The 70,741-nt window shown below is 34.9% G+C and overlaps 7 protein-coding genes and 2 pseudogenes across 11 annotated transcripts; 4 read left to right on the top strand and 5 right to left on the bottom strand.

Moving 5' to 3' along the window:
• The first annotated feature begins 19,902 nt into the window (after positions 1-19,902).
• Positions 19,903-21,693, top strand: LOC104700920 (uncharacterized). Its single transcript, XM_019227616.2, has 2 exons — positions 19,903-20,173; positions 21,192-21,693. Exons 1-2 carry the CDS (start codon positions 20,043-20,045, stop codon positions 21,310-21,312), a joined length of 252 nt encoding a protein of 83 aa, XP_019083161.1. The 5' UTR covers positions 19,903-20,042; the 3' UTR covers positions 21,313-21,693.
• Positions 21,694-25,117: 3,424 nt separating this feature from the next.
• LOC104704523 (uncharacterized) lies at positions 25,118-27,218 on the bottom strand. The gene is made up of 4 exons (XM_087460225.1): positions 27,084-27,218; positions 26,359-26,399; positions 25,983-26,276; positions 25,118-25,856 (listed from the first exon to the last, which is right to left on the bottom strand). Exons 2-4 carry the CDS (start codon positions 26,368-26,370, stop codon positions 25,293-25,295), a joined length of 870 nt encoding a protein of 289 aa, XP_087316351.1. The 5' UTR covers positions 26,371-26,399; positions 27,084-27,218; the 3' UTR covers positions 25,118-25,292.
• Positions 27,219-32,383: 5,165 nt separating this feature from the next.
• LOC104700917 (putative WEB family protein At1g65010, chloroplastic) lies at positions 32,384-37,811 on the top strand. Of its 2 annotated transcripts, XM_087458137.1 has the most exons (4): positions 32,384-32,767; positions 32,886-32,976; positions 33,305-33,500; positions 33,701-37,811. In XM_087458137.1, the coding sequence occupies exons 2-4, from the start codon at positions 32,960-32,962 to the stop codon at positions 37,526-37,528; spliced, it is 4,041 nt and encodes a 1,346-aa protein (XP_087314263.1). In that variant the 5' UTR covers positions 32,384-32,767; positions 32,886-32,959; the 3' UTR covers positions 37,529-37,811. The 2 variants fall into 2 exon arrangements, with proteins under 2 accessions (XP_087314263.1, XP_010414822.2); XM_010416520.3 differs by lacking the exon at positions 32,384-32,767 and having other exon boundaries at positions 32,813-32,976.
• Positions 37,812-37,857: 46 nt separating this feature from the next.
• LOC104700918 (uncharacterized) lies at positions 37,858-40,094 on the bottom strand. Of its 2 annotated transcripts, none has more exons than XM_010416524.2 (6): positions 39,674-40,094; positions 39,349-39,568; positions 38,916-39,031; positions 38,565-38,744; positions 38,286-38,428; positions 37,858-38,216 (listed from the first exon to the last, which is right to left on the bottom strand). In XM_010416524.2, the coding sequence occupies exons 1-6, from the start codon at positions 40,072-40,074 to the stop codon at positions 38,035-38,037; spliced, it is 1,242 nt and encodes a 413-aa protein (XP_010414826.2). In that variant the 5' UTR covers positions 40,075-40,094; the 3' UTR covers positions 37,858-38,034. The 2 variants fall into 2 exon arrangements, with proteins under 2 accessions (XP_010414826.2, XP_010414827.1); XM_010416525.2 differs by having other exon boundaries at positions 37,858-38,199; positions 39,674-39,936.
• An 8,420-nt stretch (positions 40,095-48,514) lies between these two features.
• On the bottom strand, positions 48,515-49,466 carry LOC147941157 (uncharacterized; annotated as a pseudogene).
• A 2,595-nt stretch (positions 49,467-52,061) lies between these two features.
• Positions 52,062-54,142, top strand: LOC104700916 (uncharacterized). Its single transcript, XM_010416519.3, has 3 exons — positions 52,062-52,930; positions 53,493-53,790; positions 53,907-54,142. Exons 1-3 carry the CDS (start codon positions 52,262-52,264, stop codon positions 53,969-53,971), a joined length of 1,032 nt encoding a protein of 343 aa, XP_010414821.1. The 5' UTR covers positions 52,062-52,261; the 3' UTR covers positions 53,972-54,142.
• A 212-nt stretch (positions 54,143-54,354) lies between these two features.
• Positions 54,355-55,232, bottom strand: LOC104700914 (uncharacterized). The gene is made up of 2 exons (XM_010416517.3): positions 55,097-55,232; positions 54,355-54,891 (listed from the first exon to the last, which is right to left on the bottom strand). The coding sequence occupies exon 2, from the start codon at positions 54,862-54,864 to the stop codon at positions 54,589-54,591; it is 276 nt and encodes a 91-aa protein (XP_010414819.1). The 5' UTR covers positions 54,865-54,891; positions 55,097-55,232; the 3' UTR covers positions 54,355-54,588.
• A 78-nt stretch (positions 55,233-55,310) lies between these two features.
• LOC104787491 (ERAD-associated E3 ubiquitin-protein ligase HRD1B) lies at positions 55,311-58,850 on the bottom strand. Of its 2 annotated transcripts, none has more exons than XM_087459171.1 (8): positions 58,692-58,850; positions 58,015-58,557; positions 57,356-57,532; positions 56,800-56,949; positions 56,468-56,676; positions 56,116-56,275; positions 55,771-55,843; positions 55,311-55,690 (listed from the first exon to the last, which is right to left on the bottom strand). In XM_087459171.1, exons 2-8 carry the CDS (start codon positions 58,545-58,547, stop codon positions 55,604-55,606), a joined length of 1,389 nt encoding a protein of 462 aa, XP_087315297.1. In that variant the 5' UTR covers positions 58,548-58,557; positions 58,692-58,850; the 3' UTR covers positions 55,311-55,603. The 2 variants fall into 2 exon arrangements, with proteins under 2 accessions (XP_087315297.1, XP_087315298.1); XM_087459172.1 differs by having other exon boundaries at positions 58,015-58,560; positions 58,692-58,846.
• An 8,433-nt stretch (positions 58,851-67,283) lies between these two features.
• LOC104700912 (myrosinase 4-like) lies at positions 67,284-69,592 on the top strand (annotated as a pseudogene). Its single transcript, XR_015560930.1, has 9 exons — positions 67,284-67,452; positions 67,569-67,826; positions 67,929-67,989; positions 68,109-68,167; positions 68,244-68,317; positions 68,419-68,511; positions 68,599-68,685; positions 68,851-69,094; positions 69,196-69,592. The product of XR_015560930.1 is annotated as a myrosinase 4-like (transcript).
• The last annotated feature ends 1,149 nt before the right edge of the window (positions 69,593-70,741 follow it).

Here is a 70,741-nt window from a genome sequence, read left to right as displayed (position 1 = left end):
AATTGTTGACTAAACACTCCAAATTCCTCCCGAACTCTTACAATTAGTTAACTGCACTGGATTGTCACACATTTTGACACGAAAAACACAAACAAAGCTGTTTACTGCTTCGAATTAATGTTTTCTCGGTGTTAGCCTGTTTTCTCGTTTTATGCCTGTTTTGGAACAAAATAGGTATAAGTGTTGTCTAAACACTCGAAATTCAACCCGAACTCTTATAATTAGTTAAATGCATTGGATTGTTACATATTTTGACCCTAGAGAGAGTAACATAGCTGTTTACTGCTTTAAATCAATGTTTTCTCGGTTTTAGCCTGTTTCGGGACAAAATGGGTATAATTGTTGTCTAAACACTCCAAATTCATCCCGAACTCTTACAATTAGTCAAATGCATTCGATTGTCACACATTTTGACACTAGAAACACAAACAAAGCTGTTTACTGCTTCGAATTAATGTTTTCGCGGTTTTAGCCTGTTTTCTCGTTTTAAACCTATTTTGGAACAAAATAGGTATAAGTGTTGTCTAAACACTCCAATTTAAACCCGGACTCTTATAATTAGTCAAACGCATTAGATTGTTGCATATTTTCACTCTAGAAACAGTAACACAGCTGTTTACTGCTTTAAATCAATGTTTTGTCAGTTTTATCCTGTTTTGGGACAAAATCGGTATAATTGTTGACTAAACACTCCAAATTCCTCCCGAACTCTTACAATTAGTTAACTGCACTGGATTGTCACACATTTTGACACGAAAAACACAAACAAAGCTGTTTACTGCTTCGAATTAATGTTTTCTCGGTGTTAGCCTGTTTTCTCGTTTTATGCCTGTTTTGGAACAAAATGGGTATAATTGTTGTCTAAACACTCCAAATTCATCCCGAACTCTTACAATTAGTCAAATGCATTCGATTGTCACACATTTTGACACTAGAAACACAAACAAAGCTGTTTACTGCTTCGAATTAATGTTTTCGCGGTTTTAGCCTGTTTTCTCGTTTTAAACCTATTTTGGAACAAAATAGGTATAAGTGTTGTCTAAACACTCCAATTTAAACCCGGACTCTTATAATTAGTCAAACGCATTAGATTGTTGCATATTTTCACTCTAGAAACAGTAACACAGCTGTTTACTGCTTTAAATCAATGTTTTGTCAGTTTTATCCTGTTTTGGGACAAAATGGGTATAATTGTTGACTAAACACTCCAAATTCCTCCCGAACTCTTACAATTAGTTAACTGCACTGGATTGTCACACATTTTGACACGAAAAACACAAACAAAGCTGTTTACTGCTTTGAATTAATGTTTTCTCGGTGTTAGCCTGTTTTCTCGTTTTATGCCTGTTTTGGAACAAAATGGGTATAATTGTTGTCTAAACACTCCAAATTCATCCCGAACTCTTACAATTAGTCAAATGCTTTCGATTGTCACACATTTTGACACTAGAAACACAAACAAAGCTGTTTACTGCTTCGAATTAATGTTTTCGCGGTTTTAGCCTGTTTTCTCGTTTTAAACCTATTTTGGAACAAAATAGGTATAAGTGTTGTCTAAACACTCCAATTTAAACCCGAACTCTTATAATTAGTCAAACGCATTAGATTGTTGCATATTTTCACTCTAGAAACAGTAACACAGCTGTTTACTGCTTTAAATCAATATTTTGTCAGTTTTATCCTGTTTTGGGACAAAATGGGTATAATTGTTGACTAAACACTCCAAATTCCTCCCGAACTCTTACAATTAGTTAACTGCACTGGATTGTCACACATTTTGACACGAAAAACACAAACAAAGCTGTTTACTGCTTCGAATTAATGTTTTCTCGGTGTTAGCCTGTTTTCTCGTTTTATGCCTGTTTTGGAACAAAATAGGTATAAGTGTTGTCTAAACACTCGAAATTCAACCCGAACTCTTATAATTAGTTAAATGCATTGGATTGTTACATATTTTGACCCTAGAGAGAGTAACATAGCTGTTTACTGCTTTAAATCAATGTTTTCTCGGTTTTAGCCTGTTTCGGGACAAAATGGGTATAATTGTTGTCTAAACACTCCAAATTCATCCCGAACTCTTACAATTAGTCAAATGCATTCGATTGTCACACATTTTGACACTAGAAACACAAACAAAGCTGTTTACTGCTTCGAATTAATGTTTTCGCGGTTTTAGCCTGTTTTCTCGTTTTAAACCTATTTTGGAACAAAATAGGTATAAGTGTTGTCTAAACACTCCAATTTAAACCCGGACTCTTATAATTAGTCAAACGCATTAGATTGTTGCATATTTTCACTCTAGAAACAGTAACACAGCTGTTTACTGCTTTAAATCAATGTTTTGTCAGTTTTATCCTGTTTTGGGACAAAATCGGTATAATTGTTGACTAAACACTCCAAATTCCTCCCGAACTCTTACAATTAGTTAACTGCACTGGATTGTCACACATTTTGACACGAAAAACACAAACAAAGCTGTTTACTGCTTCGAATTAATGTTTTCTCGGTGTTAGCCTGTTTTCTCGTTTTATGCCTGTTTTGGAACAAAATGGGTATAATTGTTGTCTAAACACTCCAAATTCATCCCGAACTCTTACAATTAGTCAAATGCTTTCGATTGTCACACATTTTGACACTAGAAACACAAACAAAGCTGTTTACTGCTTCGAATTAATGTTTTCGCGGTTTTAGCCTGTTTTCTCGTTTTAAACCTATTTTGGAACAAAATAGGTATAAGTGTTGTCTAAACACTCCAATTTAAACCCGGACTCTTATAATTAGTCAAACGCATTAGATTGTTGCATATTTTCACTCTAGAAACAGTAACACAGCTGTTTACTGCTTTAAATCAATATTTTGTCAGTTTTATCCTGTTTTGGGACAAAATGGGTATAATTGTTGACTAAACACTCCAAATTCCTCCCGAACTCTTACAATTAGTTGACTGCACTGGATTGTCACACATTTTGACACGAAAAACACAAACAAAGCTGTTTACTGCTTCGAATTAATGTTTTCTCGGGGTTAGCCTGTTTTCTCGTTTTATGCCTGTTTTGGAACAAAATAGGTATAAGTGTTGTCTAAACACTCGAAATTCAACCCGAACTCTTATAATTAGTTAAATGCATTGGATTGTTACATATTTTGACCCTAGAGAGAGTAACATAGCTGTTTACTGCTTTAAATCAATGTTTTCTCGGTTTTAGCCTGTTTCGGGACAAAATGGGTATAATTGTTGTCTAAACACTCCAAATTCATCCCGAACTCTTACAATTAGTCAAATGCATTCGATTGTCACACATTTTGACACTAGAAACACAAACAAAGCTGTTTACTGCTTCGAATTAATGTTTTCGCGGTTTTAGCCTGTTTTCTCGTTTTAAACCTATTTTGGAACAAAATAGGTATAAGTGTTGTCTAAACACTCCAATTTAAACCCGGACTCTTATAATTAGTCAAACGCATTAGATTGTTGCATATTTTCACTCTAGAAACAGTAACACAGCTGTTTACTGCTTTAAATCAATGTTTTGTCAGTTTTATCCTGTTTTGGGACAAAATCGGTATAATTGTTGACTAAACACTCCAAATTCCTCCCGAACTCTTACAATTAGTTAACTGCACTGGATTGTCACACATTTTGACACGAAAAACACAAACAAAGCTGTTTACTGCTTCGAATTAATGTTTTCTCGGTGTTAGCCTGTTTTCTCATTTTATGCCTGTTTTGGAACAAAATGGGTATAATTGTTGTCTAAACACTCCAAATTCATCCCGAACTCTTACAATTAGTCAAATGCATTCGATTGTCACACATTTTGACACTAGAAACACAAACAAAGCTGTTTAGTGCTTCGAATTAATGTTTTCGCGGTTTTAGCCTGTTTTCTCGTTTTAAACCTATTTTGGAACAAAATAGGTATAAGTGTTGTCTAAACACTCCAATTTAAACCCGGACTCTTATAATTAGTCAAACGCATTAGATTGTTGCATATTTTCACTCTAGAAACAGTAACACAGCTGTTTACTGCTTTAAATCAATGTTTTGTCAGTTTTATCCTGTTTTGGGACAAAATGGGTATAATTGTTGACTAAACACTCCAAATTCCTCCCGAACTCTTACAATTAGTTAACTGCACTGGATTGTCACACATTTTGACACGAAAAACACAAACAAAGCTGTTTACTGCTTCGAATTAATGTTTTCTCGGTGTTAGCCTGTTTTCTCGTTTTATGCCTGTTTTGGAACAAAATGGGTATAATTGTTGTCTAAACACTCCAAATTCATCCCGAACTCTTACAATTAGTCAAATGCATTCGATTGTCACACATTTTGACACTAGAAACACAAACAAAGCTGTTTAGTGCTTCGAATTAATGTTTTCGCGGTTTTAGCCTGTTTTCTCGTTTTAAACCTATTTTGGAACAAAATAGGTATAAGTGTTGTCTAAACACTCCAATTTAAACCCGGACTCTTATAATTAGTCAAACGCATTAGATTGTTGCATATTTTCACTCTAGAAACAGTAACACAGCTGTTTACTGCTTTAAATCAATGTTTTGTCAGTTTTATCCTGTTTTGGGACAAAATGGGTATAATTGTTGACTAAACACTCCAAATTCCTCCCGAACTCTTACAATTAGTTAACTGCACTGGATTGTCACACATTTTGACACGAAAAACACAAACAAAGCTGTTTACTGCTTCGAATTAATGTTTTCTCGGTGTTAGCCTGTTTTCTCGTTTTATGCCTGTTTTGGAACAAAATGGGTATAATTGTTGTCTAAACACTCCAAATTCATCCCGAACTCTTACAATTAGTCAAATGCATTCGATTGTCACACATTTTGACACTAGAAACACAAACAAAGCTGTTTAGTGCTTCGAATTAATGTTTTCGCGGTTTTAGCCTGTTTTCTTGTTTTAAACCTATTTTGGAACAAAATAGGTATAAGTGTTGTCTAAACACTCCAATTTAAACCCGGACTCTTATAATTAGTCAAACGCATTAGATTGTTGCATATTTTCACTCTAGAAACAGTAACACAGCTGTTTACTGCTTTAAATCAATGTTTTGTCAGTTTTATCCTGTTTTGGGACAAAATGGGTATAATTGTTGACTAAACACTCCAAATTCCTCCCGAACTCTTACAATTAGTTAACTGCACTGGATTGTCACACATTTTGACACGAAAAACACAAACAAAGCTGTTTACTGCTTCGAATTAATATTTTCTCGGTGTTAGCCTGTTTTCTCGTTTTATGCCTGTTTTGGAACAAAATGGGTATAATTGTTGTCTAAACACTCCAAATTCATCCCGAACTCTTACAATTAGTCAAATGCATTCGATTGTCACACATTTTGACACTAGAAACACAAACAAAGCTGTTTAGTGCTTCGAATTAATGTTTTCGCGGTTTTAGCCTGTTTTCTCGTTTTAAACCTATTTTGGAACAAAATAGGTATAAGTGTTGTCTAAACACTCCAATTTAAACCCGGAATCTTATAATTAGTCAAACGCATTATATTGTTGCATATTTTCACTCTAGAAACAGTAACACAGCTGTTTACTGCTTTAAATCAATGTTTTGTCAGTTTTATCCTGTTTTGGGACAAAATGGGTATAATTGTTGACTAAACACTTCAAATTCCTCCCGAACTCTTACAATTAGTTAACTGCACTGGATTGTCACACATTTTGACACGAAAAACACAAACAAAGCTGTTTACTGCTTCGAATTAATGTTTTCTCAGTGTTAGCCTGTTTTCTCGTTTTATGCCTGTTTTGGAACAAAATAGGTATAAGTGTTGTCTAAACACTCCAAATTCAACCCGAACTCTTATAATTAGTTAAATGCATTGGATTGTTACATATTTTGACCCTAGAGAGAGTAACATAGCTGTTTACTGCTTTAAATCAATGTTTTCTCGGTTTTAGCCTGTTTCGGGACAAAATGGGTATAATTGTTGTCTAAACACTCCAAATTCATCCCGAACTCTTACAATTAGTCAAATGCATTCGATTGTCACACATTTTGACACTAGAAACACAAACAAAGCTGTTTACTGCTTCGAATTAATGTTTTCGCGGTTTTAGCCTGTTTTCTCGTTTTAAACCTATTTTGGAACAAAATAGGTATAAGTGTTGTCTAAACACTCCAATTTAAACCCGGACTCTTATAATTAGTCAAACGCATTAGATTGTTGCATATTTTCACTCTAGAAACAGTAACATAGCTGTTTACTGCTTTAAATCAATGTTTTCTCAGTTTTATCCTGTTTTGGGACAAAATGGGTATAATTGTTGACTAAACACTCCAAATTCCTCCCGAACTCTTACAATTAGTTAACTGCACTGGATTGTCACACATTTTGACACTAAAAACCCAAACCAAGCTGTTTACTACTTCGAATTAATGTTTTCTCGGTGTTAGCCTGTTTTCTCGTTTTATGCCTGTTTTGGAACAAAATGGGTATAATTGTTGTCTAAACACTCCAAATTCATCCCGAACTCTTACAATTAGTCAAATGCATTCGATTGTCACACATTTTGACACTAGAAACACAAACAAAGCTGTTTACTGCTTCGAATTAATGTTTTCGCGGTTTTAGCCTGTTTTCTCGTTTTAAACCTATTTTGGAACAAAATAGGTATAAGTGTTGTCTAAACACTCCAATTTAAACCCGGACTCTTATAATTAGTCAAACACATTAGATTGTTGCATATTTTCACTCTAGAAACAGTAACATAGCTGTTTACTGCTTTAAATCAATGTTTTCTCAGTTTTATCCTGTTTTGGGACAAAATGGGTATAATTGTTGACTAAACACTCCAAATTCCTCCCGAACTCTTACAATTAGTTAACTGCACTGGATTGTCACACATTTTGACACTAAAAACCCAAACCAAGCTGTTTACTACTTCGAATTAATGTTTTCTCGGTGTTAGCCTGTTTTCTCGTTTTATGCCTGTTTTGGAACAAAATGGGTATAATTGTTGTCTAAACACTCCAAATTCATCCCGAACTCTTACAATTAGTCAAATGCATTCGATTGTCACACATTTTGACACTAGAAACACAAACAAAGCTGTTTATTGCTTCGAATTAATGTTTTCGCGGTTTTAGCCTGTTTTCTCGTTTTAAACCTATTTTGGAACAAAATAGGTATAAGTGTTGTCTAAACACTCCAATTTAAACCCGGACTCTTATAATTAGTCAAACGCATTAGATTGTTGCATATTTTCACTCTAGAAACAGTAACACAGCTGTTTACTGCTTTAAATCAATGTTTTGTCAGTTTTATCCTGTTTTGGGACAAAATGGGTATAATTGTTGACTAAACACTTCAAATTCCTCCCGAACTCTTACAATTAGTTAACTGCACTGGATTGTCACACATTTTGACACGAAAAACACAAACAAAGCTGTTTACTGCTTCGAATTAATGTTTTCTCGGTGTTAGCCTGTTTTCTCGTTTTATGCCTGTTTTGGAACAAAATAGGTATAAGTGTTGTCTAAACACTCCAAATTCAACCCGAACTCTTATAATTAGTTAAATGCATTGGATTGTTACATATTTTGACCCTAGAGAGAGTAACATAGCTGTTTACTGCTTTAAATCAATGTTTTCTCGGTTTTAGCCTGTTTCGGGACAAAATGGGTATAATTGTTGTCTAAACACTCCAAATTCATCCCGAACTCTTACAATTAGTCAAATGCATTCGATTGTCACACATTTTGACACTAGAAACACAAACAAAGCTGTTTACTGCTTCGAATTAATGTTTTCGCGGTTTTAGCCTGTTTTCTCGTTTTAAACCTATTTTGGAACAAAATAGGTATAAGTGTTGTCTAAACACTCCAATTTAAACCCGGACTCTTATAATTAGTCAAACGCATTAGATTGTTGCATATTTTCACTCTAGAAACAGTAACATAGCTGTTTACTGCTTTAAATCAATGTTTTCTCAGTTTTATCCTGTTTTGGGACAAAATGGGTATAATTGTTGACTAAACACTCCGAATTCCTCCCGAACTCTTACAATTAGTTAACTGCACTGGATTGTCACACATTTTGACACTAAAAACCCAAACCAAGCTGTTTACTACTTCGAATTAATGTTTTCTCGGTGTTAGCCTGTTTTCTCGTTTTATGCCTGTTTTGGAACAAAATGGGTATAATTGTTGTCTAAACACTCCAAATTCATCCCGAACTCTTACAATTAGTCAAATGCATTCGATTGTCACACATTTTGACACTAGAAACACAAACAAAGCTGTTTACTGCTTCGAATTAATGTTTTCGCGGTTTTAGCCTGTTTTCTCGTTTTAAACCTATTTTGGAACAAAATAGGTATAAGTGTTGTCTAAACACTCCAATTTAAACCCGGACTCTTATAATTGGTCAAACGCATTATATTGTTGCATATTTTCACTCTAGAAACAGTAACATAGCTGTTTACTGCTTTAAATCAATGTTTTCTCAGTTTTATCCTGTTTTGGGACAAAATGGGTATAATTGTTGACTAAACACTCCAAATTCCTCCCGAACTCTTACAATTAGTTAACTGCACTGGATTGTCACACATTTTGACACTAAAAACCCAAACCAAGCTGTTTACTACTTCGAATTAATGTTTTCTCGGTGTTAGCCTGTTTTCTCGTTTTATGCCTGTTTTGGAACAAAATAGGTATAAGTGTTGTCTAAACACTCCAAATTCATCCTGAACTCTTACAATTAGTCAAATGCATTCGATTGTCACACATTTTGACACTATAAACACAAACAAAGATGTTTACTGCTTCGAATTAATGTTTTCGCGGTTTTAGCCTGTTTTCTCGTTTTAAGCCTATTTTGGAACAAAATAGGTATAAGTGTTGTCTAAACACTCCAATTTAAAACCGGACTCTTATAATTAGTCAAATGCATTAGATTGTTGCATATTTTCACTCTAGAAAGAGTAACATAGCTGTTTACTGCTTTAAATCAATGTTTTCTCAGTTTTATCCTGTTTTGGGACAAAATGGGTATAATTGTTGACTAAACACTCTAAATTCCTCCCGAACTCTTACAATTAGTTAACTGCACTGGATTGTCACACATTTTGACACTAAAAACCCAAACCAAGCTGTTTACTGCTTCGAATTAATGTTTTCTCGGTGTTAGCCTGTTTTCTTGTTTTATGCCTGTTTTGGAACAAAATAGGTATAAGTATTGTCTAAACACTCCAAATTCATCCCGAACTCTTACAATTAGTCAAATGCATTCGATTGTCACACATTTTGACACTATAAACACAAACAAAGCTGTTTACTGCTTCGAATTAATGTTTTCGCGGTTTTAGCCTGTTTTCTCGTTTTAAGCCTATTTTGGAACAAAATAGGTATAAGTGTTGTCTAAACACTCCAATTTAAATCCGGACTCTTATAATTAGTCAAACGCATTAGATTGTTGCATATTTTCACCCTAGAAACAGTAACATAGCTGTTTACTGCTTTAAATCAATGTTTTCTCAGTTTTATCCTGTTTTGGGACAAAATGGGTATAATTGTTGACTAAACACTCCAAATTCCTCCCGAACTCTTACAATTAGTTAACTGCACTGGATTGTCACACATTTTGACACTAAAAACCCAAACCAAGCTGTTTACTGCTTCGAATTAATGTTTTCTTGGTGTTAGCCTGTTTTCTCGTTTTATGCCTGTTTTGGAACAAAATAGGTATAAGTGTTGTCTAAACACTCCAAATTCAACCCGAACTCTTGCAATTAGTTAACTGCACTGGATTGTCACACATTTTGACACTAAAAACACAAACAAAGCTGTTTATGCTTCGAATTAATGTTTCTCGGTGTTAGCCTGTTTTCTCGTTTTATGTCTGTTTTGGAACAAAATAGGTATAAGTGTTGTCTAAACACTCCAAATTCAACCCGAACTCTTATAATTATTTAAATGCATTGGATTGTTACATATTTCACCCTAGAAAAAGTAACATAGCTGCTTACTGCTTTAAATCAATGTTTTCTCGGTTTTAGCCTGTTTTGGGACAAAATGGGTACAATTGTTGTCTAAACATTCCAAATTCCTCCCGAACTCTTACAATTAGTTAAATGCATTGGATTGTCACCCATTTTGACACTAGAAACACAAACAAAGCTGTTTACTACTTCGAATTAATGTTTTCTCGGTTTTAGCCTGTTTTCTCATTTTAAGCCTATTTTAGAACAAAATAGGTATAAGTGTTGTCTAAACACTCCAAATTAAACCCGAACTCTTAAAATTAGTCAAACGCATTAGATTGTTGCATATTTTCACCCTAGAGAGAGTAACATAGCTGTTTACTGCTTTAAATCAACGTTTTCTCGGTTTTAGCCTGTTTTCTCGTTTTATGCCTATTTTGGAAAAAAATAGGTATAAGTGTTGTCTAAACACTCCAAATTAAACCCGGACTCTTATAATTAGTCAAACGCATTAGATTTTTACATATTTCACCCTAGAAAAAGTAACATAGCTGTTTACTGCTTTAATCAAAGTTTTCTCGGTTTTAGCCTGTTTTGGGACAAAATGGGTACAATTGTTGTCTAAACATTCCAAATTCCTCCCGAACTCTTACAATTAGTTAACTGCACTGGATTGTCACACATTTTGACACTAGAAACACAAACAAAGCTGTTTACTGCTCGAATTAATGTTTTCTCGGTTTTAGCCTGTTTTCTCATTTTAAGCCTATTTTGGAACAAAATAGGTATAAGTGTTGTCTAAACACTCCAAATTAAACCCGAACTCTTAAAATTAGTCAAACGCATTAGATTGTTGCATATTTTCACCCTAGAAAGAGTAACATAGCTGTTTACTGCTTTAAATCAATGTTTTCTCGGGTTTAGCCTGTTTCGGGACAAAATGGGTATAATTGTTGTCTAAACACTCCAAATTCATCCCGAACTCTTACAATTAGTCAAATGCATTCGATTGTCACACATTTTGACACTAGAAACACAAACAAAGCTGTTTACTGCTTCGAATTAATGTTTTCGCGGTTTTAGCCTGTTTTCTTGTTTTAAGCCTATTTTGGAACAAAATAGGTATAAGTGTTGTCTAAACACTCCAATTTAAACCCGGACTCTTATAATTAGTCAAACGCATTAGATTGTTGCATATTTTCACTCTAGAAACAGTAACATAGCTGTTTACTGCTTTAAATCAATGTTTTCTCAGTTTTATCCTGTTTTGGGACAAAATGGGTATAATTGTTGACTAAACACTCCAAATTCCTCCCGAACTCTTACAATTAGTTAACTGCACTGGATTGTCACACATTTTGACACTAAAAACCCAAACCAAGCTGTTTACTACTTCGAATTAATGTTTTCTCGGTGTTAGCCTGTTTTCTCGTTTTATGCCTGTTTTGGGAAAAAATGGGTATAATTGTTGTCTAAACACTCCAAATTCATCCCGAACTCTTACAATTAGTCAAATGCATTCGATTGTCACACATTTTGACACTAGAAACACAAACAAAGCTGTTTACTGCTTCGAATTAATGTTTTCGCGGTTTTAGCCTGTTTTCTTGTTTTAAGCCTATTTTGGAACAAAATAGGTATAAGTGTTGTCTAAACACTCCAATTTAAACCCGGACTCTTATAATTAGTCAAACGCATTAGATTGTTGCATATTTTCACTCTAGAAACAGTAACATAGCTGTTTACTGCTTTAAATCAATGTTTTCTCAGTTTTATCCTGTTTTGGGACAAAATGGGTATAATTGTTGACTAAACACTCCAAATTCCTCCCGAACTCTTACAATTAGTTAACTGCACTGGATTGTCACACATTTTGACACTAAAAACCCAAACCAAGCTGTTTACTACTTCGAATTAATGTTTTCTCGGTGTTAGCCTGTTTTCTCGTTTTATGCCTGTTTTGGGAAAAAATGGGTATAATTGTTGTCTAAACACTCCAAATTCATCCCGAACTCTTACAATTAGTCAAATGCATTCGATTGTCACACATTTTGACACTAGAAACACAAACAAAGCTGTTTACTGCTTCGAATTAATGTTTTCGCGGTTTAGCCTGTTTTCTCGTTTTAAACCTATTTTGAAACAAAATAGGTATAAGTGTTGTCTAAACACTCCAATTTAAACCCGGACTCTTATAATTAGTCAAACGCATTAGATTGTTGCATATTTTCACTCTAGAAACAGTAACATAGCTGTTTACTGCTTTAAATCAATGTTTTGTCAGTTTTATCCTGTTTTGGGACAAAATGGGTATAATTGTTGACTAAACACTCCAAATTCCTCCCGAACTCTTACAATTAGTTAACTGCACTGGATTGTCACACATTTTGACACTAAAAACCCAAACCAAGCTGTTTACTACTTCGAATTAATGTTTTCTCGGTGTTAGCCTGTTTTCTCGTTTTATGCCTGTTTTGGAACAAAATAGGTATAAGTGTTGTCTAAACACTCCAAATTCATCCTGAACTCTTACAATTAGTCAAATGCATTCGATTGTCACACATTTTGACACTATAAACACAAACAAAGATGTTTACTGCTTCGAATTAATGTTTTCGCGGTTTTAGCCTGTTTTCTCGTTTTAAGCCTATTTTGGAACAAAATAGGTATAAGTGTTGTCTAAACACTCCAATTTAAAACCGGACTCTTATAATTAGTCAAATGCATTAGATTGTTGCATATTTTCACTCTAGAAAGAGTAACATAGCTGTTTACTGCTTTAAATCAATGTTTTCTCAGTTTTATCCTGTTTTGGGACAAAATGGGTATAATTGTTGACTAAACACTCCAAATTCCTCCCGAACTCTTACAATTAGTTAACTGCACTGGATTGTCACACATTTTGACACTAAAAACCCAAACCAAGCTGTTTACTACTTCGAATTAATGTTTTCTCGGTGTTAGCCGCGAGAAATTCCAGCTAGCATAGTAAGATTGGGGTATTGTTATCCTTCCTATTCCGTACCACATGCAGCCGCGACATGCAACCCATGTTCGTGTGTTTTTAGGGTTGGTTACAAAGAGCTTGGAGGTTATTGGGCTCGCTACCCTGGCCGAAGCTATCTACACGATGATGTGGCTCTAAGTGAAGTCCGGTTACATGCCTTTGTGGTTGTAATGCGGTAGTTCAAAGGGGTGTTAAGGAAAGGAAGCATTGGTCCATAAATTAAACTTGTTTAAAACTTCTTGTTTTTATTCAAGTTTGTGTTGTTGCATGTTGTTGCATGCATGTTGTTGATTGCTTATAAATTGTTTCCTTGCTTGCATGTTGTATGTTATTGGGGTTTGGGATTGGGGCTAATCTCTTTGCAGGAACCCTGAGCTCACTAAGTAATACTAGATTACTTATGATAATAATTTGTGTTGCAGGTAACCCTAGAGGGAACTAGAGGGCGTGGTGAACGATAGGAACCTGGAGTAGTTTTGTTTTGTGTGTATTGTAAAATACAAGTATGTTTTATTTTGAATCAAACTTTCGCACTAGGCCTTATCCAAAAACTCTAACATCTTTTGGTATCGGTTTTGTAATAAACTCTTTCCATCTAATAAAGTATTCGGATTTCTGTTAAACGGGCGAGTGGTACTGATATAGACTTTGTCCGAGTCGGCTCAACGCACGGCGTGTCTGTAGGGTTGTAAAGCCTTAAGGATGTGTCGTGTTGTCGGGAACCTCACCGATGGACTGGCCAAAGGGTCCTGATTTGTTCTTGCACCCGGCCGGATTGTTGGTGAACGTTTCCATAGTGGCGTCCCGGTGCCGTCTGCGGTCCGCCCGACCATACGGCGGTTCGGGGGCGTTACAGGTAGGAGTAGTGAACATTTTATAGAAACATTGGAAACAAGCATGTGGTGTAAAATGATAAGAAAACATGTGTCGTAGAAATACAAAAATAAAAAAGACTTGTAAATATATGTGGTCATAGTACAACATTGTACAAAAGTGAATATAAACTCATACAATTTTGTGGTAGAAGTACAATGCTACAATAGTGAATATGTACTCCATTTGCTTCTTGTTGTCTTTTGGTGTCACGAGTATGAGATGAATCCATTGCCTTTTGTTGTCTTTTGGTGTCACGGGTATGAGATGGAATCCATTGCCTCTTGTTGTCTTTTCGTGTCACGGATATGAGATGAGTCCACATATTTGCTTCTTCATGTCTTTTGTTGTCATGGGTTTAGGATTTGCTTCTTGTTCGGCCTGCATGACAATGATAAACCACTAATCGATTATAAACTGAAACCAACTAATACAACATCCCAATTATCAATGATAAACAAGTAACCGATTAATAAACCATCGAAATATGAAACAAAAACACAAACAAACTGAAACAAGAAACCATTCAATTACAGAAACTTAAACAACTTAATTAGCTTGTCCGACTACAAAAAACAACAACAAGCCATTCGAATAAGTTATCACTGAATATTTGAAACACTAAAAACACAAACATAGTTAATAAAACACTACATTCGTTAACATTTAACCTGATGACATCATGTCATCAATTAGCTTGTCCTTAAGAGATTTCTCGGATTCAGTTAGTGAATCCTTTTTAGCAATCAGGTTTTCAAGCATAACATGCTTGATATGCTCCTTCTTCATAGCAAACTCCTTCTCTTTCAATTCGAAGTCCTTCTGCTTCATCTCATAAATCCTCGACACACGCTCCAACTGAAACTCCAAGTAAGCTTTTCCATCTGCCTCCACATCAATCGGTTGGGTGTTAGAGCTTTTTTTGGACTTCCCCTTGGCAGCCTTAACACCAGGAGGACGAGGTAATGGTTCATCCACATCAATCAGATGGTGTGCATCCTGTTCAGACCCATCAATACTCACTCTTCCCCTTTTCACTCCATTAGCTTCAATAGTGGTGGAGGCACACCATTTTTGATCGTATCTTAAGTCTCGCCATGCATGCTCCAAGGTAAACTTCTGTCCATGATCAGTAAAGTATATCTGATGTGCTAACTTCATCACATCATCTTCATTCTGTCCACTAGACTTCTCCCTAGTCGCAGTCTCGTAACAACCAACAAACTTGCACACCAAGTCGTTTATCCTCCCCCACCTCTGCTTACAGTGACTCGCCTCTCCCTTTGGTCGACCAACAGCATTCGGACAGGAGTGAAAGTAATCGGCAATCCTCCCCCAAAAGGCTCCACGTCTTTGCTCGTTGGAAGTAATCGGATCCTTGTTAGTGTTGAGCCAAGCGCTTACCAACATGATATCATCTGTTGGTAACCATGCTTTCCTTGACTTGCGGTTTTCTTGAGGGGATGGAGGTTCAGATGGAATTTCAGAACATGGACTATCAAGAGGAGTGTATTCAAGGTTTTGGTTATCAAGTTGACTGTGTAACAGGTTCATATAACTAGAGGAGGGACAATATGGATTCATGGAGTCATCTGAATCCATATCCGTGAGAAAGAACAAGTGTTTGTGTTAAAAGGACGATTAAAGAGATTGCTAAAGGGTTTTGTATTTTTACTATGAAGAGGAAGTCTTCTAATTTATAAGCTTTAGGTGTAATTTACTTTTTCAACTACTTGAATTTTGAAATTAAGTTTTTACCTAACACAAAGCATCAAGTACGACCACCAAAGCAACAAGTAGTAAGCGTATTAACTAACACAAAGCAACAAGTAGTAAGCGTATTAACTAACACAAAGCAACAAGTAGTAAGCGTATTAATCACAACCACCAAACAAAAGCAACGACATCAATCACTCACTCGACTCATACCTAAACTAACACCAAATAAATTAAGAAAGATAAGGATAATAAATTACCTTCATTGATGGCCGACTCATCTAGTAAACTTCAATCACACACTCGACTCATCTAGCTTTCTTTTTGCTGTTAAAGAATGAATAAAAAATAGAAAATAGTTAGAACCAGGATAACAAATATGACTACTTAACTAAAATAACATAGTTAACAAATAAAGATATAGAACTAACAAACAAATATGACTGACTCGACTAATACCCTAAACTAACAACGTATTTATCACAACCAACTAACAAAAGCTTTAACATAAATGAAGAAAGGAGAGGATGATAATTTACCTTCCTTCATGGCCGAACAGCTAGCACAGTCTACACTCATCAATCCATCAATCCATGTTTGTCCATTTAACCTCAAATCAAAAGATAGACGTAGATCATAATCAAGCCCAGATTCGAAGTACAATTAATCAGTCATGGTCAAATGGATCAATTTGGAACACATGCACACCAAGAACCCTAATTTTTCAACAAACATCAAATAACCCTAATTTGTGATCCAAAATCAAAGAACCCTAATCATGAAACAATTTGCGATTCATACAATTTCAATTCATAAACTTACCTTGTGATTCCAATTGATTCAATCTCTCTTCCGATTTATTCGACTCCAAATTCAAACCGCATCCATCTCCATGGGAAAGCTCGATTCTTCTTTCGCGATTGGCTTCCAAATCGCCTTCGCTACTAATCGCTTCTCTCCATTCCCTTCGAATCCAAACCCTTCCTCTGATTCCAGGTCCTTCGATTCGAAACCTTCAAGCTTCTGATTCCAAATTCTTTTCACGTTTTGGGGATTCAATCGCAACCAAAAGAGAGAGAGAGAGAGAGAGAGAGAGAGAGAGAGAGGAAAAAAAGAAAAAATCGAGCTTTCCCAATTTTTTTATCTCTTTTGTATTTTTCTTTCGCCCAACAAAATTCCGACATGTAGCGCCCCTTAAACCAAGTTTCAGTATCTTATATAAGGGGAGATCTTACATTTTTTCTTCATTTCTGATTAATTTTTTTTCAACAAATCTCTAACATCCCCTCTATGAACCCCCCAATGGAGAAGATCTTCAACAAAATCCTGCCAATCCATTGGATCCCCTATCCTCTAGCATATTCATATGATTGTATCGTAGACCTACATGCATCACAGAGATGAAAAGCCTCTGAAAATAGCTCATAAATTTATCTCGACTAAACATCCAGCACCATTTGTTTAATTCAAGATCAAAATGTGGAATATAAGTTCCCATGTTGTGAAGTTTCTTAGCATATTTCTTATTCCATTTCACCTTTTTTCTCTTTGAAGAACATGCACGTGGCCGTATATACATGCAGTGCTAATAATGTATGCTTTATCATGTAGTCCATTGAATGGTGCGCTAGGAAAACACCCTTATTGGTGGTTAAATATAATAGAAAAAAGAAAAAAATGGCACTTACACATAGTGGCTTCAGATATAGAGTTGAATATTAGTACCTAATGAAGAAAGATATATAGCAGTAGGGCAAATTTACAGCTCCAAATCCTGATAAGACAGCCATTAAGGTCACACCAATGACCCCAATTCTACTGACCAGCTGAGGCATGGTGAAAAAACATTCCAAATAAATAGGATATTAAGTCAACAAGTTCAATAGACAACAAATTTAACTATCTAGACCACAGAAATGGGAATTTTTGGATGCAGAAGCTAGTATCGATCAGAAGTAGACAAAAAAAGAATAATGAGTCGGTCATTTTGAGCATTTTTCTGAAGGTATTTTGAAGTAAGGTAACGCTATAGCCTCTAGCTCTCACTATCGTTTCATGGCAGACAACATACCCTCTAATGTAGACATTTAAAATTCAGGACTATCTATAAAATTTGGGGCGTATAATAGATAAATATGCCACATAGGCACATAATTGCTACTGGCACTAATTACAATAACACAGACAGTCAGCCATCTAAATCGGTTTGATGTCAACTAATGGATGTTATAAATTCTGTCTCAAAGATATCAAAACAGAAGCATAGTAGTATATACCATCTACAAGGATTATCCCATGGCCAACAAGACTGGCCGATAATAATAACATGGTCATTCTATAATGCCATATTCATCTATAACAAATTAGGTGTAACACTGGTACCAAGCTTAGTTCTAAGAGTTTATTATAATAACATTGGTTATAAGTAAGCATTCAGAAGTTCAAACGCAAGGTATAAATGACCTTGGCAACAAAAAAATGAGTAGCAACTAGCCACATAACATGCAGTGCTGGAACAAGAGGAAAGATTACAGTAGTTTCAAATAGATACCTTTATCTGTTGAAGGCATAGGAAAATGAACTCCCATACGCCAGAATGCATAAAGGAATGCAGACAAGAATAAGAAAGCCCCAGCAGAGGCACGCTCTCTTCTTACACCTGAAATATTATTCTAAGTTGATAAATTACAGACAGTCCACAGAAAATGCTGCAACATGTGGCAGCAAACTGGTAGTGTAGGATTTAATCAGGAGTAGAACCATGAATACAACAGTTGTTAAGGCAATAAAGTAATGCTTTCTCAAGTCTAGCTATCTCCATCAAATTGAACTCTTGAGTGTTTGTAAAAGAAGCAGCAACAGCAAAGCCAAAATTAAGTCTCACGATTATCGTATGGAGCGAAAGATTGTTAATACATAGCTGTAAACAAGTTTTGTATAAAGAAATACCAGTTGGGTAGCATTTCCAGGCCCGGCCCGTCCATAAGGCAAGTGAAGCATTCGCTTTAGGCCACATCTTAAAATCAAAATAATAAGCCTACATTTTAAAAGTTTTCAATGGTCTACTGGCAATTATACAGACGTGGAGAACTTCAACATCACACAGGTTCGATTCCCATGAGTGTTTGGGTCATTAATCATTTTGTTTTATTTTTTTTCCTTTATTTTATACAACATTGTCTCTTAGTGACCGTTCTTATATTTTTCTCTTCTCCATTTTTTTGTTAATCACATTTTTTATCTTTAATTTTTATTTAGAAATGATGATAACTGAAAGAAAAAAAATGATGATAACAAAAACACTAATTAATATTGTTGACAACAAAATGGAAACCGATAGCAAAAATGTAAAACTATTTAAACTAATATTATATGTACTCGAACTAGTTAAACTTTTTACTAAAATAATATATAATAAAATAGAAAATAATTTTAAAAATCTAATATATATTTAAAATTATAAAATCATCTTATTATAAAATATGTTTTAGGTCACATAAGTTCTAGGACCGACCCTGAGCATTTCTATAGTAAAAATGGTTTCAGAAACTCCTAAAAAATTGCAACGACTTTTTTAGAGCTTCTTCTGTTGTTCGATTCTATTCGAATTTCATCATTTATGAAACAATTAAAAAAAAATATGACTTCATTAAAATAAAAGTAATAGAAAAAAGGTATTTAAGAATACCTCACTTGTTAAGATTAGGGTTTATTTTTAGTTTAAACTCTAACCAAACTCATCATCATCTCCACCATCACCATCACCAAATGACTCTACTCGAACTCGCATAGAGGAAGGCGTTGTTATACACCAACCAACCATTGAGCTGTAGAGTTGAGTCACACATAACTTTCAACACTAGAGTAATTATATAAACGAAATATTTTGTTTTTCTCGTTGTTTACAGGTTTTGTCTTCTAGTGTAATGTTAGTGTGATGATAAATTGACAACTATTTAAAAAAAAAAAAAAATATATATATATATATATATATATTTGACGACTATTAAACTCTTTTTACAAAATGGTTTTTTTCTTTGTTTGATTGACTTGATTTCACTTTTCGACATTATACAAAAGGCAAGTGAGCAAAACTTTCTGCGAATCCATTCGAGAAGGGGGTTGTTGATCAAGATTGTTGATCTCTCCGTATCATTGATTATTTAACAGAAGATTGTTGATCTCTTCTGTTTAAGATGTATGTTTTTTTTATTAAAACCAAAAAAAAAAAAAAGATATATATGTTTTTATTGCTCTGCTTTTCAATGATTTCACTATTGAATATGAGACCAAGTAGGCCCATTTACTTAATTAAAAAAAAAACAAAAAAAAACCCAGGGATCAATATTCAATACTAACTAAAATGTGGATTATACTGATTTATCGGTGAAAAAAAGACCAAAACGTAACATCCGGTTAACCGGAATGGGATCCATTTGATTTGCCACAGAAATTAGAAAATTGATTCCAGTGCTCATCGAGAATGGAGACGAAGGAGATAGAGAAGCTGTGCCAGAGGTGCAAACAAAGCTACTCAGATTCTTCAAACGACGCTTCCTCTTGCCGTTTTCATCCTTCCTTCTTCGTTTGTCGTCGCCACGATGACCAGAAAAGGTGATTTCCTAAAATCTGTTTACAATCCTAAACAACAGCTTGATCCCCTACCCTATACAGATTTATGAAATGGGTTTTTGAAAAGCAATCAAATTAGCATGTATTAATTTGTGTATCCAAGGTTCTGGATCTGTTAGCTAATTTAGTGGATTCTGGTAAATTCGTTGTAGCCAATAATGGTGAAGTGAGAGCTGATCATTATCTCAGTCAGTTTAATGGCTTTTTTGTTGCATCATCAGGGTCAAAAAGTTCATGTTTTTCTTGAAACTAGCTCTTAAGCCTTCTTTGCAGATACTTAGCTACTGTTGTTGCATTTGCCTTACCCATTTAATAATACTCTTTCAATCAAGTTTGTTTACCAATTCCTGATCTGCTCTAGTATTATTAGTTTCAAGTTTAAATGAGATAGTCTGAGCTTTTGGCATAATCATGAAGCTTTATAATGATTGTAATCTCTCTTAATTGCCTAGAATACTTCCAAGGACTGGAGGTGCCTAGTGGCTTACATTTTTTTTTGGGAAATCAAGATATTGTTTATCCTAAGGTTAACGGAACTAGTAAAGAGCGGGTGAAGATAAATCTTAGAGGATATTATCTGATTCTCTGTTCCTTATTGATCTTTATTAGTCTGGTTCTCTTCTCCTTGGTCTTTTGTTATTTACTTACATCCTCGGTTTTTGGTGTTCTCTGTCCCACGCGTTTTAGTACCCCCCCCCCCCCCCCCCCACATAGCAAAAGCTAACTATCGTTTTGATGAGCTCTTATTGTGATGTGCAGCAAATGAGTTTATTCCTGATGTTCATCCTTCTTAGTTTTGGCATTCATATTCTCGCTGCTTCCTGAGATTCGTTATTTCATGTCTATTTTATAAGGTGAACTAACTGATTATATATTCATTCACAACCATGGCTCCTCCGTGGAGAATCCGACTAGAGTATGATGCATCTGTTTGATTACTTTTGTATTTTTACCAAGAGTTTTAGACAAACTAAAACTTGTTTTTTGTCAATAAATGAAGGTATTATGAATTGAAACCAGAAGATCCACCATATGCAGCCAAGTTCTACGACTGTTGCGGAGCAGAGGATCCTAATGCACCAGGTTGTGTCACCAGTCCTCACATTTCATATGATGACTAATACATATATAAATGAGCTCTCACGACCCTTTTTTCCTTGAAACATTTTGTAAAAAATCTCACATTTCTTAGTGTTCTTGTAAAACAAAAGACTTAGCTTGTGATCTTGCTGCTGGGTACTGTTTTGAGACACTTCTTGAGTTTTGCACATGGGCTACAGCGTAAATTGTTTTATTGCATCTTAGGTGGGTTTTGTGAATTGGGGTGTCTGAACCTTTTGACGTGAGAATTTTCGCGAGGGATTTGGACGATTACAGTGTATTTGGTTGTTCGTACACTTGTAATCTTGTTTTCAGTGAATGCTTGTAAAAGAGAGTGAAATTATGAATTGGTCTGATAGTTTTTTTTAACTCGATTAATCTGATCACTATTGTTTTTTCAATGAATACATTTTATTTAGTTAACACTAAAAATTAAAATATAAATGTCTTGTCTTCTAAGGAAAATACCAAAATCACAAGACAAAAAATTCTACTTGCAAATATCAAATATCAAACATAGTTTGATAATAGAGGTAGTTTTGAACCTCTATTTGTCTATTACTTTATGTGTGACTTGATAAATAAAAACTTGTGGTTTTTACGAGAGTTTAAATTAAAAAATACATGTCAAATTTTATTGATGTGAATATTTGGATTTGGACCGCAAGTCTTTTTGTAAGTTAGAGTTTGATCTTATGCGTCTCATTTGACAACACAAGTTATATCATATGACACCTTTTTAACTTGCTATTGCACTTTACGACACTTTCTTTTTACATCGGGTAAATAGTGTTGTTTTAGTTTCAAAAAGTACACCATATAGTACTTTGTCTTAGAATACGGACACAATATTCAATGTTGTTCTAGTTTCATCAATTTATTAAGATATATTATAATTTTTTGCGGTTTTTAACCATGATATAAGAAGTGTTTTAGTGTTTTTTAATATATTTTTAGGTTCTTTATGAATCTTAACAGATTTTTTATGATTTTGGCATAGATGAAACAAAGTGGAGAAATTTGGAACGTTTTGGAGCATTGAACCGAAGAAAATCAACTTGAAAACAATCAAGAGTGATGGTGTAGATCGACACCACCCTTGGTGTCGGTCGATACCCCGTTTAGCCGACACAACAAGGCCTAAGTTTGAAAATTTACAAAGTGGTCCCGAAGTTTTCCTAATTGCAACATTAATTTCTGAATGTGTTTTAGAACATACATATACGTTTTTTTAGGTTTTAGAAATCCTTAAGTTTTATTTTTCTGCAATCTTTGAGAGAGATATTAAGAGCTATTGAGAGAGACGAATCTGAACTCATCTGTAGATAGAAGATTTCTAAACTCCTTATTTAATCTATAATTTTAATTGCATATTATTTAGAATGTTTTGTTATTTATTGAATATGTCTGAGTAGTTTGCTTATTAGGTTCAGGGTTTTCATAGAGTTTTTATGATTTATTAGATCTGTTGATTTATTAGGATTCTTATTCTTCTGTGATTTTCATCTTTGGTTGTTATTCATATTAATTCTTGATTGATCATTGGTCACCTAGAATCAATATTCTAGGAAAATAAATTGATATGAGAATATAATTGATTTTCCTGATAAAACATTTGATGGGCAAAATAACTTTTTACAAATATATTTGATTTAGTAATTTTGGGAACAAACTAAACTTGTTTTCAAAGCTGGTTTTTAACTTGAATTTTATAAAGAGATTTGAATTTTCGAGTTTTAAACTTAGATAATATTTGCAGTGGGAACTGATTTATTTTATAATAAGGTTTAGAGTTCTAGATCTGATTTTATTTGATTGAATCATAATTTATTTGTTGATTTGATATTCTATAAGTTTTTGATTCCCTAGACCTAGCTTTTTAATGCCTTGAATTTACAACCCTTCAATTTAATATTTTTGCATTGTTATTCTTAATTTAAACCAATCTGTGTAACATAATCATAAAACCCTAAAATCTATTGTGTAAACAAGAGTTTTTATGGAATTCAACCCCTAAATACTACAGTGATGTCTTGATTTGAGAGAATAGGTTTATGGTAATATTTGAGCTATCACATCACACGCCACAAGTATAGAGAATTTCTAAATTTAATTATATAGAGGTGTATGTCCAAATAATCAATGTGTCGAGTACGTGTCATCGTGCATTTTAATTAAGGGGAATTTTTCTTTTAAAAAAAATACTAAAAGGTGTCATGAGATGCAATAAAAACTCAAAAATGTGTCATATATGATAACTAGATAACAACCGGAACTCTATGCGGGATAAATCCAATAAAAGAAAACTATTATAAGTAAAATTATTATCTAAATCTTTTATTTATTTATTTAAAGCTGTAATTTTTCGTGTAAAAGATATGTTTCACCTGTGAAATCTTTGAATGTGTAAGAGGTTTTATGGTAGAGAAAATATTGATAAAATGTTACTATCTATTGCAACATGTCGTTTGTGTGGTTTAAAAATCATGTTCATATTTTCTTATATTTTATTTTGTAATCATAACAATTTTGCATGTTTTTTATGTAACCATAACAATATATACTAAATTACTCGGTAGTTTAATTATTTAATTTTATTATATGTTAGTAACAATCAAATTCTAAACTAAATTTTCAGAAGATAATCTAATTTATTGATTAATATTTTTGATTAGGCTATTTAAATCTTTTGAGTTAGTTGGCTTATTAATATTTTCTATAAATCACAAATTATTACCAAAAAAACCATTATGAAAAAATTAATGAAATTTCAAAATCAATGTATTTGCGTAAGAATACAATTCACCCGTGAAATATGTGAATGTGGTAAAGAAAATATTTATAAAATGTTACAATTATGGCAATATATATTTTGTGTGTTTTAAAAATCAAATTTATATTTATGATTTATCGAGTAATATTACCCAAAAATAATGTTAATATTACTATATATAGTTAATATTAAACAAATAATGATAAGAGAAATTACAAAACATAATAAGTGAAGAAATAAGTAAACAGAAACTTACCCAAAAAAGAAAAGAAAATTAGTAGTATATTAATCTAAAATCAATTATATCTCATAATGGTTTCATTCATACTAACTAAAGTTAAGGGTTTTGTGCAAAAAAAAAATCCTGCAAGTCAATCCTATGATCTCAAAAATCATCTGCAATATAACCCTCCCCTATATCGATGATGGGTCAGTTTAAAAATCATTCTGTATTGAAGACTTAAAAATGGCAACACATTGAACTGTATTTTTAATTAAAAATAAGAAAAAGTAAATTCTTTCTTTTTGTTCTTTGCATCTCTGAAACAATCAAAAGTCAAAACCCGTAATCCAAAACGAATTCTGAACTTGTTTTTTTTTCTCTATTTGAGATGAAAACGAAATACTCTTTCGTGGAGCACGACATTTCCGTTATTGGTGCTGTTCGTTTCATTGTCGCAAGCGGCAGCGGCAGCGGTAGCGTCTGCGGCTGCGGTAAACATTATCGCAGGTTGTTGTTCGTTTTGTTGCCGCTACCGCTGCCGCTGCCGCTGCCGCTACCGCATGAAATATGTTCGTTTTGCTATTGTTACCGCTGCCGCAGCCGCTATCGCTTCTTTTGTGTTCGTTTTATAGACGCTGCGGCAATTTTATATTTAATTCTTGTTTTAGTTTTATAAATTTGTATAATTATATTGATTGATTCGTTATTCTCTTCCAATCACCGTTCAAATTCATCATCATCATCACCATCATCATCACCTAACATCCATCTTCTAATCATCTGCAAAACCATATAAGAGTTGCCATAAATAAAGTGTGACCATATAAAAGTTTCCATAAATTTTGCATTAAAAACCATTTTAATCGTTCATAACACAACACATCAATGAAACCATTTAATCGTTCATAACACAACACATCAATGCAAAATAAAGTGTGACCAAAAACCATTTTAATCGTTCATAATCGTTCATAACATGCAAGTCATGATCTGCTTCATAAACACTACAAATCATCTAGGTTCCTTCTAGTCATAAGCTCCAAAAAACTGATCTTATCTTCAGCACTAGTATAGGCTATAAAACCCCGCTTGGTTGCTTCATCTGCTAGAAGATGTTGAACTGCTGCTTTGTAAAATGAAGACCACATCCTAATTCCAGGCAATCCATTGAGTGTCTCTACTACACTCTCAACACTAGATGCATGCTCACGCTCCAACATCTGTTCTGCTATTCTATTCTTCTTCTCAAGAGCTTCAGTCCGTTTTACAACTGCTTCAATAGCCATATCTTTCTCCCTACGCCTTTTTTTTGCTCTTGAACTTCCAACTTGAGTTTGTGTCTGGGTTTGTGTTTGAGTCTGTGTCTCTACCCTTGGCACTGACATATCTATGTCAACAGAATCAACTTCATCATCTTCATCTCCATCCACTGTAGAATTTAAACTAGCTTCTCCAGTTTGAGCGCTCCATCCTTCAGCTCCAGTTACTACTACCAAACGGAATTCGTTTTCATACATATCCATATTAGCAACCAGTTTGCTTCTATATTTTCTTGATGCAGGCCATTCCTATATAGCAAAAACAAAGGAGTGTAAGATACTGATCACATACAAAAAAATATGAAAACAAGAAACAGCCGTATATGTGAAAGGGATTTATAAAACCAGAGTTTATATAGAAGAATATACAAGTACCTCTATGCGTTGCTTCCACCAATCATCTGGCATATCCAACCTTCCCATATCATCAAACCGAACCTCAGGCCTATTATGAGTTAACGTTCTAAAGGTAGTGTATTTTTTCTTACATGAATCATACTTATTCTTAAAAGGGTTCCATTTCTTATATCCCCTCTTAAATGTCTCTTCGAACTTCATCATGATGTTATCTTTCCCCGTTTGATTCATTCCTGCACTTGTTCTATTTCCATTTTTTCTCTCATCCGCATAAAGTTTAAAGAATAACCGAGTTTCCTCATCGGTCCAAATCTAAAAAGATGCATAAAAAAAATCTGAAACCACAACCACTAAGATAAAAACTAAACACTAAGATAAAAACCAAAACACTTACTTCTTTAGACATCTTCTTTCTCAAAACACTTGAGCTGTAACCTGAAAAATCATCAAAAACCAAACAAACAAGTGTTAAACAAGTGTAAATACAACACGTTATACTGTTACTCCAGTAGGCAAGAGAATTATTAGAAGAATATACAAGTAATCATAAACACATGAAAATAAAAATTAAACAACAGATCATTGCATAGAAGAAACGGGTTCGTATAAAAGCAAATCATTAACAAGGGACTGAAAGTGTTTGTTTATTCAAAAAGCCAGAACCATTTACGTACACATCAGCCATTGCCAATAACATTAACAAAGGACTTAAGTTAAGGTACAACATTTCACAATCTAAACTAAAGCCACAAAAGTAAAGCTTTATGCTGAGGGACACACAACACAAGACTCGTTTACATCAAAACCAAACACTCGTTTATATAACAAAGAAGAGAGAACGAGACTTGAGCACTTGTATTTGAACCTATAAACCAAAGCAACCATCAATTTGATAACCTTTCATCTGAATAATTCTACTGTTAAAGTGCTAAGAATTCAAAAAGAAAAAAACAAATTTGCTCACAAACAAACACTGAGAGATCAAGACAAGACCAAAATAAACGAATTATTCAAATGTTCAAAAACCCATAATTCCAAAACCAGTTTTGTAACGAGTGAGCCGAGAGATAGAGAGATGGGGATAGAGAGAGAGAGAGAGAGTGAAGATAGAAATTGTACCTTTGGACTGAAATAGAGAAGAGAGAAGAGGATGAAATAGAGAAGTTGTTCACCAAGCTTTGGATTTGTATAGTAATTACCCAGAGAGATGGAGATGACGAAGCTTAGAGAAGAAGAAGAACCATGGTGGCGACGGAGAAGACGAGATAAGAGAGTTAATTTAGGGTTAGTTGTTTTGTAATTTTTTGAAGAAAACAAGGGTATATTTGTTATTTACTTCATATAACGCAACTTTTCGTCTCTGACGTTGAATTCAATCCGCGTCCAAAAAAATTAATCGCAGAACGCTGCGTCTGCCGCTGCGTCATGCCGCAACTATCGGCGGCGACCAAACGAACAGCTAAACTTGTGTCTGCCGCAGCCGCAACTACTTGCGGCGATCAAACGAACAGCCCCATTGTCTCCGATTTAATTGCTTCCACGATCATAGAGAAAACGGTGGATTTTGTGCTCGGGTTGCAGGTTCTTACAATTTATGACTGTCTTAGCCAATATTTCATCTTATCTCAATTTCAATTGTTCGATTGTAATTTGGATTGACTGAATCTGGAAATCTAGGTTTCTCTGTTCTTATTGTTCTTTTGGTCTTCTTCGTAGATCTTTTGGAATTCTGAAGATAAGAGGCAAAGTCGCACTCTCTAGTCTTTAAGGTTTCTACGGTTAATGGAATTGGGATGAAAGTTTGGAAATTTATGGTTTCTTTGTGTTAAAAATTTAATTAGTGTAAAAGAAAGAGAGTAAATGTAGGAGTTTAAACCACGAGGTGGTAAGCTAGTGGTTCGATTGTTGGTCTAAGTTATGGATCGATTCTTCCTAAGCGTAGAATTGCTAGCTTTATTCCTTTGGCTACATGGGTATGAACTCATTGCTTACGGCCCATTTGCAAATCTGGGGGATCCTATCTATGGGATATCCTCTCCCCAGGAATATCAGACCCCATAGGTCTGAAGATTTACCTTGAGTTATAAAAAAAAATGCTTTTGATTTTCATATTATGTTTTTCTTACGTACCACTGTGATTTTGTAATCTTTATGTTTAGAAAATCTAATGAGAATGAACTAATTTGCTTATTTTTTCTTGTTGCTCTTGGTGAGGTTCTTATGATCGGATTTAAATCAATTAAGCTACCACTTGTAATTGACTTCAAACTCAACATATGTTCTTTCGTTTTAAAACAGTTTGTTGCTTCTTTTATTAAAACACTTTTAATATATAAAAAAAAAGATAGGTTCAGAATTTGTACTGGAACAGGGAATCTATTTTGATTTAGTATAGGTTTTTCAAATAGAATGTTTAATTGTTGCATAGGTGCAAACGAAGAAGAGAAACAAGTAATTTCTTTTCTACAGGTTTTTCAAATAGAATAATTTGTCGTGAAAAAAAAAAAGAGTGCTTGATGTTGATTGTTGCAGAGATACAAAGGAAGAAGAGAAAGAAAGAATTTCTTTTTTTTTTCTTTTTTTTTAATTAAAAAATTACAGTTCAATGTGTTGTTATTTTTAAGTCCTTAAAACAACATGATTTTTAAACTGACACGTTATCGATATAGGGGAGGGTTTTTTTTTTTTTTGTACAATCGATTGGTTCAGTATCCTTCGGGCCCTACATCTACCGAGGCGGGGTCCAGGCCATGTAATATGGTGCCTTCCCAAAAAGAATCAAACCCAACACTTCCGCCTAGTAGATTTACTACTAAGCTAACACTATGTTGTAATAGGGGAGGGTTATTGTAATGATCCAACCCTAAATTTCCAGACCGATTTAAACCTTGTCTGTTTTTAACTTAGGACTAGTCAATTTTACATTCGTTCATTCAACAACATGCGCATTCGGTTAAGCAAGACAGGCCATAAATAAGCATAAACGTGCATTCAAATCCAAGTTGAGGTTCTAGTACAACGAAAGTCATGCTAATGTTAATACATCGTTTTAAAATACTAAACCAGAAATAAAACTATCCAAAACCACCATTCTCTCCTTTCCTTGCCTTCGTCACGTGAGCTGGTCAGCCACTTAAGTTTATATACTCGGACATTTCTTTTCCTGCATCCAAAAAGGATGTGTAAGCAAACGAATTTTCTTAGTGGAGCGGTCATCCCGTCTCACTAGGCTAAGTTCAATAATCTCAATCTGACATAAGGTCTATTTAAATCAAGTCATGCAAGTCAAATAAACTCATAGGATAGTTGTCCAAATAACTTAGACCAACCATCAAATTATTGTAATAAAAACAACTAACCATAACAAGCAAGCAAACAAGATTAAACGACCCGTGGTTCAAAGAAATCAACCATAGAAGTCGGCCACAGTCACACACTCATATTTGGTTTTAGACCCTTGGTGCTAATTCTCGGCTATCTCTCGTCCCACTCGTTCAATCCCTAACCCGATCCCGTGACACTACACAGACACATCGACCATCGTTACCATCCTATGATATACCGTTAATACTATCGATAGACTAGGGTTGGATTATTACTTAGCGATCTCTATCGACTATGACTCTCGGATTCTCGACCACAACTCTTAGGAAACTCGTCTAAGACTCGATGGATCTTGATCTCTCTAGCGGCGGCTCAAGGATTTCTAGTGTGGTGCTCTCTCAAGAGCCTTAGGGTTCTCTCTATTTATATTTAGTCGACTAAACCGCCTTAGACTCCCAAAATGATAAGCCTTATCACGCCTTAAACCCCTTTTCTTTCGCAACTATCTTGATCCCACATTGCTTTTCCCGCGAGTTTCCATTTCTCTTGATTTTCCATATTCGTGAGTCGGTCTAATCCTTTGCAAGGTTTCTCGAGTTCTGGGCCGTCCATTCGCCACCGATGGACTAGGGTTGGATTGTTACTTACCGATCTCTATCGACTATGACTCGGATTCTTGACCACACCTTTTAGGAAACTCGTCTAACACTCGATGGATCTTTATCTCTCTAGCGGCAGCTCAAGGATTTCTAGTGCGGTGCTCTCTATTTATATAGAGTCGACTAAACCGCCTTCGACTCCCAAAATGATAAGCTTTATCACTCCCTAAGTCCCTTTTCTTTCGCGACTATCCTTATCCCACACAGATTGCCTTTCCCGTGAGTTTCCATATCTGTGAGTCGGTTTAATCCTTCGCAAGGTTTTCCGAGTTCTGGGCCATCCATCGGCCCATTGTCACAATCGCATTACCGTTGGCCTATCGGATAGGTCCATCGCTTATCAATAATGACCGTACCATCCGACAGTCCATGGTTCCGATAGTCCTTATCTGAATCCCTCTTCATTGTCCACTATCACTGGTCACTTCACTATTTCTATTTCCCACTCGACCAGTAATTTCCATTTTTAGAATGATAACTTTCCTTCGAATCCCCTTTCTGATTCCTACTTGGTACATACGGATTCCCATAGGCTAATGAATTCATCGTCAGTAGCTGACAGAACCATCATCAATCGCTGACGGAACCATGGTCAGTTGCTGATGGAACCATCGTCTGTCGCTGACGGTAGCAACGTTTGCTGCTGACCATATTACCGGTCACTGCGAACGTAGGGCTATCGTACCCATTACCATAGTCGCTAACTTACCGCTATCATAGCCGCTAACGTACCGCTATCGTGGCCACTAACGTACTGCTATCGTAGCCGCTAACGTACCGATACCGTAGCCACTAATGTATCGCGAACGTACCGCTACCCTAGTTGCTAATGTACCGCGTACCGCTTTTGGACCGCCGCATGTACCACGTGTGTAGCGAGTCCGCTGATCTGATCCCGGTATTTGTAGTAGCACCCATGATTATTGGAGGCGGTCATTACATTTACAATTTTTGGAACCGATGACTTTTGAGATTATAATATTGATTTACAATTTTTTGATATAAATGGTTTTCTTGTAGATAAATAATATTTGGAGGGTTTTTTTTTGCACAAAAAGCTAAAGTTAATGATACATATTTTAGGGGGCGAGCTACAATGTAAACAAAGATATACAGTTACTATCAAGAGATTATTTCGATTTCTTTGGGTATTTCCACAACTGTGAATCTGCTTATCAAAGTCCCCTACTATTTTCTTGTAGATAGTAGGGATATGTTGTCGTTCATCACACAGCAGCAGTACACCAGCTTTTTTACGATCAGAAATAAACATATGAAGAATTGAAGATTAACGAGGCTGTTGAGTGTCCAAATAAACTTTTTAATGTGAATCTGTAAAACAAAATATATATATCACCATCCGAAATGTCGTTGGTAAACTTATCTAGACTTAAGACCTCACATTGTGCACATGTGGATCTGAGTGGTAGCTATATTGCCTGTATTTGCTCCAAATTTGTCCAATATTGAAAGTTCTGAAATATTTGTATATAAGTATCTAAACCCATTGTTGATTAAACGAATTGTTTTTTATTTTTTCTATCAAAATTAAATACCCAAACAAAAAGTAAACTAATTTTAAAAAATGTGGTTATCCTACTATAAATATGAAACTAACCTTAAAATGTGTAAAAATTACATTCAATTGCCATTAGAAAAACTCAATTAAGCTTAGTAAATTAAAAAAATAAAGATAGTGAATTAAAAAAATAAAAAAACACTAACAGATCAAATATAAAAAAAAATCTAGAAAAAAAAATATTTTCTCTCTCTCAAAAATTATGGACGAAAATTACTAAATATATATTTTTAAAATATAAACCAATCAGAATTTCAAAAACTAAGATTTTATATCCAAGTACACAATATAATTATTTTTAATAACTAAATTTCAAAGATTTTGTTAAGATTTCAAATTATGATTCTCTTATCATCTTTATTTTCTGTTATTTACAAATTGTTTGAAATTTTCATATAATTCTTATGATTAGTAAAATGCAGAATTTTTTCTGCATATGTTGTGATTTGAATTTTTTTAAACGAAGATATATTACTCAATCTAAAAAAATGTATGTTTTAATTTCCACATTGGCGGGTTGGTAAATATAAATTTATATAGATGATAAATTAATAATTTTTATTTATTCATAATTATAATATTAAAATTACTACTTCATATTTCACAAAATAATGATGCAAATATAACCAACAAACAATATAAAATTGTAATATACATCAAAAAATAAAATACTATAATATTCTAAAATAATTAGCATTCAAAAAGACTAATCGAATTACAGAAAAATTAAAATAAATATTATCTCAAATAAAATAATTTAAAAAAAATATATTAATCTTAAATTTATTATTATATTAAAAAAAAATTTAAATGTTGATCCGTACTTAAAGCAAGAGATATCTTCTAGTTATGTTAATAAATTAGCTGTGTTTTTAAGTTTAAACTGATAAGTTTAGCAGATCTCATTAAGAGAGAAGAAATCAGAATGATTGATAAAGAGAGCACATGAAGTCCACATGACATAACCCCAAAGATCTCAACTCCGTTGTCTTAATTTAGATCATTAGAGAGATTTATTCTCCACCTCCATTATTAAATAAAGCCAACTTGTTTGGTCTACTTCACACTCACAGCTTTTATTATTCTCCCTTGTCCCTTAATAATAAGAAAAAGAAAAAGAAAAAAAAAAAAGCGGTGAGAAAAAGAAAGAAGAGAGAGGGTGACCACTATGGAGACAGCGCAACCCATTACTCATTATTGGTTTTCTCCTACCATTCTTTTGCTAAAGTTCAAGTCTTTGTGTAAGTTTCTCAGAAGAAGAACCAAATCGAAAATTGAAGACTTTGCGCTGTTGTCTTGAAGACCTAAGTCGATCTGACTTCTCTTTTTTTTTTCTTTTTTTTTTTTTTTCTCTTGTAGCAATGCTGAGAATTTAGCTGCATTCACTCTTTCTTCTGTCAGTTCAATTCAATCTCTCCTCTTTTCTTACAACAATGGCATCTAGAACCAAGTAAGTACTTTTACCCTTTCTTACACATCTTGTTTTTAATACAATTGGATCTGAGATGATCTCTAGTAGATGCAAATGATCTGTGAATTGACAATTGGATCTGTTTCTTTTTGTGCTGAAGATTTTAAAACCTAAATTGGTTTAGTCTAGTAAATGTTGTGATTTTGGGAACTTAGATGAATTTAGTGAGGTGAAATTTGTTGTGACTTTGGGAACTTGCTATAATAATCTTGTTTTGGTAAAAATGTAAGAAGATCCATCCATAAATTTTGAAAACATTTCATTGATATTAAATGTTACATTGTATTATTGGTCATGCTTACTGCAGAACTGGGTTGATGGAGACTCCTCGTAGTAAACCATCACCACCACCTCCCCGACTGAGTAAACTTACTCCTACTAAATCCGATGGCAGTTCGGCTTCCCCCGTGCCAAATACTCGTCTTTCGCTTGACCGTTCTCCTCAAACAGCTAACTCAAAGCCTGCTCCTGATCGTCGGCCTTCTAGGATTCCTACACCCGAGGCAAGTTACTGACCCCACTCCAACTGATTCATGAATCTTTTTCTTAGCAATATTAAGACATTGATGATTTACCATATGAATTCATCACCATGTGAAATGACTGTATATCATAATTTTATTTTGTTTTTTATGTTGCAACACTACGGGCTTCTGTTTGTTTGTGAAAAAGGCTCATCTGTTAAACTCGTTGACATTTTCAGAAAGTGCATTCACGGTTGGTGAAAGGGTCGGAGCTTCAAGCTCAATTGAATCAGATTCAGGAGGATTTAAAGAAAGCCGATGAGCAAATAGAATTGCTCAAGAAAGATAAAGCTAAAGCCATAGATGATCTTAAAGAATCCGAGAAACTTGTAGAAGAAGCCAATGAGAAACTCAAAGAGGCATTGGCAGCTCAGAAACGAGCTGAGGAGTGTTTCGAGGTTGAGAAATTCCGAGCTGTTGAACTGGAACAGGCTGGACTTGAAGCTGTTCAGACAAAGGATGCAACGTCAAGGAACGAGCTAGAGTCTATTAGAAGTCAGCATGCGTTGGACATCTCAGCTCTCCTCTCTACCACAGAAGAACTTCAGAGGGTGAAACATGAATTGGCTATGACCGCTGATGCTAAAAACAAGGCGCTAAGCCATGCTGAGGAAGCGACGAAGATTGCTGAAATCCATGCTGAGAAGGCTGAGATTCTTTCTTCTGAATTAGGCCGGTTAAAGGCATTGCTCGGTTCCAAGGAAGAAAAAGAAGCTATTGAAGGTAACGAGATTGTGTCTAAACTGAAGTCTGAGATTGAAACGTTGAGAGGGGACCTTGAAAAAGTTGGTATCCTTGAGAATAGTCTGAAGGAGCATGAACAATCAATTGAACAGCTTCACGTTGATCTAGAAGCTGCTAAAATGGCTGAATCTTGCGCTATTGGCTTAGCAGAAGAATGGAAGAACAAGGTTCATGAACTTGAAAAACATGTTGAAGAAGCAAATAGATTGAAGACATCTGCTTCAGAATCTGTGGAATCCGTTATGAAGCAGCTGGCTGAATGTAATCATGTGCTGCATGAGATGAAATCCGAAAATGCTGCACAAAAAGAAAAGCTTGAGTTGCTAGAGAAAACAGTTGACGCGCAGAGAACAGATCTTGAGGAATCTGGACGCCAGGTTTGGATCGCAAAAGAAGAAGCTTCTGAAATGGAAAAACTTGTTGAATCCATAAAATCTGAGCTTGAGATCTCCGAAGAGGAAAAAACTAGGGCCTTGGACAATGAAACGACTCTAACATCAAATATTCAGAATCTAATGAATGAAAAGACAGAACTTTCAATAGAACTGGAACGCTGTAAGATGGAAGAAGAGAAAAGCAAGAAAGATATGGATAGCTTGACGTTGGCTTTGCAGGAAGCATCTACTGAAGCGAGGGAAGCAAAGGAGAAGTTTTTGGCATGTCAAGAGGAGTTCAAGCACTGTGAATCCCAGTTTGACAGTTTGAAGTTGGCTTCAAAGGAGACAAATGAAAAGTATGAGCAAATGCTTGAGGATGCTAGATTTGAAATTGATAGTCTGAAAAGTGCTGTAGATAGCATCCAGAATGAGTTCGAGAACTCTAAGGCTGGGTGGGAACAGAAAGAGCTTCATCTGATGGGCAGTGTGAAGAAATCAGAAGAAGAAAATTCGTCTTTGCAGGAAGAAGTAAGTAGGCTGGTGAATTTGATCAAAGAAAGTGAAGAAGATGCATGTGCAAAGAAGGAGGAAGAAGTCAATTTGAAAAATAATCTCCAAGAAGCTGAAGGGGAGGTAAAGTACCTACAGGAAACACTTGGAGAAGCAAAAGCTGAAAGCATGAAACTGAAAGAGAGCTTGTTGGACAAAGAAGATGAGCTAAAGAATGTCATGGCAGAGAACAGCAGCCTCAGAGAATGGGAAGGTTCTGTAATTGAGAAAATCGAGGAGTTGTCGAAGGTTAAGGAAAGCTTGGTTGATAAAGAAACCAAGTTAAAGAGCATAACTCAAGAAGCTGAAGAGCTAAAAGAAAAGGAGGCCGCTCATATGAAGCAGATTGAGGAGTTGTCAATGGCGAATGGAAGCTTGGTTGATAACGTAACCAAATTGCAGAGCATTGTTCAAGAAAGTGAAGATCTCAAAGAAAAGGAAGCTGCTTATCTTAAGAAGATTGAGGAGTTATCAGTAGTGAATGAGACCCTGGCTGATAACTTAACGGATTTGCAAAGCATTGTTCAAGAAAGTAAGGATCTCAAAGAAAAGGAGATTGCTTATCTTAAGAAGATTGAGGAGTTATCCGTGGCAAGTGAGAGCTTGGTTGGTAAAGAGACCAAACTGCAGCACATTAGTCAAGAGGCTGAGGAGCTCAGAGGAAGGGAGGCTGCTCATTTGAAGAAGATTGAGGAGTTGTCGAAGACGAATGAGAGTTTGGTTGATAATGTGGCCAATATGCAAAGCATGGCTCAAGAAAGTAAGGATCTCAAAGAAAGGGAGGCTGCTTATCTTAAGAAGATTGAGGAATTGTCAATGGTAAATGGGACCTTGGCTGATAATGTAACCAATCTGCAGAAAATATCTGAAGAAAGTAAGGAGCTCAGAGAAAGAGAGACTACATTACTTAAGAAGACAGAGGAGTTGTCAGAATTGAATGAAAGCTTAGTTGATAAAGCGAGCAAATTGCAAACAGTTGTTCAGGAAAATGAGGAATTGAGAGAAAGGGAGACTGCGTATCTAAAAAAGATTGAGGAGTTGTCAAAATTGCATGAAATGTTATCTGAAAAAGAAAACAGTCTCCAGAGTTCTATTCATGAGAAAGAGGAGCTCAAAGAAAGGGAGACTGCTTATCTTAAGAAGATTGAGGATTTGTCAAAGGTGCAAGAGGATCTGCTTAATAAAGAAAATGAGTTGCATGGTATGGTCGTGGAGATGGAGGACCTTAGATCAAAGGACTCTCTCGCCCAAATGAGGATAGAAGAGTTATCAAATTTTAATGCAAGTTTGCTCGTTAAAGAGAATGAGTTACAGGCTGTTGTTTGCGAAAATGAGGAGCTGAAGTCCAAGGAGGTTTCATCACTAAAGACGATAGACGAGCTGTCAGACCTGAAACAAAGTTTGATTCACAAAGAAAAAGAGCTCAAGGCTGCAATTGTTGAAAACGAGAAGCTCAAGGCTGAGGCAGCCTCGTCCCTCGAGAGGATTGAAGAGTTGACAAATCTTAAACAGAGTTTGATAGATAAGCAGAACGAACTGCAGGTTGTCTTTCATGAAAACGAGGAGCTCAAGGCCAAGGAGGCTTTGTCTTTGAAAAAGATTGATGAGTTACTACATCTAGAGCAAAGTTGGCTTGATAAGGAAAGTGAGTTTCAAAGAGTTACGCAAGAAAACCAAGAGCTTAAAACGCAGGATGCTTTAGCAGCAAAGAAAATAGAGGAGTTGTCAAAGCTGAAAGAGAGCTTACTTGAAAAAGAAACCGAACTAAAAGGCAGGGAAGCTGCCGCAGCCCTTGAGAAAATGGAAGAATCATCAAAGGTTGGAAACGGTGACCTTACCAACATCGGAACAGATTATGACTTGGTTCAGTTTTCCGAAGTAAATGGTCTTAGGAATGGGGATGTAAAGACAAAGACTGATCCTTTTCAGCACAGAAGCAGAGAACATTTGGTACAAGAAAGTCCCATGGAAGCAATTGATAAACATTTGATGGGTGGAACTCATAGGGTACCTCACAGAGGTGAAGGAGAAAGGAGAGTAGATAAAGACAGTGTGGAGCCTGAATTCAAGATGTGGGAGAGCTACAAGATAGAAAAAAGCGAAGTATCTCCCGAGAGAGAGACCGAGCTCGACTCTGTAGAAGAGGAAGTTGAGTCGAAAGCAGAAGGCAGTGAGAACATGGATCAGTATAGCAATGGCTTCTCTTCAACAGACCACACCGAAGATTCTGGAAATTTGCTGTTAAAGGAACAACATATGAAGAAGAAGAAACCTTTGCTCCGGAAATTTGGAAACCTGCTTAAAAAGAAGAGTACAGGCAGTAGCAGTCAAAAGTAGGGTCTCTTTGCAACAGGGCTTTTCTTGGTTTATGTTTATCGTATTAAAATTTCTGAGAGTATAGCTCTATATTTGATCTATGCTTTCACATGGCTTCCAAATCAAGATTTAGATTGTCTATGACACTCCCCTTTGATCTTGTTCTCTTATTTTTTTTCTTCTTGAATTGTTTTTGTTGTGAGTTTTAGCGTACTGCAAAGAAAGAACATTTCATTTATTATCTGCAAGATTCTGTATAGAAGCAGGGTTACTTATTAAGATGATTTGTCGTTGTTTCTTGTTATTCTAATATTCTTTTTGGAGTTAATAATGCCCTGAACACCACCAAGTTTCCAATAAATGAAGCGTTTCATGTGAGGCTTTGTAGATTGTAATATAAGAAGACATACAAAGGTTGATGATACTCTTGTGAATAATAAGCTTAATTCGGTCATGGACAATGTAATTAACATAGTAGATATTGACACAACCTTCCGCTGCTGCATAATATAAAACTCACTTCATAGTTAGGCACTTAGTGAAATGGAGACGAGAGACGATAGCTTGAACTTCTTCATCTTTGTGGAGCCTCGTGGCTGAAACAGAGCCTCAGTGCTCGACCGGACGGTAACTTCTTTAGACTCTGCCCCTGAACTGCCTTCACTTCTATAGTCCCTATACGAGTACAGAACCTGCAACCTCGAAGGAGCTGCAACCCAAATCATTATTTAATTAATTCCACACGCGAACACATAATCAAGTTCTAAAGAGAAATTACCTAATCCAAACATGCTTGTTTTCTGAATAGAGACATGGTCGACTTTTGATCTTTTGATATTTCTTAAAGCCAGGGTATCTTCCTGCTTTCCTTTAAACTCGAGGAACTCCCCTAACACAATTTTGCTACTTTTAAGTTCCACTCTGCAAGCATAATCAACGTTTTATGAAAACTCCTTGAACATAGCTACTTTATTGAAGGTTTTAAGAGAACTCAAAACTCTCAGGAACTCAAACACAATATAAATTGAATGTCAATAATGATAATAAGTGGTATGACCTATCCCACATTGGTGCCGTGCCAAGGATGAAATTAAGTTTTTGATGCGACGATTCCTGCATCTCTTTTCCTGTGCTGAATGCGCCTTTAACCCAACCAGAAAGTTTGCCTCTTGATACTGGTTTCAGGTGTTGCCACTCTTCATAGGTAATTACCTCACTCGGGAATGCATGAATTGTACTGAAACAAACAGAAGCATATGTTTATGCACCATTAGGATAATACAAAAATGTTTTCCAGACTAAGATGGCCAGGCCCACACACGCGCTACAAAGCGTTCTGTAGTTAAAAAGTGAAGTTTTCTTGTCTAGCTCTTGTAAACATGACGATAGTAAGGATAAGGATACATACCGGAAACTTGGATTAGGAATCACAACTTTGCAAGACACATTTCCTTCTAGTAAAGTAACACCCCTCTGTTCAAGATATGATTCAAGAACTGAAGCTTGTTTCTTGACTTGAGCCAGCTGAGAAAACAAGAATCTACAAATTAGAAACTAAGCTGCATAGATGGATGATGCAGCTCAACTTTGCTTTGACAAGAAAAATCAAATTCACAGTGTCCAGACTCCAGATAGATATATTCGTGTAATCAGCAAAATCCGTCTCTAAATGTAAACAGTGATATTTTTGACATATTATATGCAACAAGATTAGTAGCAGAGTTCCAAAATATTTAGGTCATTTCATGTATCCATCCCAATCTAGAATATCAAATCAACAAATCCATTGGATGTTCAAACTAGAAGCATATTGTGTAATGATTGCATCAAACAAAACTTACAGGGTCAGGGTAAGTCTCGGTTGTATGATGCTTGCCACCTTCACAAACCCAGCTACCATCACTCGTTACCGTAACAATCCCAGATAGATTCCTCACAGCGACCACTAACACTTCTCCTTTAGTAGTGACGAGAACAACGTCAATGTCCTGTCTAGAAGCAGTGTCTGAATCTGGAATCCGAAGCCCTACATAAGCTTTTCCACCATAAAGCTTCTCGAGTCTGCAAATTCAATAGAAATCAAAATCAAAATCAAATTCAGTGGAGTCTTGGATAGGTAAATAGAGAATCGAAGATGAGATGATGAGATGTGAAAATCTGGGAAACCTGTGAGCAACGGAGAAGAGAGCAGTGGAATCGGAAGTCTCGACGTCGGAGAACTCGTCGTCGGAGAAGAAACGGCGGACGAGTTGGTAGATGACGAGACCGCAGATGATCTCCAACCACATCGTTGCTTCTTCTTCTTCTTCTTTTAGAAATTTGGGAATTGGAGAATAGAGAGAATAGAGAGAAGAGATAGAGAGACGATTCTTGGAAATTAAGGAAAAGAAAAAAACCCAGCTGAAAGTAAACAACAAATTAGGGATGTTGTGGTGGGTAAAAAAACTCATCCCGGCCGGAACCCGAAAAAAACCCGCCCAAAAAAAACCCGAATTCATAAAATCCAAACGGGTTTTAAATCTTCTGGGTAAACTCGAACGGGCTTTTAGTTTTGTGGGTAAACTCATGGGTATCCGAATGTTTTTTGTGTTATGAGATATAATTTGTATTTTGCATGATGTATTTATATGTTTTTAGCTTTTTGGTACCAAATATGATTTATATTATGTATTTTGTTTATTTTATTATATTATGACAATTTTCAAAAATCTATAATCTTATATCATATAGATAAAGTATACCAAATACATTTAAGAGTTTTGTTAACATAGATAATATTTGTTTGTGTATTTGTTTGTATTGTTCTTTCACCAAACATGACTAAAGTCAAATTAAATCTTAAAGTCGTGTGATACAATCATATTTTGCCACTTTGGGATTTTAGTTTTAGGGTTAACTAAAACTAAGTGTCGGCCAAAAAATAAAAACGACATCGTTTATCACATGTGATTTTTTATTTTTGAAGTCTCGTGGGTACCCATAACCCAATAAGATAAACCCGAATGAGACTTTCCAATTTGGGTACCCGAACCATTTAAAGCCCCCAAAAATTTAACACAAAAAGCAGATTTTTGGGTTTCTTATTTTTTATGGGTCCTCGGTACCCATTGGGTTAAAACCCACTATTAAAATCCCTACAACAAATTCACTATGGGTACTAGTTGACAAAATAAAAAAAAATTAAAAAAAAGTAATAATATGTATTTTGTTACAAAAGTGTTTGATTTCGTTGTGAATAAAAATATAAATAATAGTGAGAAATTTATATTCGCAGAAGGATTGAGATACTGAATAAAAGAGAGAGAGAGCTATAATTTCTTTGTAATTGAAGTTTGTAATGTATTCGTATTTTACAACGATCGAACTTGATCGTTTATATAGAAGTAAAAAAGGTAAGTTATTATGTGTGAATAGTGATGGTGGGCTCTACACAAAATAATAATAAACGCATAACGTTATACACATATGCATTATTTGTTGACATTGTATACGTCTTCTTTTTCAGATTTTCACAACACTCCCCCTTGGAGACCGGTGTCACTATGTCTTTTGTGTAATGTCTTTTGTTGCCTCGTTAAAAACCTTTCTAGGAAAATCCAGTGGGAAAAACCTTAGTAAGGTAAAAAGAGTACAACGTCGCAAGCTCCTCCTCGACTGATCAGATCTCATCTTACAAGTCTTGTTGACGACACATTCCAATGTTATGGACATGTTTCCTGAACATAGTCGTGAGTAATGATTTTGCGAAGAGATCTGCAGAATTCTCGGATGATCGAACATATTTTACTTTAATGTCTTTATTCTTCACGAGTTCTTGGGTTTATGAAAAGAACTTTGGAGGGATATGTTTGGTTCTATCAATTTTGATATACCCTTCCTTTGTTTGAGCAACACATGCAACATTGTCTTCATATAAGATAGTTGGCTTTGTATTATGACGAATTTTGCTACTTGATTTAATGTGTCGACTTATCGACCTTAGCCACACACATTTTCTACTTGCTTCATGAAGTGCAATAATTTCAGCATGATTTGAAGAAGTAGCTACAAGCGTCTGTTCCTAAGAACGCCATGTTATAGCAGTGCCTACAATCGTGAACACATATCATGTTTGTGAATGAGCTTTGTGTGGATCTGATAGATATCCTGCATCTGCAAAACCAATCATTTGACCATTTAAATTGTTAAGATAAAATAATCCTAAGTCAATAGTCCCTTGAAGGTAACGAAAAACATGTTTAATTCCATTCCATTGTCTTCGTGTATGAGACGAGCTAAATCTAGCCAAAATATTAATTGAAAATGAAATATCAGGTCGAGTGCAATTTGCAAGATACATAAGGGATCCAATTGCACTTAGATACGGTACTTCAGGACCAAGTATCTCTTCATTTTCATCAGGTGGTCGGAAAGGATCACTCTCAACATTTAATGATCTGACAACCATTGGAGTAATGAGAGGAGTTGCATTATCCATATTAAAACGTTTTAACCCTCTTTTAGTGTATGTGGATTGATGCACAAATAAACCCTTTTGAGTATGCTCAATTTGTAGACCAAGACAAAGTTCTGAGATCTTTCATCTCAAATTCTCAATTTCCTGTTGAGTCCCAATTATATTAAGATCATCAGCATATACCGCGATTATCACAAATCCGGAGTTTGATTTCTCGATAAAAACACATGGGCATATAGGACCATTCACATATCCTTCTTTTGTTAAATGCTCACTGAGACGATTATATCACATACGTCCAAACTGCTTTAACCCATATAATGATCTTTGCAAGTTTATTGGACATAACTCTTTGGATTTAGCTTTTAATGCTTTTGGCATATTAAATCCATCAGGAACTCTCATATAGATATCAATATCTAATGATCCATATAGTATGATGTAACGACATCCATGAGACGCATCTCTAGATTTTCGCCAGCTGCTAGACTTATTAGAAATCTAAACGTTATTGCATCCATAACGGGGGAATATGTTTCCTCATAATCAATTTCGGGTCTTTGAAAAAATCCTTGAGCTACAAGACGAGCCTTATATCTCGTAATTTCATTTTTCTCATTTCGTTTTCTAACGACTAGCCACCTGTATTCAACCTGTAACACCCCCGAACAGTTCTAAAACTAAAACAGAACAAGGGTGTCATGTGTATGACGCCCGTAATTAGTCGACAAAGGTTCCCGGAACGAATCTGTTTGCCCAAATAAACCGATCTCGAGTATCTTTACCTCTCGATCATGGCCTAAGGCTTTTCAACCCGTACCACGATTGCGAGTTGTGTCAGTCCGGACAGGACTAATATAACATTCGAGCGCTTTCAGGTTTAAATAAAACCGAATCTTATTTATTATAGTATCGTAGTGTAAATCATTACAAAACAAGTACAGTTTCCAGGGCCCATAAAGAAAACTATACATGATAAATTTATCGAGTTTTTAGCAAAAAGCTGTAAAACATCTCATCTGGCCAGCCTATGATCACCGCGGCAGCTAGGGGTTTACCTAAAGGGAATACCTGCAAAAACAAAAGGTAGAATCATGAGTAATCTAAGATTACTCAATGAGCCCGCCTAACTAACCTCTAAACAACACCCCAACTTGGACTCTAACAACAAACAAGAAACTAATGCAAGCAACGCATGCATTAAGTAAATCAGAGAATCACGCAATCAAACAAATGTAAAGAAGCTAAAGTACTCAAATACAGAGTACCTGCACCACGACTCACACTACTACATGTACGATACTAATAAAATTTGCCTTAATTGCCCTAAAAATAATTCCTCCATGAAAACTCTGATTTTTCAAGATAAAATTTCCTATTTTATCTTCGTTTAGCTTTCCTAAAATCCTCAAGCTCAAATAAAATTAACCGTATCACTTTTCTTTTTGGTGTTGGCTAAAACAGTCTCTTGCGACTTAATTTTCTAAAAGAAAACTATTCTGAGCTTCAACTTGATTTTCTACTTCTTGCTATAGCATCTTCAACTTCCTCTTAATTTATTTCATGCTGGTCCTTAGCACAAAATTCTAATTCTGCTCCTTAGCGCTCTTCTGAGTAGCTTCTGGGTCAATTCTCTAGAAATCTGAAAACTGACTAATTCTTCTTGGCTAAAACCTTTCAAGCTTTTTATCTGATTAATCATATGCCTTAGCCCACTTAATGCTTCATTTTCTACCTTCCAAACTGATTCTTAGTCGCTGGACTAATTACCGGAAAAATAGCGTCTCTCGCTAAACGGCTATCAGCTCCTGTAGAACTTAGCGTTGATCCTTAAATAGTCTTTGCAGAGCTTTTTGATGTCAGGCCTCTTGGCTACTGATTGACTCTAGTCTTTCTTAGAAATTCTCGTCTTCAGCAATTTCTTTTCGGCTAGGTTGTTCGGCTATCTTACTGCGTCTTTTATTTTTGTATTATTTTTCTGAGTAAATAATTTGACGGGACAAGTGCTCTGGATCCCTTCTACTGAGCTTTGATCATCGTTGTTCTGTTGGTTTCTAACCAATATTCCACTCCTTTGGTTTATTTCCCTCATTGGTCGAAAATTTTTGTTCGCGTCCTTCCCACATATTTTTAGCTTTAATACGGAGTATTACATTCACCTCCCCTTAATAGAATTCGTCCTCGAATTCTCCTAAGCTTCGCCTTGGGTCTTCTACTAAGTTAATCTCGTCTTTGGTCTCTTACCTTTCGAGACTTCTTTCTTTTCCTTCATTTCCTAGCTTGGTCATTTTCCGTCTTGGCAGTTGATGACATCTTTTGCATTAGCTTGACTCCATTCTTTTCTTCTGCTTCTTGAATACCATTCTTGATACCACTTTTGAGCTTTTTTTTATTATTTATTATTTTTTTTTTTTTATAGGTCTTGCTATTAGAGCTTCAATACTTCCCTCTTTCTCCTTCATCTTTAGTCGCTTCTATTACGACTTTACTTGGTTTCTCCATCTTCGAGGTCTGGTCCATCCTGACTTCTAGTAGGGTACTTTTCTTTGTTCTTGGGCTACATGATACAACACTTCGTTTGAATCTTCTCCATTTTTTTCTTGCATCCTCTTTGAGTTCTTCGGCTCTACCTTCTTCTTAGTTCATGGTTCGCTCAATATTTTTCTTCCAACTTACAATCTTTGGTTGGCTGCTCTCCTTATTTGACAATGGTGTACCGTTCCATTGGTTACCATCTATTCTCCTTCGATGCTTTACTTTCTTGAATAAGTTTATATCACGTTCCATTGCGTGTAATTTTCCTTTAAAAAGGTTTCTCCTTTGCTGGTCGTAGCTATTCGCCTCTTCTTCGTAATTGTAGCTTTTCCTTGATCAGACTTACCCTTGGCTTCAAACATCTTTAGATCTTATGATTTACGTCTCATAAATCTCTTTTTCAAAGACTGATTTTAACTCCCATCTATTTACTCCTAGTTCTTTTTCTTTTCTGATCCATACTGACTTCAACTTTGATAAATCTACACTGCTCTTCATGATCTTCTTGCATCTACTTTCAAAATCAGATCCAAACTCATTTCTTTCAAAAATATTTCTAGGCAGTGCACAATGGTCTACTCCTTTAATTTTCCATTCCTTGGCTTTCACGGGATTCAGATTGCAGAAATTCTAAGCCGTGATTCTCTTTTTCTAAGGTTTCTCTACTCCTACAAGGTCTCGGGTTTCTCCTAAAAATCTAGAAACGTTCTCAACTCCTAACGAATAAATCTAACACAGAACAAACACACAAGCAAGCAAGCGATAACAACAAAATATAAACACAAAAACACAACCATAATATAATACAGATTTTAAAGATTTGGTTACGTACTACATACATAAACCTCCTCGTTCAAACCCACATCATCATCATGATCGTAATAAAAAGAATAATACATCACCATCATACCTCCCCAAAGGCGTTAGCCAACCCACTACATATACACATACCAAAAGGGGTTAGCGCCTCACACCTCTCTCACGTCATGCCTACGGAAAGATCCTACCGAGCGCGCAACGAGTGCACGGACAGTCTGCAAACACGACATGGGGACCAAAGCGAGTACCAGAACGGGTGCGAGATGAGGAAGCTCCATCGGATGTCACTTCTGCACAGAAGCTCGATCCACCAACAAAGGTACCTAAACGTGTCGTAGGACAAGATGTAGCGTAATGACCGTGCTCTCCACAAGTCAAGCACACTATACTTGAAGGCATGTACGCCCTGTAGTACAAACAACTCCCTGGATAATGTCCCAACTGACCACAAGTGAAACAATAAGGCTCTCGGTCACTCGGCACAGAGATACGTTCCGCAGAACTACCCTGCCCAATAGCCACTCCTCCACTAGCGCTCAAAGGTCCCTGCACAGGCGAAGATTCTCTCCACTAAGTGGAGATTGGACTCAAGGATGGCGTAGCGGGCATGAGTCAGAAGAGATACTAATGTAATCCTCGACCATGACCACCTCAGGACTGTCAGGAATGTCCTCCACGATCACACAGTCGTCCTCCTTGTCTACTGGTGCTGGCATAGGTGCGGGTACGACTGGATCTCCGGCCTGGTGTTGGGGTCTCGGCCGATCTGCTCATCCTCGCCCTCGGATGGGCCTGTCTCTATCGGGCTGCAAGGAACTACACCCTCCGCACTCACCATCTCACTATCTCCACACACACTACCATCGCTCGATGGTATCACCGTCTCAGGAAGACTAGGTCCACTGCTGACGTCAACAACGCTCGACCTGATCACAGAAACAGAGCTTGGACCCGCCTTGTCCGTAGCTCCAAGTCCCTCTCGAGTCTCTCGCGCAACAGGCTGTATCGGGGCCGCTCGAGGTGACTTGTCAACACGTGCCCACCAAACAACACCATTCGGACGACCACGCTGATACGCCTCACGTATAGCGATCATCCTCCTGGGCGGCGGTCCCCAGGGGAGTCTGCCCCTCATCCTCATACCACGTCCACGTCTCGTCATCTGCACTCACAAAGACACAAACAAAGGGTGAGTTCTAAATCATAACAAGAACAACTATACATGCAAATGATCACATACAACCATATTTTCCTAGACAGCTTTTGCGACACATTTCGACTCGATAAAACATTGAAAACGAAAGTCCCGTGAGCATGAATAAACCATGCTCTGATACCACGCTTGTAACACCCCTGAACCATTCTAAAACTAAAACGGAACAAGGACGTCACGTATGACACCTGTAATCAGTCGACAAGGTTCCTAGAACGAATCCATTTGCCCAAATCAACCGATCTCGAGTATCTTTAACTCACGATCGTGGTACGGGTTGAAAAGCCTTAGGCCATGATCGAGAGGTAAAGATACTCGAGATCGGTTGATTTGGGCAAACGGATTTGTTCCGGGAACCTTGTCGACTGATTACGGGTGTCAGACTGCTTTGTAGGAGGATCAAGGTGTAACAAAGATGGTACACACCATTTGATATCTTTTCCAACTTGTTGATTTTCTCCCCCTAGAACCAGGAAAACTTTCTCATCAAAATTACAATCGGCAAAACGTATCGTAAAGACATCACCAGTCTGTGGTTCTAGGTATTTTATAATTGATGGAGAATCACAACCAATATATATACCCAACCTTCTTTGTGGTCTCATCTTTGTACGTTGTGGAGGTGCTATAGGCACATATACCGCACAACCAAAAATCCTTTGATGGGATATATTTGGTTCTCAACCAAATGCTAACTGCAAAAGGGAATACTTATGATATGCACTTGTTCTTATCCGAATAAGCGTTTCTGCATGCAAGATGGCATGTCCCCATACAGAGGTTGGAAGTTTTGATCTCATATTCAGTGGTCTTGCAATCAAGGGCATACGTTTAATTAATAATTTCGCCAAACAATTTTCTGTATGAACATGAGCTACAAGATGTTCAACTTCAATTCCTGTTACCATGCAATAATCATTAAATGTTTGGGATGTGAATTCACTAGCTTTGTCTAGTCTAACTCTTTTAATAGGATATTCAGAGAAGTGAGCTCTTAATTTGATAATCTGAGTTAGAAATCTCGCAAATGCAAAATTTGAGATGACAATAGACAAACATGTGACCATCTTCTAGATGCATCAATCAACACCGTATAATAGTGGAATGGTCCTCATGGTGGATGTATCGGTCCACATATATCGCCTTGAATTCGTTCAAGGAACTTTAGTGATTTTTTTATCAATTTTGGTTGGCGATGGTCTTATGATCAATTTTCAAAGAGAACACGCTTCACATGTCATTTTATTCTCCTAATATATCTCATTAATTTTCAGTGAATGACCATGTGAGCTCTCTATAATTTTTCGCATCATTGTAGTGCCTGGGTGACCAAAGCGATCGTGCCACAATGTGAAATCTTCTAGATTTCTTTTGATCACAAGATGCGATTCTATTGCATCTATATAAATATGATGCAAACCAGAAGGAAATTCTGGAAATTTTTCCAACACATGCCTTTTGCCAGATTTATTAGAAGTTATATACATACACTTCTTTCCATTCTCAGGGACAGACTGAGTTTCATATCCTTGAATGTATATGTCTTTGAAACTCAAGAAATTCCTTTTAGAATTCGGAGAATATAAGGCTTTCTTTATGAAAAACTTTGTTCCATTAGGCAATACAAAATTAGCTTTGCCACTTCCTTCAATCAAGTCTGTAGGACCTGATATTGTATTGACAATAATTTTTGTTGGTTTTAACTCAGGAAAAATCTCTTATGTCTCAGAATAGTGTGTGTTGTTCCACTATCTGGTATACAAATTTCTTTGATATTTTTTTTGTAATTGTTATGTTTGAATCTTCATCCATTTCTGTAATAAACATAAACATTAATAATATAAGTATATTTCATTTATAGAGAAACATATAATGATTATAAATTATCTTATTTCAAGAAACAACATTAGAAAAACAACTGAAATACATAATACTTATATAATGGCATTACTGGAGACTACTAGTCTCACTACAAGCATTTCAGTTATCCGTATGAGCGGTCTGCATCGAGGTATGATGTACCCTCAAAATACTCCGTGAGGTTCACTTCTTTCCCTTTTCCCTTTTTGAGACTCTTTAAACAATTTGCAAAGATGTTCAGGGGTTCGACATACATGGGCCCAATACCCTTTAGATCCACATCGATAACAGATGTTCTCAAGCATCTGTGCCTTACTTCCTTGGGATTATTTTTCCTTAGGACCTTGTTCAGATTGAACCCATTTATAAGACCTCTTGTTTTGTAGGTGAAAAGATCTTCCACGTCCGCGATTAAATCGACGACCACAACCTCGAAAAGTTTGACTTCCTCTCTCTGGATTTTTCACATCCGTTGCATTCACTTCTGGAAATGCCTTTGTTCTCGTAGGATGAGAGTTGTGGTTTTTGAGGAGAAGTTCATTATTCTTCTCCGCCAATATGAGAGTCACAATTAACTCAGAAAATCTCTTGTACCTACAATTTCTATACAACTCTTGGAAAACTCGATGTTCTTTATGAAAAGTGAGGTAAGTCTTCTCGAGCATTTCAGCTTCGGTAATAGGCTTACCACAATATTTTAATTGCAATACAATCCTCAGCATAGCGGAATTATAATCCTCCACTTTCTTAAAGTCCTGGAATCTCTAGTTTTTCTAGTCCTCTAATGCATGAGGTAGAATTATTTATCTCTGGTTGTCAAACCGTGCTTTTAAAGCTTGTCATAGCTCTGTTAGGTCTTTTATGTGCGCATAGTCATGCGTCACATTTTCATCGAGATATTTTCTCAGGAATTTTATTGCCTTGACCTTCTCTTTGGAAGGCGACATATTTTCCAATTTTATGGTCTCCGACAATTCTTACAACTCTAAATAGAGTTCCACATCTGTTGTCCATGCTATGTAGTTTGCTCCAAAAAATTTGAGAGCCGAAAACTTAAGCTTCTCAATGTTTGCCATTAGTTATCTAAACACAAAAGCGAATAAATATTATTAGCAAGATAATTTTATTTACTCTAGAATGCACCATTTATATTTATAATGCAAACGATTACAAAAAAAAATAAATGCATAGAAAAGTAAACCGATGTTAATGGTAAACTCTTCATGGGTAAATCCTCCAACGAAGAGACCATAAATATAAGTAATAATTGCAATTAAACAAACAATTAAAAACAAGCTAATCATTTTCCAAAATGAAAACTTAAACAACTTTCTTTAGAAAATTTTATGAGTAGTTATATGATCTTATATGAATGAAAGAGTAAAAATGTGAGTGTATTTATAGAATGGAAATTACTATTCATAGCCGTTTGAAAAATGTAAGATCTTTGAAATTTTTTCTTTGTGACTGTTGGTGAAAAGTATTATACATAAAATAAATCATAAATTGAACAATCAATCAGTTAAAATTTAGCAATTTCAGATATATATTAATATATAGGTGGTTGAGCCTCCTTATATATTCATCATAATATAAATATAATTTAACGGCAATATTATGGTGACGAGTCATCCACATTATAACAGTAAATAAATTATCGTGACGGGTCATCCACATTATCGGCGGCTGAGCCGTCTATTATTATAGTGCGTTAAACAACCATTACAATAATTACTTATAGGGGCGGAATACCTCCCACTATAGTAACAAATAAATAATGGTGTTTTGAACAACCACTGAAAAATAATTTTTTTTAACGAGGCGACATACCGCTCGGTAGAATAACATATAGAGTATAATGACAGTTATGGCTGAGGTTCCAAACTCGCTATTTGCCAAGCTTTTTAAAAATAAGTATTATCCAAAATCGAACTCAATAGAACCGATTAGGGCATATTCTCCATCATATGGTTGGAAGAATATTATCTTTGCTAGATTTCTAATAACCAAAAGGCTTAATAAGAGGGTTAGGCTCTAGGCAATCCATTTCTATATGGACTGATTCTTGGATACCGGCTCAATCTCTGAGACCAGCGTTAAGTAAGGGTCCATTTAAAGACCCACACTTTGACTGTCTCATTTAATTGATTGTCAGACGAATTCCTAACGTATGGATAAGCTCAATGAGTATTTCGACCCGGCGAGTGTCACCCTGATTAGGCCGTACCTATATGTAATTGCCAGAGGACAGATTCTCTAGATTGGCATTTCACAAAAACAGGTTAATATACAGTTAAGCCAGGGTATCATATAATACAAACGACCAGATATCACCTCTCTCCAAGCCATAGTTTGGAAGGTATAATGCCCAGCAACAATACATATGTTATTTGGCAAGTATTGTCCAGGTTGCATTCGGTATTGGCAAATTTAAACCGACGAGGTATTGCTGGTGACTTGGATTGTGCTAGGTCTCATGCCGATGAGGAAACAATCAATCATGCGATTTTTGTTTGTCCACCTGCCCGATTGGCATGCGAGTTATCTCAGGTACCGGTTGAGCCAAACTCTTTTCCGACAAAGTCCATGTACGAAAATATGAATTATTTTTTGGGCCCTACATATTTGGATTTCCAAATCTCGACGTTTCCTTGGCTTATGTGGTTTATTTGGAAAGCAAGGAATGCAAGAGTTTTCGAAAATGAGGTCGAGCGGCTTGATGAGGTTGTCTGACTAGCAACATGTGAGGCGACGACATGGCATCAAGCTCAAGTATAGGGTGAGGGTGATGATGAGGGTCTACCTTCACCCTCGCTTGAGCCCACCCTTCAGTTGCGGGTGGCCGCAGCTCCTCTTCCCACTATTTTTTGGGATATCATTGTTATGTGGATTGCTCTTGGAAAACGGCGAAAAATTAACTAGTGCAGGATGGTTTTGTACGTATTTTCAGGATTCGTCCCTGACTATGTGAGCCACCAATTTTTGGCGTAATATCTTTCCCTCACATGTTGAAGTAGAAGCTTTCATATGAGCTATACAGTGCATGATCAAACATGACTACAAAGATGTGATTTTCTTTACACACTGTTCAGACTTTGTGATGATGGTGTCTTCTCTTTTGGATAAGCCGACTTTCTCAGCATACCTCGACGACATCAAAATCGACATAGAAAAATTTTCTACTTTCTATTTATCTCTTAGTTTTTAAAATGTAATTGTAAGTGGCACGCCAAAAATATATCTCTGCATAATTTCTTATATGTAAACAATTTTCCATTAAATTGATTTTGTCTGAGCTAAATTTTTGTTAAAAAAATAATAATTAATAGAAAATTTACGTGAGTTTTTGGCATATATTTAGATCTTTTATTTTATTTTCAATTTGAGGAAGTATAAAACTAATAAGAAGATTGTCAATAACTAAAGAAAAAAAATTGTCAAAAACTTGTTTTGTTCTAAAATATATGTACTGTTCATAATTTGAATATCAAAATGGAAAAATACGAATTAATTTGTATATTTTTGTAGGTACATAAATTATTCGTGTATTTTTATGGAAAATGGAAGATACTTGATATATTTTATGATATACAGTGGCCGCATTTCCCAATTAGAAAATTCAAAATTACTTTACTTGAAAAGATCCACCCATTTGAGGAAAAAAACTTTCTATGAAAAAATTTAAAAATCTAACAAAAAGAAAAAGAAAGAAAAATTGGTTCAGTCGACCAACAAGTTTGAACCATTTAACCACAAAATTACCCGGTTTAGTATCCGGGTAAGGTTACAAAACATTTTGTCTTCGTGTTCGATAAAACCCTAAAAAATTTCAATCAGACTTTGACATTCGAAACCTCTCCTCGAAGCTACAATGAGCATCATCGCAGGCTCGTACGAGAGATTCATTTGGGGTTTCAAGCTTAAACCCACCAAGCACGACGCCGATAACCAAACCCTAATTCTTACACCTCTCTTCTCCTACCCATCCCATATCTCCCCAATTACCACCGTCGCTTGTTCCGGTCCCGCCGCTGCTTCTGGCGGCTCCGACGATACAATCCACCTCTACGATCTCCCTTCCGCTTCCTCCCTCGGCTCTCTCCTAGACCACAACCACACAGCCTCCATCACTGCTCTCTCCTTCTACACTCCTTCTTCACTCTCCTTCCCTCGTAACCTCATCTCCGCCGCGGCAGATGGCTCCGTCGCTATATTCGATACTGATCCTTTCGTTCTTCTTAAGTCCTTTCGTCCTCATAAAAAGGCGGTTAATGATTTGGCGATTCATCCTTCTGGGAAGCTTGCTTTAGCTGTCTATCGTGATGAGTTCTTTACGATGCTGAATCTTGTGAGAGGAAAGAGGAGTTTTTGCTGTAGGTTAGGTCATGAGGCGAGTCTTGTCAAGTTTGATCCGAGTGGTGAAAGTTTTTTCATGGTTGTGAATAATAAAGTTGGAGTTCATCAGTCTGAGGATGCTAAGCTTCTTCTTGAGCTCGAGAATCCGAGCCGCAAACGTATACTCTGCGCTACTCCCGGGGAGGTACTCTTTTGGTAGCTTTAGTTTCTCTTATCATTCCCACAGTTGCATCTTTAGTCTCTTATTCTTTGTGCGCAGCTTTGAGATTCTTTAGCTTGTTGTTTATTTGGTTTACTTAGATTGCTGTCTAAATTGAACTCTAGCTGTTGTTGTTTCTTTTAATGCTTAGTCCTATGTTGCCCAAGTGTACATTGAGTAATGAGTCCACCTTCTTGAAACCATGAAAAGAGATTTAATTTAAGGCTTTCACCCCGAGACTATGATAACTCTTTTGCGAATAGGTTATTGATATCTATCTATAATTTTAGATGTCCTTTTATTGTGCAGACAGATGAATTCTTTCAATATAATTCTGCTTCTTTTGCTCAATGGGTGTGTTCGGTTTTAGTTTATGTTGTTGTAGTGTAAATTTTCAGAAGCCTCCAAACCGACTTCTTTGGCTATGTAGTGTGTTCTTCCGGTTTCTTATTGATATCGTGTTTACGTTTTATTTTTGGAAATGGTTATGATTTTGATTCAATGACTTTATTTCATGGCTAAAAATGTTTGCTTAATTTGCAAACAGAGTGGAACTCTGTTTACAGGTGGTGAGGATCGGGCTATAACAGCTTGGGACACAAATAGTGGGAAGCTTGCTTATTCAATAGAAGATGCTCACCCAGCTCGAATCAAAGGTATTGTTGTGCTTACCAGGAATGAAAGTGACGGCTCCTTGGAAGATCCATACTTGATTGGTTCTGCATCATCTGATGGGATCATACGTGTTTGGGATGTCCGAATGGCGGCTAAAGAGAATACAAAACCATTAGCCGAGACGAATACTAAATCAAGGCTTACATGTCTTGCCGGGTCAGCTCTTAGATGTGAGTATATTTTTCAGTGTATCTAGTTCGAGAAAACATACAAAGACAATCATCAAACTCCTACAAGTTGTGACATTATGGTTCTTTATCTTCTTTTTTTTGTTCTGTTTATCCAGCTATGAGACGGCCACAGATTGGAAAGCAGCAAGCTCAGAAGGTAGACGAAGGACAAGAGAACTGAGGATGAGAGCTGATTTGAGTGTTTGTTTATTGACTAAATGACAATTTTCTGATGCCAGTTTTGGTAGAATCTTAAAAATACGAGCCACTAGATTCTTGTCGAATTACAAATTATAAACAATTTTGTTAAGCCGTCGTTTTTTCTTGAAAGTAAACCGTTCTACCACTATCATTTACATGAGTTCATTAGGTTTGTATTCTTCTAGTCCTAACCGGCTTGTTTGGTATCCTAACTAGTTCGAACTTGTCATTAATGATAATTGCCATATATAGTTTGAGCAATGTGCAAGCACGTGATCTACAATCAAGATTGAAGAGTATCATACATATGTTGTATGTGTGACAATTAGAGCGCCATGGAAAGATGCCTAAATACTGAGCGGGTGTTGAAAGTTTTCTTCAATGATTATTGGAATATACTGACCAAAATGCAAACATATACGGGACGACATGTTATCGAAACACCACAAATCTAATTATACATCTAGCAAACACGCCTTGTGAGTTACGTAGTTGAGCTGATCAAATATTGAAGGTTTCCAAATAAATGAAAGGGTGATATCGAAAGGAGCATAATAAAGCCATGTATATATCTATGAATGTGTGACAATGACTCAATCAATACTGAGTGGTGCTGTTGGGGATTTTGCCTTGTTTCAACTGGGAGAGAGCATATTCAGCAGTACGGATGAGATCGGCAACATTGTGTTTTGAAACCTCCTCAGAGCCAAACAAGAAGATGGTCCTAACCTCAGCTTTCTTGGCAAGTATTGACGCATAACTAAGCTGCAATTTTGGCGAGTTGATGCTCCTAAGTAGTTGTCGGTACAAAGAAAGAAGTTTTCCTCTGTTCTTTGCAGCCTCTTCTGCCGTTAACCATAACAGACTCATCATGGCTTCGTCCTTCGGAACAAGAATGTCCTGCGAACAAGGAGAAAATGTTCATTGGGTAATTTTGTCAAACACTTGGTGCGCAAGAACAAAAACACCAAAAGCAGGCTACCGTAAATTTCAAATCATTAACGATACATCACCCTAGCAGTTCGATATCTATATGTATGATTGATTTCAGTACTAGTATAGTCTCACATCCGATCTAGAAAAACAAATAAGAACGATGACTTGCCTTCAGCTGTGAGAGATTGTCCAGCGAGCGAGAGTGGCCGATTCGGGACTAAAAAAGTAAATAATACTAACTTCTTAGTTCTTAATTAGAAAAGGAAATATTTGCACTAAAAGCATTTTTGTTTTGTCTGGAAGAAATTGCAAGACTTTTAACAAAACCTCAGAATTTTAATTTTGACCAAAATTAAAATAAAGCTTCAAAAAGTTCCATTTGATTTTTCAATTATAACACTGAATATTATTTTCATAGAACTTAAACAACACAAGATTGTTCCAAATTGTTGCTTTCTTTTTCAAAGATAAGGGAACAAAACTAATATAGAGAGACAATTGTGGTACTTCTGTTCCAAGCTTATACGAGACAGAGACACTCAACATTTACATTCTTTAAATATTCTCTACAGCAAAAACCATTCACACATTTTCAGGTTTACTTGTCTTCTCTCTTTACTCCAAAATCCTAAACTCCCCTGTTCACCTCGTCTTTACCACATTTGCTTTTATGGTTTCATTCTGCAGTTTCCGCAACTGACTTTCCTTTCGTATCTACTACAGTCGTCCGCTTCTCCAGAAGCCCAAGTTGGTTTTGCAACACCTACCGAGAAAACAATTTTATTGTAAACTCTGACCTGCTTACGAAAAAAGGTAGTTTATGCGCTAATTATATCGACGTACCTCTATTTGGGACTCAAGAAATCTCCTCTGTGCTTCCACCTCCGTCTGAGGAAGCAATGAATAACCTTGAGACCTTCATATGTCCAATCTTAAATGTTAGTTAATCTTGACCATCATCTATATAGTCGATGATAACACAAGTTACAGAAAAGAAAAGTTATACAAGCTAATTGCAAGGCCTAACATGGTATATTTAAGACCGTACAAGTGAATAAAAGACATGACAGAGAAACTGTCACCATAATAGCTTAAGCTACAAGACTCAAAAGACACTAACTAAGATCATGTCTGAATATATTTGCTATGCATACTATTGGTTATTTCTTTGGTAGCCTTCACACATACCATGCTAGTGTGTTTGCAGAAGATGGATAAACAACGGATCTCCCATACATTGAGGCTGCAGAAGCAGCAGCTTGCAACCTAGCTTCGTGCCTGCTCATATTCTCACTGGCAGCAGCAGCTACTGAAGATCCCTGGCCATCTGAACTGGAACTACCGATTCCTGTTCGAAGCGTAGAGCATCATTAGTCTCAATGTTTCACAAAACAATATAGGATTCACCTTCCGGACATGCTGGGTGCAGATGTCATTTGCTATACCAAGTACCTCAAGAGACGATCAAAATTGGGAGCACAGAATTCCAAATTAAATATATTCATTATGAAAATATATGTATGAATAGCAAGATCGGTACCCTGCTGCAGGGATTGTTGGTGTGATCCACGGTTTCCAGAAGCTGCTGATGTAGCATTCTCAGCTGGCACAACCAGCGCTCTGCAGGTGGGACATGTGTTTTGTCGTTCCAACCATGACCGGAGACAATGCACATGAAATAGATGGCCACATACTAATTTCTTCGCTGAGGTCATTTCCTCACGACATATGATACAAGTGGCATCATTTCTGCAAACCCCAAATTAAAAACTGTGATTGATCTAGCTATGTAAGCATAATCAAGTTCAGTAAGCTTAAAAGATATTTAGAATATCTGGAAAGATAAATCTTCTGGGAATATCTGGAACTTACGAGCTAAGTTCTTCAGGAGTTGCATCAGGAAACCGATCATTCATATTGGAAGTGATTTTACGATATCGGAGGTAATCAGTCACACGAATCTTGAAGTTTCTGAACGTTTCGTAGAGCTCTCTTATTAGATGCAAAGGAAGGCCATAGTTCCTATGCAATAAAAAGGTGATACTCGAATTAGGATTCAAATTACAATACTAAAATGGCATAAATTGCATAAAGAGAGACGCAGTAGATCTATTGTTTTGGCTTGCTGGCTGCTTATTATTTCTCATTTTCTGATTTTCATCAGCTACAAGTAAATCTATTATCTATGAACGCACCAATGTAAATTATAATATGAAACCAAGAGAAGACTCATTGATGGAAATAAGTGTAATGATAAAGTTATGCAAGTAACTCTTGAAACAAGTATCCAGCAATAAAAAGATAAGGCGATAACGAGTTGTGACATACTAAAATTTCAGCATGTTAATTAGTCAGGATTCAGTTATCTTTAAGTGGTATAACATGTAAGTTTGGAATAATGAAAGACGTATATGAAGTAAAAACTTACATGAATATCATGAGGAAGAAGCAAAGATACATGGACAAGTGAAGCAAGTCTCGGACGAGCTCCAGATAGAAAGTATAAACTGGTTTTCCTTCCCATTGACCTTCCTTGAGCATATCCGTGACATAGAAGGCATACTTTACAATAATAGAAACAGTTGTTGTTGCAAGAATCATATACCTGCAACAGAAAAATATCAACTAAGTCTAATGCTTGGGTGTATGATGCAGAGTTCATTAAGACAATAATAAAAAAAACAAACAGTTAAAGATGGGGTACTTTCACATGGGTTTTGATGGCATAATATAACAGAAGAATACATACTAAACAATATGCTAATATCATAGAAAGAAAAATCCCCAAACTTGTGATCACCTGTACCCAAGCTATTTTCAAATATCTTTGATGCTTGATAGCTAGTTAAGCGTTTAAAGCTAAGGGATTGATTAAACCAAAATCCTAGTAAACGAAACAATAATTAAAAGGCCTGCAAGGTAGGGTTCACAGAAAACATTTTCAGGATAGTAATAGTTTTTCTCATAGAGTCCGACACCTAAAGAGCTCAAAGAAAAGTCATAACTCTAAACACCACTCTCCCTCAATAAATCTTCCACTCTATATGATTCCAAACCCAACAAAAGTAGAGAGGAAAAGACACTAACTCAAACGTGAAGAAGACAGACATAGAAGCTTTCCGGGACTGAATCAATTTCCGCATAGAAGCATACGTAAGGAGGCCATCTAAAAGCAGAAGAAACACCATGAAGGAAACAATACGAACATGAGAGAGTAAAGTAACAGAAGGAGTAGTCTCAATATACTCGACTCTCTTCTGAGCCATCCAATGCAAACCCTTGATCAACAAAAGAGTCACAACCAAAGAGATAAAACCAACAGAGAAGTCCTGTCGAAAAATAGTGACAGCAAAGAGAATCTCCATGAGTTCTCTCCACGCTTGCTCATTCAAACGCTCAACCTCAGCTTCTCTAAGAGAACCCAGAAACACAATTTTGACAAGATTCCATAAACTGAACATTAGAACCAAACCCATGTTCAAAAGAACCACCAAATTGATCTTGGACGTCGATAGATACACAGCCGCGGGGTAAAATTGACCTCTGGTACTGAAAGCATGGTAAATCACGGCCAATGACGCGAGGGTACTAACTCCTGCGTAAACCTTTAGCTGAATCATTGCCTTCAATCTGCTAATCACATATATACATCACAAATAAGGGTAAGTTTTTAACAAATTTCAGGTTTTTTGAATAATCTCATGATTTTGAAAAATTCAGGCCTCGACCGAATACAAAGATCAGGGCAAGAATGAAAAACGTACATGAAAGAAGGAATCACGGGCGAGCTAGAGAAGGTAAGAATCAGAGAGAGAGAGAAATATAATCAAAGGCTTGAGCTTTCCATTTAGAAAATAGAAATCGCGAGCCAAAGGAAAGAAGGAAGAAGAAGAACCACTCTTGTCGTCTGCGTAAGCATAGCCAATGGTTTTATGACACGTGTACATTAATATATAGATCAAACGGGTTAGTTCAGTCCAGTCCAGTCCAGCCCAGCCCAGCCCAGCCCAGCCCAATTCGCTCTAAATGCAGTAAAAAGTTTACTCAAGTTGAACATTTGGTGCAAAAAAATGTCGGGTAATCCTTTAAATCTTAATTCTTTTATTTATAACCAAGATAAATAAAGTAAAAATAGCACTCTATCACACTTGCTATACATTTAATATCACTATGACACACTTCTTGACTATGAGACACTTTTTTTATAAGAAACTGACATATATATCCTTTATAAAAATCCAACCTATTTCCATTTCACTTTCTCAATATTTTATTACATATAGTATATCTTAAAAAAATCATAATAACCATAAAGTAAAAAGAGGAAAAAGTAGAGATTTATGTTTATGGATAATCATAGAACAAGATCCACATGATCTCATCCATAATTATAACCACTGTCAGCCTTTGTTCATCAAATTTGAAGCTCTCGTTTGATTTTTGAAAGTTGTGTCTATGTTTGATGCTTGTTCTTTTACATACAAAGTTTAGGTTTAATCTATTTTAGTTTTACAGCAAAAATTATATAAAATTTTAAAATACTTTTTTGTTTACTTTTCTGCTTGATTTTCTTAAAATTAACTATAGGTAACAAGATAACTATATGGACTATACTTCTTGGTCAATCAAATTTTTTTTCCAGAAAATATGTTTAAGTGAATGATAAGATATCATTCCTTAAGCAGTGCTAAATAAGAAATAATAGATTCGAACCCGCACATACGTGCGGGGATAATTTCATAAGTTATTATTTTTTTTAAAAAAGAAATATATATGTTGTTGTTTTTCTGATTTTTTTTTTTTTAGACTTGTTGATAGTGTTATGTAAATTATTTTTCTTACAATCTTATCCATATTGTAAATTAAATTTTAGTGGTAGTAATGTTTGTAGTATGTATTATTCATTATTAAATATTGTATTTATGTTTAATTATTTATATAAACCTTCCTTAGATTTGTTTACTATACTGGATCAGGTTTAAATAAAATAAGGCTCATTCTTGGTCAATGAAACCTGTTCTATAATTGTTGGACATGCAATATGGGCCTCGTTTTTTTGTATTTAATGGCCCACATAGAAGTTCTTTTTCTGGGGAATACGAAACAAAAGGAATGTGTAGGAGAAGATTTTTTTTTTTTTTACAGTAGAAACCGATCGGTTGTATTTTCTTACGCAAATCTTTGAATCAATCTTCTTTAGCATCGAATCCATCTCAAAGTTGAAGCAAAGTAAAGAACGATTAGGTAAGCCAAGATTGGTATTTGTGTTCGCTGTTTGATTCAAATGATTCAAATTTTCTTATTCAAAATTTGAATGAATTTATCGAAAGAGTTTCTGTAATATTCTTCAAGTTTTCGTTGTTAATTTGTGGATAATATCATAGCCGTACTCAATTATTTTTCAGAGTTTTAGTTAGATTCGTTTAATATATGATTCTGATGTTTGAAATTGTTGTTATGTTTGCCGGACAAAATGAAGAAAATATTGATATTATCCAATACTATTTTTCGATCATTTTCGTTCTTTGTAAATTTGTTTGTTAGATTAGATCCTCTTTTATGTTTCTTATTACATGTTTTCTTTATAACTCAATTGTTTTGGGTGTTTGTCTGATTTTATTTCTTTCTTTTAGTACAGGGAAAAATGGAACCAAATAAAAGACAAAACTGGCGAGGAAGAAGATACTTACAGATAAAACTTTGTTAATCCATTAAGCTGTATATTCAATCCAATCGATTATAATTTTCTATTTGATAGTTTTGATATGTTTTGCTTGCTGGTTATTTCTGTTCTGTTTTAACAAACTGTTTTATATGCAGGTTCATCATTGAACATGGTTAGAAGTATGGTGTCCCGCCATAAAACTGCGAATAAGATAACTCCGTTTATCGGTTAGTCATTCCAAACTTTATTTTCTTTTTTTTAGCTATTTCTTAAGAAAATGTTTAGAAATCACTTAAACAGAACATACATAACCAGTAACACTGCCTACTTCTACATCTGATACTTTATATGTATCATTGCCACCATTGATGTTGCGGGTTTCAACATTTGCTATGAACTGGTAGGTTTTTCCAACCAAACTATGTAAAACTTCTGGAATCTTGGTTGGATCTTGAAGCTGTAAAGTGCATGACATTTTATCCAATGTAAGTAACTCTTCTTTTCAATTTTTAGACAATAAAAAATAATTAGAATCTAATTAGAATAGCAAACGCTACCTCATCGTAATTGCCTGCCAAAATCTCTGCCAATGTTTGATTAACAATAGCTTGAGCATTATTGTCGAACAACATTAGCTTGGTTTCGGCAGTGTGGTCCATAACAGACATAATCAATTTGTACCTTTTAGAAAGCAAATAATGAACTGGGTTAGTTAAATAACATTTCTATTACTCAAAACATGAGTATTATCTATTACCCAAAACATGATTATTAGAGGAAAAAGAATAATAACATAGGATGCACATTAGTTGTGTTCTCACTACATTGTGCACACCAAAAAAGACGTTTCTTGATCTTGCGTTTAGCGTCGTTCTCTTTCTTGGGAACCAACATAGCAGTTTTGTCACACTTTACACAAGTGAAGTAATACCAACCATACCAATACATACCAATTAAGATGGTGTCATTAAGTCCTTCATCACCATTTATGCTTTTAAAGCTTTTCAAATCAAGATACCAGTCATCGATATAGAAGAACAACGGTTAGTGATGGTGGTGTTTGTTATGGATATCTTGAATGCATGGTTCGTTGCCCTGTTCTTTCCCAAAGATTTTGTGAGCTGGAAATTATCGATTATTCTCCACTCTCCCGCCGCAATCAATATGTAAACCAAATTGTTTTTGATTGTTGCATGAATCAGAGTCCTCTATATGAACAACACGTAAAACACAGGAAATATCAATATCTATTAAAGTAGAGTTATGACAAATATTTTTAAAACTATCAGTAAAATACATTTACATCAACATCAGCGAGTATCTATCTCCAAGGTTTCTCCTGAGAAACTCGTGTACTGCCTGCAACTGTGGACAATCTTGACTTGTATCTTCCAAGTCGTCTAGAAAGGTTTAGCAAGGCTTGTGAAATCATTGTGAGCAACCATTTCGTTTTTTTTTTAGAATGATAGGTTTCTTGCTTGAAGTATTGGATATGTGTAAGTCGTTCATTATTCAGGCTTTTATAGGATGTGCGGGATGTTTTACAGAATATACGATGGTATTGAAGATTTGATTGTATTATCTATGAAGATTTGGTAAGTAGCTAAAATTTAGTAAACAAAATATTGTTTAGGTGATTTTGATTTGTTATTATTTATTGGGAAGAATCAAAAAGAAGTTGATATGGTAAGATTATGTTAACTGATTGATATTGTGGTGTTAATTGTGAAGATTTTCCCTTGGAATCAAAGCTAATTTTGTGGAGTTGATTCCTTCATAAGAGTTATTGTTATGGTAGGTATTAATAGTAGCCTATTTTGATGTGATACTGTATATGTTTAGAATTTAATTGCATCTGATTTTAATCTGTTTGGATCCTATGAATATAAATCTGTTTGGCTATCATTATCAATCTGTTTGGTTCCTTTTTTAAAGTTATCCTTATTCTGTTTTCAGTGACATTTCATTGTAATAATGTCTAATTTTATGTTTTTTTATTAAAAATACTTCCCTTTTAATAGTATAGATATCTCAATTTGCAACAAAATTGTTTCACACCAGACAAATAACGTGGAAGTTATTTCTAATTTAAGTTTAAGCTATATGCATTAATGGTAAACAAAATATTACGTCCATAAAGAGCCATCCATTTGGATATGTTTAGGGTTTATAGTGTAAGTTCTAGGGTTTATGTGGAAGTTATAGTATAGAGAGATTATTGTTTTAGAAATCAATGTGGATAGGGGTTACGGAATCCATAGGATATGATCGATTGTTTACATATTCTCAAAGTTTTTCATTTACATTTTTTTCGTAATGTCTAGTGTTTAGGGCAGAAATTTTGGAATCCATGTGAATAGATTCATTTGGATAGGAGTTTTGGAATCCATGTGGATAGATTCATTTGGATAGGAGTTTTGGAATCCATGTGGATAGGGTCACTTGGTCAGATATTTTGGAATCCATGTGGATAGGATCACTTGGTCAGATATACACTCTCTATTAACACAAATACTCTGGAAAAAAACTTATACATAGATTGGAAGAATTTAATGCTTTAATTGATGATATTCATACATAGATTAGGAAGAATATAATTAGCATCAAGATAGATACATAGACAAGAAACAATGATTGTGTAGTGCTAGTGGTGGTGAAGGGACAAATAGAGAAGAACTAGGTACCAACCCGCACATAGTGCGGGATAAATCCATTCAAATAAAATATTAGGAATAATATTATTATTTGAGATTTAAGATTCGTTTGTGTAAAACAAAATCTGTAAGTAAAGTTTATTTTTTGTGTTTATTCAAGTTTGTGTTTATTTTGTGTAAAAATACCTTTCACACGTGAAATATTTAAACGTGAAAAAGAGTATCAAAGTGGTGGAGAAAGTTTTGATTTCTTTTGTATTTCTAAAATCAAATTCACATCTTTTACGTTTCACATTGTTATTTACATCATTATGCCATTAAATAGATAAAGTAATATTTTTAGGACTAATCAATTTAATTTAAACTAATTCTAATTGTAAAAATGCAATGAGAAAAATGTATAAAAAGTGATAAATAATCAAAAAGTGTAGTTCTGGTGAAAACTTCAACAACATGAATACCATGTAAGATTGCTGAGTCACATATGTTTAAATAGTCATTAGAATTTTTAAATAGGAGACAAAGTTTTTGTTTTTTCAAAAATTTAAATTGGTGAATAGATTTAAAATTGTTTGTGAATTGTTATTTATTTTGAAGATTATATTGTGATAATTAATTTTTAATTTACATGAATATTTATCAAAACAAAATTTAAACCGGAGAATAAGTTTGGAGTTTCAAAAAGTTAAATAGGTGAATAAGTTTAAATTGTTTGTGGTATGTAATTTACTTTTATGATTATTATGATAATAGATTCAGTTAAATTTTCTACATATAGTTGAATCGTCATTAGACTTTTTTTAAAATAGGTGAATTACTTTTTTTTTTGACAAAGGTGAATTACTTTGGCATTTTTAAAATTAAATAAATGGTTTATAACTTTTTGTGAAATGTAATTTACTTTTAATAATTAAATAGGTTATGAAAGTGAAAATTAAATACATTTTTAGATTTTAATAGTTGATTAAATTTTTCATTTTTAAAAACTAATAGGAAAAATATTGCCTATTATATTTCATTGGTATCTATATATACATTTTTGGAGACATTTAGCAAATAAATCTTGGAGTTGCAACCTATTTACAAGCATGCCATTAGCATCAATTATTAATTTTTTTTTATTTAATTAATTAATATTAAGTTTTGATTTTTGGAAACAAGATTTCCTATCCTAATAAAATTTCCAAAACAATAGGAACCACTCCCTTTAACATTGAGTATTAAAATTATAATTAATTTAATTAATATTAAGTTTCCAATTTTACAAAACAATATTTTCTCCACACAGACATTTCCTAAACAATCGGCCTAATCAATAAACGATAATGTTTTTAAAACCGGACCGGAAAGTGAACCAGAAGTCTTTCGGGTTGTTGGGTCAATTAGTCGGACCGGTTGAACCACGGGTCAATTAGTTTATTAGTTCGTTTACATTTTATGAATATAACATCTACTTTTCTATAAATATATGAACAAAACATACATAGTTAAGTATTAGCGGTCGATACTATACTAATAACAAAATACTTTCCAATTTCTATACTAACTAATATATCTATATTTGTAAGGTTGTACATTTTTAAAAAATACGAATTAAACAATAGTTTTATATATAGTTAATCTATAAAATAAATTACATCTATTTTAACATTTTTGGAGTACATTTTTGTGACATCCTCTCTTATCGTTGTATCCAAACAAGTTCCAACTAAATTCTCTACAATCCTTACAACCAGACAAAATGATTTCCTTATTTGATAATATCAATTTCCTAAAATCTATCTACCTAATTTAATTTTATATTTAATTATTTAAATTACTATTTAATACATAAAGTTAATAAAATTATATATTTTTTTTAGCATATGATGTGATTTGAATTTTCATAAACAAATATATATTTTAAAAATTGTTTTAGGATTTTTGTAACCAAACAAGTATATTCGGATATAGATTGTTTTACATTTGAGTTATTTTAATATATAATGAATATCTATCTTAACATTTTTATTAATTACTGTGAGAACACACCCACATATATAACAATGTAACATTTATAGTAAAACTCAAAAAAACTTGATCTATTTATAATATATTTAAAAGTTTTTTTTTTTAAATTGTCTCGTGATGTACCACGAGGTCAAACCTAGTATTTATGTAAATGATAATGAGAAATGAGAAGTAATAGCATTTATTAAAAGGGTACAAGAACTCTCTAGGCGCGACACCTCAGTTTTTTTGTGAGAATGCTTCTCTATTAATATATAGGGGATAAGAAAGAACACACCACTAAGAGAGAAAAGAATAAAAAAACATGTAGCGAAAAAGAGAGAAGAAATATAAAGAGAAAAGACAAGAAATGAAGAGAGAGAAGAACAAGAAAGAGACAAAAATATTTGATATGATTATTTTGTTGTTGCTTTTAGTAAGAATATAATGGTCATAATATTTAATGAATAGTAGAAAAAATGATGCAAAATTGCTCTAATAGTAAAAAGTGTGTAAAGTGAAAGAAGTTTTATATAAAGTGTGTTATTGTGTCAATCTCCCATAAATAAATCCGACTGGTTCGCTTTGAATATTCACATCGTTTAACTAATGAAGTAGCACATTTGTTAGCACAACTAGGTGCCTTAATACAGATTTCTATACTGATTGTATAAATCCTTCTGTATGGATGATGAAACTTTTGTATGTTGATATATTTTATTATCAATAAACTATATTTTGCTTTAAAAAAAATCAAAAAAAAATCAAGTAAATATTTTTAAGAACTAATAATATTATCATTTTTGAAGTTCTAGTATAACTATTTATTCTAAAATCTGAGACAACCATTTGCAAAAGATAAATTAGATAAAGTCTTATAAATATATATAAATAAGAAATTTTATATTTTATTCATTCCACAAAAATTATTGTTATACAACAAAGACTATGTAAGTTTTTATAATTTTAATATGATGTGATATAATTTTTAATAATAAATGTTTAATTCAAATAAAAAAACTTTGATAAAAGTTTACAAAAGTTAAATTAAATGGGTTAGTATGAAATTTTTATAAATAAAAGGTGTTAATAGTATCTATTTGGAATATTTTTTAGAGGAAAAAATAGAAAAATACATTGGATCAATAACTCATCCTACTATATTAATTGAGAAGTACAATTATGAAACCAACCTTATAAAGTGTAAAAAAAATACATATATTGTTATGCCATTAGTCTTAACTCTTAAGGCAACTGTTTAATTTTTCGGTAAAGCTAAAAGTATAATTTTAAGATTAGTCTTTTAAAATAATTATTAATTCAAAAAAATTATTTTCTCTCTCTAATTATTATGGATGAAAATTACTAATTAATTTTAAAAAATTGTAAACCAATCAAAATTTTTAAAAATAAGATTTTATATCTAGGTATACAATATGATTATATTTGATAACTACATTTGGAAGATTTTTTTAAAGATTTTAGATTATGATTATCTTTCTTTAATTTCATACACAAATTGTTTTGAATTATCATATAATACAATAAATAAATTGTAGAATTTTTTCTGCATATGTTTTGAAAGCGTGAAAAGCAAGATTATGAAAAAGCAGAAATTTTCGATGGGTGGTCTCTTTTTTTTTTTTTTTGATAAACCTCCATACTCGGTACTCGGTAGTAAAAAAAGTTAACTGTCTTTGAAAATTATATAGACCCAGAAAATAACGATTCCCTTCGTTTTCTTGTCCTGAGACTAAGTAAGACACATTTCGGCTACAACTTCACATTTTGAGAATGAAATTAAACTACTTTCCTTGTGATTTATGAGATTGTAACAATAGCAGAAAAAATCATGTGGTTATACCTTATGACTAATGTCAACAGAACGAGTAAGCAAGTGTGTTGTCCATTATGTAGATCGTTGCACATTTTATTGCTTTTTGCTGTCATCTACTGGTTGAATACAGCGACAATGAAGCAATCAGAACCACGAATTTTACAAGATCAGCGTGCTGGAGAAGGACCAGAAGACTATTGAGCTTGTTATTTTTTTTCAACTAATGCGTCACTGTCATTGTTGATCTACATGGAAAAATCTAAGCTATATAAGTTTCATAGATGATTGTGGGGCTGCTTTGGAAGTGTCTGCCTATTAATATACTGCTAATTAAGTTCAAGATTCTTGTTAAACTTCTCATTGATTCACTCAGGTTTCAGGTCTTGCTCTCTTCTAACTAGCTTGCACTCTCTCTCAATCTGTTTCACTAATTAAACGATCATGTTCTCTTTTTCTTCTTAATGGTTCTTCTCATATTTCTCTTTTGTTTATGCAGAATCAACGGATTAAACTCAAACAATTCTCCATCAGCCAAAAATACTATAAGCAAGCGAAAGTAATCTCTCAAGCCATGACATTTCGTGAAAGTTGCATCCTTGTGCTCCTCTTTGTAGCTTTAAGTGCAACGATTGACAGAGTTTGTGATCCAGTGTGCCAAGCTAAAGAACCCTTCAACTGCAGTGATGTGCAAACTTTCAATCGAACTGATTTCCCGAGAAACTTCACTTTTGGTGCAGCAACTTCAGCATATCAAGTATGTTATTTCGTTATAACTTATTTTACACCACTCTTTAATTATGCAACAACTAAAAACTACTAGGAAGAATTTTTTTTGAATTGATTTTCTTGTAACTAGATTGAAGGTGCCGCGGGTAGAGCGGTTAATGGATGGGACTACTATACTCACAGATATCCAGGTTTTTTCAAAGTTTTTGATATTTAGACAAATATAAAATACATATATGCATGGTTTATGATCATATATATACATTTTGAAAAATATATTTGCTCACAGTATAGACTTTTCATCTAGCAGAAAGGGCTCCAGACCGCGCTACGGGAGATGTGGCATGCAACTCTTATGAGCTTTATAAGGTTATTAAATTTATTTCAAATGAAATATTTTGTCTATCTGAAATTTTAATCGAGAAAGTTCATTGCTTATTTATAGGAGGATGTCCAATTACTGAAACGCATGAATGTTCAAGCTTACAGATTCTCAATAGCATTGTCAAGGGTCTTGCCAAGTACATATTTACTCTCATTCTTTCTTCAATCTTCTAATTGGGGTTTTCGATCCTTTTTTACACTTTTAAAAACCTTTGCTACATATATATTTCTCTATTAAAGGGAAAGCTGTGTGGAGGAGTGGATAAGAACGGAATAACATATTACAACAATCTCATCAACGAACTGAAAGCATAATTATTCCATAATTTGTCATGAATGATGTATATACACACCAAAACATGCATGTGCATGTTTCTTGTTATTATATCGTTATGTATTAGTTACACATACGTAAGCATAGAACCATTCGTGACAATATTCCATTGGGATGTCCCACAAGCTTTAGAAGACGAGTATGGCGGTTTTTTAAGCCGACGTATAGTGTAAGCGATTCAATTCTAATACATATGTTTTTACCAAAACTCTCTTATTATAGTTATTTGGATCTTCGGCTACATTACATCCTACTGTTGGAGACTTGGAGTAAGTAACTCCTTATTTTTTCGTATACATTACATTTATTAGCTTATGTATGGTCGTATATATAGGGGGGATTACAAGGATTACGCTGAGCTTCTCTTTCAAAGATTCGGGGACAGAGTGACGTTTTGGATCACATTTAATCAACCTTACACGTTTGCAAACAGAGGTTACGGAGATGGAACATCTCCACCGGGGCGATGCACAGGTTGTGAATTTGGTGGAAATTCTGGTACAGAACCTTATATTGTTGGCTATCACCAACTTCTTGCTCATGCTACAACTGTACTTACATACCGGCAGAAATACAAGGTATTTATTTTACAAATAAACCATGAGATTTTTGTCGTAATTTCACATATAAAAATGATTAGAAATTTATTTATAGCTAGGCATGCTTAACAATGTTGCAGAGATTACAAGGTGGAAAAATTGGTATAGCCTTAATTGGAAGATGGTTTGAGCCTTTAAATAAAGCAAGTGTTTCAGATCGTATGGCTGCGCGGCGAGCTTTTGATTTCATTGTTGGATGGTTCTTGGATGCTTTGGTGTATGGAGATTATCCGAAGATCATGAAACATACCTTAGGAAAAAGATCGCCAAGATTTACAGATTTAGAGTCTCAATTAGTGAAAGGATCCATAGATTTTCTAGCTTTAAATTATTACATCACACAATATGCAACTGATTCATTGCAACCAATTTCAAAACCACCCAAGATCCAAACTGATCGAGGAGCCAACTTTAGCAGTATGTTTATCCATCAGTTTTTAAATTTATTAATTAAATGGTATTTTTCCATCTCATAAATTGGGAATATTATAGTACTTCTCTATATAAAACTTGCTTCTCTTTTTTATTTTTCTTCTTTGCTAAGCAAAGCCTTCTTTCTCTTTGGTTTCCACCTTCTCTTTCTACTCAAGAATCAAGCCAGCGACTTGGTAGTCCAAAACAAAACTCGAATTCACCCATTCCACAACCACAATTAACAGTTATCATGGTTAACAGTTAAAACGCCAGAAGTACCCAACAAAATTATACGTACAGATTTCAAATCTCGATACATTTGCTATGGCAGGAGCGAAAAGGGAGGAAGCACGGTGCAGCAACCAACCTCATCACTTGGCTGGATAAGCAAGTTCGAAATAAACTCTTAGTCGTCGTTCAAAGAGAAGGAGTACGAAGCAGGCTTACAAGCTTGGTTTGCATCTAGAGGTTTTTAAACATATTCATATGTATCTTTAATCTCTAAATACTTTCAGTAACTTTTGCATATGATGTAACCAAACATTATTTTTGTTGTTGAATTATTTTAATATTATATTCAGAAATGAGTCGTTTAAAAGAATAAGAAGAATGGGGAAGTGTCTTTGTCAAGTGGTTCAGCACCACCTCTATGATCGATCCCCCCGGAGTTCGACTCCACTAAATTATGTTACCCATCGGAGTTCGACTCCACTAAATCATGTTATTCGCCGTAGTAAGGATTGATTATGAATTAGATCTCATCGATTCAATGATGATAAAAAAAACAAGTTGAACTTTAATTGAGCAGAGAAGGAATTTATTATGTGTGAGAGAAGGATAATAATCAAAATGTTTAATTATTATGAATTAATTTACTCTTGAGAGTATTAGTCTTCCATCCGTGGAATCACAATTTGGTAGGATAAAACTGAACTAACCATATGTTCTTTACAAAGAATAATAATGAATATGTGATACAAGATTGGAATCACTCCAACTTTATGATCAATCCATGATTGAGAGATTCAGAGCTTGTCACACGGAATGGTGTAATCCATGAAATGGCTCTGAAGCATTCTCACGTAAATTAAGGGGTGATACAATGGATATAGGTGTGATTGACTCACTCAATCAATGGACAAACGATGTTATATCATAAGAACAAAAAGAACTCGTCTTTGAAAGAAAACTTACATTTCTTTTTTGACATCT

The sequence above is a fragment of the Camelina sativa genome, chromosome 7 (assembly GCF_030686135.1).
Source record: "Camelina sativa cultivar CO46 ecotype springtype chromosome 7, ASM3068613v1".
NCBI classification, from domain to species: Eukaryota; Viridiplantae; Streptophyta; class Magnoliopsida; order Brassicales; family Brassicaceae; genus Camelina; species Camelina sativa.
This window is presented reverse-complemented; position numbering and strand designations above follow the sequence as displayed.

Bases quoted from the DNA above. Each gene is read 5' to 3' on its own strand.
- LOC104700920 (XM_019227616.2), top strand. From the start codon at position 20,043: ATGGAGACGAAGGAGATAGAGAAGCTGTGCCAGAGGTGCAAACAAAGC. The intron at 20,174-21,191 runs GTGATTTCCTAA...CAATAAATGAAG, and splicing joins CGCCACGATGACCAGAAAAG to GTATTATGAATTGAAACCAG.
- LOC104704523 (XM_087460225.1), bottom strand. The intron at 25,857-25,982 runs GTACTTGTATAT...TTTGCTATATAG, and splicing joins GGTGGAAGCAACGCATAGAG to GAATGGCCTGCATCAAGAAA.
- LOC104700917 (XM_087458137.1), top strand. The intron at 33,501-33,700 runs GCAAGTTACTGA...TGACATTTTCAG, and splicing joins CTAGGATTCCTACACCCGAG to AAAGTGCATTCACGGTTGGT.
- LOC104700918 (XM_010416524.2), bottom strand. From the start codon at position 40,074: ATGAGTTTACCCACAAAACTAAAAGCCCGTTCGAGTTTACCCAGAAGA. The intron at 38,745-38,915 runs GTATGTATCCTT...TGTTTGTTTCAG, and splicing joins ATTCCTAATCCAAGTTTCCG to TACAATTCATGCATTCCCGA. The intron at 38,429-38,564 runs GTCATACCACTT...TTATGCTTGCAG, and splicing joins ACGGCACCAATGTGGGATAG to AGTGGAACTTAAAAGTAGCA.
- LOC104700916 (XM_010416519.3), top strand. From the start codon at position 52,262: ATGAGCATCATCGCAGGCTCGTACGAGAGATTCATTTGGGGTTTCAAG. The intron at 52,931-53,492 runs GTACTCTTTTGG...ATTTGCAAACAG, and splicing joins TCTGCGCTACTCCCGGGGAG to AGTGGAACTCTGTTTACAGG. The intron at 53,791-53,906 runs GTGAGTATATTT...CTGTTTATCCAG, and splicing joins TGCCGGGTCAGCTCTTAGAT to CTATGAGACGGCCACAGATT.
- LOC104700914 (XM_010416517.3), bottom strand. From the start codon at position 54,864: ATGATGAGTCTGTTATGGTTAACGGCAGAAGAGGCTGCAAAGAACAGA.
- LOC104787491 (XM_087459171.1), bottom strand. From the start codon at position 58,547: ATGATTCAGCTAAAGGTTTACGCAGGAGTTAGTACCCTCGCGTCATTG. The intron at 55,844-56,115 runs GTATGTGTGAAG...GGACATATGAAG, and splicing joins TCTGCAAACACACTAGCATG to GTCTCAAGGTTATTCATTGC. The intron at 55,691-55,770 runs GTACGTCGATAT...TTTTCTCGGTAG, and splicing joins TTCTTGAGTCCCAAATAGAG to GTGTTGCAAAACCAACTTGG.